Source organism: Hippopotamus amphibius, chromosome 9 (assembly GCF_030028045.1).
Source record: "Hippopotamus amphibius kiboko isolate mHipAmp2 chromosome 9, mHipAmp2.hap2, whole genome shotgun sequence".
NCBI classification, from domain to species: domain Eukaryota; kingdom Metazoa; phylum Chordata; class Mammalia; order Artiodactyla; family Hippopotamidae; genus Hippopotamus; species Hippopotamus amphibius.
This window is the reverse complement of record NC_080194.1, coordinates 103,130,202-103,200,986: the sequence shown is the minus strand read 5'-3', so window position 1 is coordinate 103,200,986 and position 70,785 is coordinate 103,130,202. Positions and strand designations below refer to the sequence as shown.

The 70,785-nt window shown below is 43.1% G+C and overlaps 1 protein-coding gene, 1 long non-coding RNA gene and 1 pseudogene across 7 annotated transcripts; all 3 read right to left on the bottom strand.

The window, feature by feature from the left end:
- Positions 1-9,379: 9,379 nt before the first annotated feature.
- On the bottom strand, positions 9,380-12,431 carry LOC130829444 (uncharacterized). The gene is made up of 3 exons (XR_009047520.1): positions 12,364-12,431; positions 10,069-10,142; positions 9,380-9,432 (listed from the first exon to the last, which is right to left on the bottom strand). It is a non-coding gene; the product is annotated as an uncharacterized LOC130829444 (long non-coding RNA).
- Positions 12,432-27,617: 15,186 nt separating this feature from the next.
- On the bottom strand, positions 27,618-35,705 carry LOC130829443 (cullin-4A-like; annotated as a pseudogene).
- Positions 35,706-36,395: 690 nt separating this feature from the next.
- On the bottom strand, positions 36,396-70,456 carry LOC130860452 (cytochrome P450 3A24-like). Of its 6 annotated transcripts, XM_057748698.1 has the most exons (11): positions 70,278-70,456; positions 65,606-65,698; positions 63,642-63,694; positions 61,171-61,271; positions 58,681-58,794; positions 58,390-58,425; positions 52,887-52,953; positions 43,997-44,157; positions 42,902-43,128; positions 40,877-40,978; positions 38,104-40,770 (listed from the first exon to the last, which is right to left on the bottom strand). In XM_057748698.1, the coding sequence occupies exons 5-10, from the start codon at positions 58,771-58,773 to the stop codon at positions 40,894-40,896; spliced, it is 669 nt and encodes a 222-aa protein (XP_057604681.1). In that variant the 5' UTR covers positions 58,774-58,794; positions 61,171-61,271; positions 63,642-63,694; positions 65,606-65,698; positions 70,278-70,456; the 3' UTR covers positions 38,104-40,770; positions 40,877-40,893. The 6 variants fall into 6 exon arrangements, with proteins under 6 accessions (XP_057604679.1, XP_057604681.1, XP_057604683.1 ...); XM_057748700.1 differs by lacking the exons at positions 58,390-58,425; positions 70,278-70,456 and having other exon boundaries at positions 65,606-68,258; XM_057748699.1 differs by lacking the exons at positions 63,642-63,694; positions 65,606-65,698; positions 70,278-70,456 and adding an exon at positions 61,914-62,178.
- Positions 70,457-70,785: the final 329 nt, after the last annotated feature.

Below are 70,785 nucleotides of genomic sequence, written 5' to 3'. Positions count from 1 at the left end.
GTTCCTAACCAACCTCCTTAAACAGGAACAACCACTTCCTCTTCTGCACAGCTTCTATCCCTTGCACACAGTTGTGTTATTATCCTTCTATCCTCCAGAACCACGGTTGGTGTCCACACCGATTTCCCTTAGCAAATTGAGAGTTTGGGCTGCAGTCTGAGTATTAGTCACCTTATTCCCTTGGTACCTAGCGGAGTGCTTTCTGCAGAGTGAGAATCAGAAAGGTGGGTGGACTTGAGTGGATAGTAGTGAGAACTCAGGGCCCCTGTGTGTCGGTTTCCTGTGGCTCTTTGGTGACCACACCATCTTCCTGGATTGTTAATACAACAAGAGGGCCTGGCTGGGCCTTGGCCACCACCCCTGCACATTCAGGATGACCCATTGGGGCTCCTGAAGGAGAGCCAGGGCATGGAGGGGATGGTGATGGCTGCACCAAGGGGTATCGATTCAGGCTGCTTCCTGTCCTGCCCTCAGAGGGTCCTGTGGGAGACAGCAGTTACACAGATTCTTAACCAAAGAATGACCCCCTCTCTCTGGAAAGGCCACAAGTCCAAGATCAATGAGTGTGAAGGGAGTGAAGAGGAGAAACCAGCCCAAGGACCAAGTGGACCCCCAACCACTCAGCCCCCAGTGATGTGGCACACACAGCACACAGGACTCCATACAGGTGACATGAGGTTTTTCTATTTGGATAACAGGGGTGGGGAGGTCAGAGCAGATGCTTCCCTATCACTGACAGGATGCAAAGATTTTAACGGGTAGTGAGGAATTAGTAAGGAGAGGTCTACAGTAGAAAGTAGTGGCATCTGTGAGCCTCGACCCACTCCTAATGTGAGAAATAGGACTGAGGGTCTGAAATCTACACTGGTTCATTGCCTTCACTCTGACCAAAATCCTGTATCTCCTTGGCCTGAGAAACTGTGGATTATATGAAAAGCAACACCTCAAAAGTTCTTAAAACTATAGAAACAGAGGATATTTAAGCTGTGTTTGTCCACTTCCTTCTTCCTTCATCCTTTCTCATTTTCAGTCCTTCTGGAGAAAGTGATACTCATCTCTCGACTACATTCCATCCCTCTGGCCTGGAAAGTCCCCAGGGCTGCCCAACATTGGCCTGAGTGCCTGGATGTCTCATTAGTAAATTGCAGTCAGTCCCAGCTATGTCACCTGCCCTTTTTTATTTCCTTGGGACCTTGTCATGCAGCATGAAATTTCTACCATGACAGCTTGTCAACTTTTGGTTCAGACTTTCTCCAGGAGGCACCTGTTAAAATGCACAGCTGCCGCTGGAAATACGCCGCCTGAATACATCTCTTCACACATGCATTGATTCCAGTGGGCGAACGTCAGGTGCAGGTAGTGTGCTGGGCTGGGGGCTGGAAGCCCAGACAGCCCCCTCCCTTGGGAGCAGCCTCCCAGAGGAGGGAGTGAGACACACCATCAGCCTCAGTATGGGGCACCTCTGGAAGCTCTGGGATAATGGAGCCCACAGAGAGGTAGCGAAGGAGAGAAGTGGATAGAAGTTTGAGTACCAAAAAAGGACAGACCTGGGAAGCTGGAAGATGATTCCTAGGAATAGTAGGATAGGAAGCCCCAGAAACTCTGATTTGAGCAACTTGGTTACAATTCTGCCTCCTGTCTCCACAGCTACCCCTGCCCAGGAGCTCCCCAAGGGGTCTTCAGAATCAAGGACTCCATCTCATCTCAGCAGGAACAAAGACGGGTGCAGGTCATGAGGACACTAAGGGTCTTTTGTGTAGGGGCCACCTCTCTATGATCCCTGATAGGAACACAAAATGCATCCCACATGGGATGACTGGGGTGTTGTCTGATAACTATTGACAACTTAATTGCCTCAGTGAAACTAATGGCCTTTCTTATCATGCTTGGAAACAAAACAACTGTGGAAATTATATGCCTTCATCTACCTTCAAAACACATACTAGGCTACAATGATTTTCCCACTAAGCCCAGTAGGACCATCACCTGCCCTATTCACCTCAGGGCCTGTCCAGCTGGTTGGAATCTACCGCATGGCAACAGGCTATTCATTTTCTGGGAATAAAATGTAGCCACTGCCATGTCCTAACTAATGCAAACGGCCTTGCTCTGCAAGAGGAAATAATAGAAGGAATGATCTTTGTGTCCCCTCACTCCACAGCCGCCAACACCCGGCGGGAAGAGACTCATGTACTCAGATTGTGAAGGGAGACGTGTGTGACTGAAGATCACCCCGCACCCCAGGTCTCTCATCTCCACTTTTGTGCACTTATGGGCTCGGCGTGTATTTTCAAAGCTCTGTTCCAAATGTTTAGGGTGCAGATATGACTAAGACCCAGACAACAATCAGGTTGAAGACAGAGACAGATAGATGATTATAGTCCAGTACAACCAAGGTAAAGTGATTGTATAGATACAAGCAACACACTGTCCGCATCAACTGTAAGTGGCTCATCTTCTTTCTCAGTCCTGAGTAATCAGTCACAGTTGAGCTAACAGTTTTCATTATAGTCTTGAAGGTTGCTAAGAGAGTAGGTCTTAAATGTCCTTACCACACACACAAAAAGTGTAATCATGCAAGGTGATGAATGTGTTAACTAACCTTATTGTGGTAATCATTTTGCAATATATACATGTATCAAATCAACGTATTGTACACCTTAAACTTACAAAGTATATGTGTCTATTTTACAAATAGCAAACTGGAGCACAGAAGGGTTAAGTGACCATCCAAGGATGCATAACTAACTACGAGCAGAGCTGGAATTCAAATCGAGATCTTCTAGTTTTATAACCCAAGGGCTTACTTTAACCAGGCCCATCCTTGCCCAAGAAGTAGTAGAAGGGCTGGGTCTGGAGCCCAGGTCCTCTGAGAGGGGAGTGACCCAGTGCCCGTCAGTGGGGGCTGGGCTGAGGTAGGGGGATGCTCTTTCTGACCCACACATACCCCACCATGCAGAAAGCCTCCCTGCACACCCCCACCCTTGTGGCCTGAAGCAGAAGCACTTCCACAGACTTTACAGCAAAGGGAAGAAGAGCAGGAAGACATCCTCATGGCTGCTCACACAATCCCAGAACTTTTATCTTTATAAACTAACCACTAACATCTCTACTGCCAAGCACAGTTTATAAAGTTCTTCATGTCTCTCTTAATTGATCCTCATGAAATCTCTGGGAGATAAGCAGTGCTGGGATTATTTAATTCCCACTTTACACATGTGGAAACAGAAGCTCAGAGTGTGGAAGATTCTTGCCCAAGCAATTAAACCATGAATCCAGGACATGGAGCCACAACTTGTGAGTCAAACTTGTGCCGGTGGCATACGTGTTTGGATGCCAAAGGGCTTCCTGAAATAACTCGGCAGCTTATAATTTATCACATGGGATAACCATTTTCTTCCACTCCTCCTATCATGCTTCCACTGTTGTGCAAACGCTACCGAGCTGATTTTGGCCGCAAAATCAACAGCGCATCCTTCTGCCAACTAAATTTTATGTACTCACTGAACTCATGGTATTAGCAGATCGAGGATGTTGCAAACATTTCTGACGTTTGGCATTCAGAATCATTTGGGTTTCCAAGAAGCAGGAAGTAAAAAAATGATGAAATCAATGAGTGAAAGAGGAATCACAGGACGGGAGGCAAATTTCAGAAGAGCAGCAGGAAGGGAATTCATGAAGCAGCAAGTGTCCGATGAAGGGAAAGATGAACATCACAGGTTATTTTGCAAAAGAGGGGGTGAAGCGCTGATGGTCTCTCCTAATTTTGGGGGTAACCACCTAATGAGTTTTGTTTGACCCTAGGCTGGCCTCAGCCTGAGAACCTGCTACTCCACCACCAGACAGAGCCTGTTAAAACTCGTTTAAATGTTACACTTGTGACATTATTCTGTTGCTCAAATCTCTCCAACCACTCCCATCATCCACAGGATGAAATCCAAATGCCTTGTGGTGGCAACTCAAGAACCCTGTTGGACACTTAGGTTGCTTCCATAGCTTGGCTATTGTAAATGGTGCTGCAATGTGCAGACTTGTTTTCATACTCTTGGGATAAATGTCCAGAAGTGGAATTGCTGGGTCATATGGTAGTGCTTCTGCTAGTTTTTTGAGGAACTAAAAATCCATCCTGATTTGCATAGTGGCTGCACCACTTTGTGTTCCCACTAACCCTGCAGGAAAGTCCCCTTTCCGCATTTCACTGCCAACACTTGTTTCTTGTGTTTTTGATGATAGCCATTCTGAGAGGTGTGAGGTGGTATCTCATTGTGGGTTTGATTTACATTTCCTGATGATTGAGCACCTTTTCATGTGCTATTGGCACCGGTATTTCTTGTTTGAAAAATAAAAATGTCTATATGGGTCTTCTGCTTATTTTTTAATCAGGTTTTTTTTGTGTGTGTGTGTGTCTGTGTGTGTGCATGCGCACGTGTATTGGGTTGGTGAAAAAATTCATTCAGGGTTTCCGTAAGAGGTTATAGAAAAACCACAGTGCACTTTTTTTGCCAATTAAATATATTGACCTCGAGGGTATCATGCTAAGTGTACTAAGTCAAAGAAAAACAAATATGATTTCACTTCTACACAGAATCTAAGAGACAAAACAAACAAAAAATCAACAAGGATAGAAACAGACTCATAGAGAACAAACTGGTGGTTGCCAAAGGGGAGGCAGATGGAGACCGACAAAACAGGCCAAGGGGATTAAGAGCTACAAACTTCCAAGTATATAATAAATTTGTCAGAGGGACACAATGTACTCATAAGGAATAAAGTCAATAATACTGTAACAACTTTGATGGCAGATGGTCTCTGGTACAGATGAGGTGATCAAATCATAATGTATTAAAATATGGAATCATGTTGTACACCTTAAACTATATATCACTGTGTGTTAAGTATAAGTCAGTTTTCAAAAATAATATTAAATAAAATACAGGGTGGAAAAAAAAAGGCCCACTTGCATCTGGGCTCAGCTGGCTTCTTCACTCATGTCTCAGTCCACTTTCGTGAGCACATGATGTTCTAAACAAGGTATGATCTGCCAGTCCCCAAGGCCCCCCAAATGAGACATAACTGTTTTTCCTAGTGGCCAAAAAAAAATTTCTTCCACCTGGAATGGGCCCAACTCATTTTCCATCTGGTGAATTGCTAGCCTTCCTTTGGGAGTCAGCCAGGGCCTCGTCTTCCCCAATGACACTTGCCCACTGCCTCAGCGTGTAGGTGGTGGGGAGGGTCCCACCACCCCTGCTTGATCACGGTTCTCTTGTAGAAATACATAATGCTGCTCAGACCGCGATGCTCACTGTAATCAATGTGCAGGAGGAGCTTTTAAGAACACACACGCCTGGGCGCACCTGAACATCTGAAATTTATGGGATGAAGTCAAACTCAAGAAAATCACACCTATTAATTTAATTGTTGCTAAGAATTGTGCAAAACATTAGCTGAAATATTAGAAACAATAGGCTAGTTCCTAGGAAAACAATTGACCAAAACAAACCCAAGAAGAATAGAAAGCTAAGTAGTCAAAAAAACAAGTTGTAAAACAAAATTAGGTGGAAGTTAAAAACTTCCCACAAGGAAAACATCACATGTAGAGAGTTTTATGGTAAGCTTCAAGGAGCACATATGACTTGTCTTGATTTCCCATGAAAGAAGAGCCTGAGATATTTTTGTGTTACTATCTTATGGGGAATTTTCACCCAGGGGAGCAAGGGTGAAGAATATAGGAACAAAACATGGAAGGAAAGTGAATCTAGACCAGGTTCCTTCACCCACATGGCCAACACTTAGTATCGAAAGCAACTAACTCTTTGATCAAGAGACCATCATCTCAGAGGCCATATGACCACTACATCCAGAACAGCCCATCCAAGGGAGGGAAGGGGGTATCCACTGATTTCCTTCTCCCTTGGGGAAAGTGTTCCTCTCATGGGGAAGTAATTCTCTAAAACTTCTGTATTACAGGTGATTTGCTAGATTAGGAGGCGTGGTCAGGCTTCACCTGCACAAACTAAGTAGGAATCCATGCAAAGATGGTCCCGGCAGGTGTGGCTGGAACACAGACCAGGACAGGTACACTAGTTCTCAATGCTGTCTAACAGATTATCCCCACATACAACTGCTTGAAACAACAACCATTTATTATGTCACAGTTCCTTGGCTTAGGAGTCCAGGTGTGGCTTAGCTGGGTACCTGTGGCTCAAGCTCTCTCATGAGGTTACCGTCCTGCTGTCAGGCTGGGCTGCATCCCATCCAAAGTCTCCACTAGGGGAGGACCCACCTGCGGGTCCTCTAGGTGCTTTGGCAGGATTCAGATCCTCACAAGCTCGTGGACTCAGTTCCTTGCGGCTGTGGCCCAGAAGGCCCCTCAGATCTTTGCCCCCTGGGTCTCCCCACAGGGCAGCTCACAACACGGCGGCCGCTTCCCTCAGAGTGAGGGGGTGGGAGACGGCACCCAAGGTGGAAGCCACAGTCTTTTTATAACCTAACCTCAGAAGTGGCATCCCATCTCTTTGGCTATATTCTGCTCCTTAGAAGCAAGTCACCTGTCACAGTGACACCCATGAGAGGGGGTTAAACAGGGCATAACCACCAGGAGGCAGCGCCATTGGTGCCACCGTAGAGGATGCACCCACAGGGGTGGAGCCAAGGGATTCTGAGTCGTCACATAAAACCAACCCAACCACGCCCAGCTCATCCTGGAGGACAGCATGAACTTGACCCGAAGCCGACAAAAGACGGGACAAGAAAGGAAAACTGCATGCCAGTCTCACTCATGGGCTTCAGTGAAAAACTCCTGAACAAAATAAAAGCAAGCCGAGTCCAGCAGTGGAGATACACCACGACCAAGTTGGATTTGACCCTGGAACTCAAAGGTAGTTAAATAGAGAATAAATATAAATATCAGTAACCGTGTGAACCGATTAGAACAGAAAAGCCATATTATCCAAATAGTTTCAGAAAAAGCATTTGATAATATTCAATTCCCATTTATAATACAAAAAATCTTAAACTACTAATAGTGAGAAATCTCCTTAATGTGATATGAGTATCTACTAAGAAAATCTAAGAAAACATCATTCTTCATAGTATAAAAGCACTGTCTGCTTTTACCATTTTAAAGTTTTACCATGTGCACATACCGCCTTTTCAAAATTGGTAACATTTTTTTTAAATAAAGAAAAATCCCACCAATGAACTTTTTGCTATAAATGGAAAGAACATTATTATTTGTTTTTGTCAGAAATCCTGCTTGTGGATTCCAGGGTGAACAATTCAAAAATCACTGAATAAGTTAAATATTTTTCGACCTTGTGAGGCTGTTTGAACTGACCAACAAGTGTTCATTCAGCAGAGATCTAGGTTCAAAAGCTGAGTTCTTCACCTTTAGTTAGAACATCGGCTCCTGTGATAATCACAGGGCAGTAATAAACCATGTTTCCAGAAAATAAACAAATATTCATCATTTGTGCATGCAGGTGCAATTAGTTCCCAAGGACACATGTCACCATAGTGCCTGCCAAGCCCAGTGACATTTGCCAAGGGCTCTGCCCAGCCAAGTTCAGCCCACTCCTGGACTCCAACACAAGATACCCTATTCCCATCAGTCACATAGTCATCCGCAAGGTCATAGGGCCTCTCTCTCAGTCTGAACTCGTCCTCGCTGTGCCTGGTGCTATGATGCACCGTGGGGACAATGTGTGAACAAGACTGTCACAAAGGGTGCGTACCTAGGTGGGGTGCTCCGTGCATGCAGACCCCTCCAGAGGCGGCAGAGGTTTGGGGAAAACAGAGATAAATGGGATGTGGAGCCACTGTGGGGATGGATGGGCTTCCCAGAGGAGGTGGCCCTGCCTGCACTACCAGGGACAGATCAGTGTTTGCCGGAAGGAGAGAGGGACACAGGGCACTGCGGGCTGTGAGAATAGTCATCTCACCATCCTTATCATTGCTGAGTACGTCTGTCATTTCTTGCTTGCAAAGCACAGTGTCTAAATCAAGCCAATTTTCATTACTGCTAATAAGGAAGTGATCAGATCACAGGCCAAGCTAGGGCTCCTGTAATTCTAGGACCAAAGTTCCACCCTGGACAGCTCAGCAGGCGGCTGAAGGTTGCAGTGCCTCTGGGAAAAGCCACTGGGCTTCACAGGCACCATAGTGACCTGTCTTGTGCTTGTTAGGGTACACTCATGGGATTTTAAGTTGACATCAATACGGCATAAAATTAACCATTTACTGTCATTTAGCACATTCACAAAGTTGTGCCACCACCTCCTCTATCTGGTTCCAAAACACTCCCAGTACACCAGAGTAAACGCCTGTGTCCAATAAGCAGTTTCCCCCCACGCACTCCTCTCCCCAACCCCTGGCAGCCACCAATCCACACTCTGTCTTCATGGATTTGCCCACTGTGGATGTTTCATATAAATGGAATCATCTAATGTGTGGCCTCGAGTCTGGATTCTTTCATTTACACGTTTTTGAGGTTCACCTCTCTTGCAACAGGTATCAGTACTTCACTCCTCTGACGGCCGAATAGTACGCGATTGCATGGCTACACCATGATGTGCTTAACCACTCATCCACTGGTTCGCCTTGTTTCTACCCTTTAGCTGTTGTCATTAGCGCTGCTGTGAACATGCAGGTGCACGTATTTGTTTGAGAAACTGTGTTCAGTTCGCTCAGGTGTTTCCCCAGGGGTGCAACTGCTGGGTCATGCGGTAGTTCCATGTTTAACGACCTGAGGAGTTGCCAAACTGTCCTCCACATTGGCTGCACCTTTACATCCCCACCAGCTACGGATGTGGGTCCTGATTTCTCTACATCCTCACCATCACTTGTTCTTTCCCCCTTTTTTTAAATAGACATTCTAGTTTCTGTGAAATAGTACAATTTCTGGGATTTTGACTTTGTGTAACCAATGTTAGTTAATAACCTGTGAGAATTTGCCTGAGGTAGAGGGGGACAAGCAAAGGGTGTGGTTGGGAACCTGCTTTCTATGGACCCTGGGACCCCTATGCTCCTGCTGGGTAGATAGCTGGCTGGTAGGGACCCACAGGCTGTGACTGATATGCAGCCCTGGTGAGTCATTAGACCCTCTCCGCCTCAGTGGCCTCATTTATAAAATAAGCACTAGTAGCTCTGTCTTTCCCTCCTAAAGGAGCACATGCCAGACCAGACCCTAGTCTGTGACCTGAGGGGTTTGGGGCCTGGATCTGCAAGTCGGCCTGCTGGTGGCTTTGAGTGAAGACAACATGTGACCTTGCCCATCAGATACCTGATCCTCAGCAGACCCTCTAGAACTGTTCATTCATGTGAGCTCATAAACTGTTCAACTAGTGGCCAAAAGGACAAGAATTATAGCGTAGCCACAACTTACGCAATGTAGTTTTTGTCAGCAAGAGGCGGAGACATGAGTTCAAGTTGTGGCTGAAAAATAATTAAAAGTTTGGGAGTTAGCTGACTCTGAGCTCTTTACCTTTTTCCTCCTTATTGATTGTGTTTAAATGGCTCTCCTTACCCCCTGCTGTGTGGGGAGCCACTGAGTCATAAATGTTCAGGACTCAGTTTCCTGGATTCTGATTGGGGCTGGGGGTGTCTCTCCAGCTGTGTGAGCTCAGGGCCCTGAGCTGGACCTCCAGCCCCACCTTCCCCACCCCTGCAGGATGTCAAACGTCCTGTGTTGAAAAGCCTCCCTCTCTCCTCCTCCTACCCTGGGGTAGAAATTTTTTCTATAAAGTTTCCACAGTGAGTGAACTGTCGGCAGAGAAAAGACAAATCCCAAAGGAACTAACAACAGCAATAAGCAGAGCTCATTCTTCCCTTACAGACATGGTGTGTTTAAAAAATTCAGCCAGGACTTTCAGGCAGGGCAGGGACCGGGCCAAGGAGGCTGAGGCATTCCACATGAATGCAAAACTGCCAAATTCTCAGTAATTAAGATAAATTTTACTCCAACATGACATTTTTTAAGATCAACGTTAAAGCAAAAAAAAAAAAAAAAAAAAAAAAAGATCTACAGCGAATGAAACACGAACAATTTTAAAGAAAGAGTTAATTACTTACATGCCGGAGTTCATCTAGTTAATGACATTCATGCTGTAGTATTCAGGGCGAAGTGTCCTCACCCAGCACGTACACTGAAACGAGTCACAAAATAAAGCAGATTGATGGATGGATAGAGGGGGATGGCAAGATGGGGGATGATGCAGATAAAGCCAGTCACTGACTATTCAAGCAAGAGGGTGGTACCTGGGTGTTTACAATTTTTTCCATCTTTCTGTTCAAATTTTCGGCATTTGAAATTCTTTGTTATAAGATTTTAGGAAGGAAAAACTAACAATATTTTTAAGAGTTTCAATATCTTTCAAAAAATTTCCTCTCTTCCCACTCCCTTCCCCCGTGCAGACCCTCACCACCTTGACCTAGACAATGACCACAGCCTCCTTTCTGATCACCTAACACAGGGCAACCTTTGCGCATCTAATCAGGGTGCCCCCGACTGACCCCTCCCACAGTCTCGCATGGCCTGTGCCTCATCCAGGTGACAAGTGACACCCCAGCTGTGTTCCCAACGCTCATGCTCAGACCTCACGCTGAGTCAGGCTGGAGTCTTTGCAGTTCCCTGCACAGCCCGTCTACCTCACACCTCCCACCTCTGCTCCGCCTGCTCGTTCCCTTCTGAATGCCTCTTCATCTGCAAGATTCCGCTCAGAAGCGTAAACACGGTGGGTTTCACACATGCATCTACGTCTGAAGCTGCCTGAAGCCCCCATAAAATGCACTAAAGAGCTTTTGTAAAAGGCATAAGGGACATAGGGACAGAGACAACCAGACAGGAGACCACAGCCACCAAATGGTTGAACCTACAATAGACGCAGCCAGGAGTCATCGAGAGCTCTTCATGCAAGACGCCTTCCTAAGTCCTCTCCTCAGTCCCCAGAATAACAGTCCATGGGATGTTCTCTCATTATCATCCGCTTTTACAGGCACAGAGGAGTTAGGTCACTTGGACAAGGTCACACAGCCACAGAGCCAAGATTTAACCCGGGTGGTCTGGCCCCAAAGTCTAAGCCCATGGCCACTGCATCTCTCCGCACCTCAGAGGTTCCTATAGTTGGAGGTAGGACTTTAAAGAGATGTTTAAGGTTAAATGAGGTCATATGACTGGGTCCTAATCCAATATGATTGGTGTCCTTATAAGAAGAGGAAATTAGGACACAGATCCTCAGAGAGGGAAGATCATATGAAGACCAGGAAGAAGACATGGATCTACTGGCCAAGAGCGAGGCCTTCGAAGAAACCAACGCTGCTGACACCTTGATCTTGGATTTCCAGCCTCTAGAGCTGTGGGAGGACCAGTTTCCGTTGTTGAAGCCCCCAGTCCATCCTGCTTTGCTCTGGCAGCCCTAACAAACTAATACAGACCCTGTCTCCTTCCCTCCTGGGCTGGAGCAGTGGCGCCTGTGGGTACCCTGATGGTACAGTGAGTCTCTCCAACTAAATTATGGGATCCTCCTGAGTAGGAACAACAGCATGTTCATTCTGTATTCCTGGGGCCTGAGGCTGCCCTCGTCGGCATGGTGATTTTGAATGAACACATGAAAGAAGGAACCATTTCTATTTTGCACAACCACCCTCAAATTTCAGCAAGATGGTGAGTTCAGAGGTCAAATCACTGTGTAAACAGATCAGTTAATTACTCATTAGTGCCAGTTCTTATCATGTAACATGAAAGGTCATGGGGCAGGATGATGTAATCCACTTACAAGTCAAGGGAATAACAAGGGTGAGGCTTTGGGCAAAGGTGGCCAAAGCCAGAATCACCGACACCTGGAATGGCTGGCTTTGAGCCCAGTGCCTGCTTCTGGCATTTCAGCTGAAGTCAATCCAAGATAAGTCACTTCATCAAAACCAAAAGACATGACTACCTATCACTGCCATTTCTCTGCCAGAGACAGAGACAAAAGTCCACGAAAAAGGAGAGAACTGTAAACTGGGTTTAGTAGAAAGCCCATCAATGCACCATGTGCCCAGACAACAGGGGCAGCAGGATGGGACCAAGATGGGCTAGATGTCAGGGCAGGACATAAGTCCAGAAATAGAGAAAATTCAGTGTACAGGAGCATCCCTTTCCTCATATCACGGTGCAGCATGAGAGAGGAGGAAATGGGAGAACTGAAGCCTCAGAAAGTATCCTTGGAACTCCAGTGCCAGAGCCATCCAGCAAATCGCTCTTCAGCAAATTGATCTGTGGCTAATTGAGGCGCGTCCATCACTTCCGCAGCTCAGAACCCTGATAACAATGCCCCGCACTGTGGGCGGGTCGCCAGGGGCTTAGAATCCTTGTCAGAGTCTCACCTGTGCTAGCTTCCCGAATCTTCTCAATGTGCCCACGAAATAGGTGCTCTTATCATCCCTGCTTCACAGATGAGGAAACTGAGGCTCACCGAGGTTAAGTAACTAGATCGCCCAACTTGTAAGTGGTAGAGCAGGTTAATGGATGCAGGCAGAGCCCACCCTCAACCACCACCCCCTCCTGGAGGCCCTAATCTTCACCCACCAATCAGGACCAATGCTGGGACCCTTGCCCTTCACATGTGTACATGCAACCCTGTACACGCAGTACACACACACACCCCACCACCACCATCACCACCACCACCACCACCTGGCTCCTCTGACTAGCAAGTCCAGCTGACAGTCATACCCCTGGACAGTCTTCAGAGTTCTTGGCTGAAGACATACAAGATGATATCTCAGCATCTCTGTCTCTGGAGGAGTTATCTATTCCTCTAACAAATTACCCTAAAAACATAGAACACAGTGGTTTAAAACAACACTTTTTAAAATCTCACACCTGTGGGTGAGGAATTCAACAATGACTTAGCTGAGTGGTTCTGATTCAGAGTCACTCATGAGGGTGCCGTGAAAATGTTGGCTGGGATTGCATCGTCTGAAGCTGGACTGGGCTGGGTAGTCCCCTCAGAGTCATGGCAAGTCAGGACTGACTGTGGCAGGAGGTCTCATGTGGCAAGTTGAGTGTCCTCACAGCATGGCCACAGGCTTTGCCCAGATGACTGACCTGAGAGAGAGGTCGGCAGAAGCATCGATGTCTCTGTCGACTCGGCTGTGGGAGTCACACACCATCATGTCCACAGTATCCTGGTGTCTTCACAGCACTGCCCTAACCATGTGGGGCAAAGGGGGGACCACACAGGGGTGTGAATGCCAGGAGGAGAGAATCACTGGGGTGCTCTTGAAAGCTGGCTGCCACTGCCTACAGCTTCGATGCTGCCCTAGTGAAAGGCATGCTGTGAGTACAAATTCTTGGTGTCAAGGACCCCAGCACATGATAGGTACTCAATAAAATCAATACCCCCTCTTTCCCTTTCATCTTGACCATGTGACTCCAAGGGTCCCTCCTGCTTAGACTTTGTCACTCCTTCCTCTGAGCCGACCCACTACCCCACTGCTGCCTCCAGTGATTCACGGTAACATGAAGGTTTATTGCTGCCTCCAAGTCCCTCAGTTCTCATTGCTTTTCTGGATCCTATACATCTTTACTCTACCTGAAATGAAGGAGGAGTCTTCCAATAATCTATTGGGGCCTCATAGACCAACTAAAACAATGATCTTTATTTTGCTCATAAATTGGGTGTTGGCAGGGCTCAGCTGGGAAACTCTTGCTTGGGGGTCTCTCACTTGATTGCAGAAGGTATGGAGCTGGGGTCATCCCAAAGGCTCTCTTCACATACGTGAGTTAGAAAGACTTAAACAAGTGGGGGCTGGAGTCAGACATTTCTAATTTTCTAGACAGATACACAGATGATGGAGGGACAGAAAGAAAGAGACAGAGAGAAGGGGAAAGAGATGCAGATAGACAATAGATAAATAGGTAGAGTGAAGATGGATGATAGGTAAATGATAGATATAGATAGATGACAGATAGACAGGTAGATATAGATAGATAATGGGGAAATAGACAGATGATAGATAGATAGATAGATAGATAGATAGATGATAGAACCATATACACATACATACTAACAATGCCACACTTTGATGGAGTTTTTGTATCTTGAAACAGACTCCATGGAGAGGACAATTGTTGGCATACAGAAGTGAATATGGAAGTCCAGACACTTTCATGTCTGAGGGCCTTCCTACCCCGTCGATAACCACCCACTCTGCAGAAGCTCTCAGCCAGCCTGTCACAGAAGAAGAAGTGGATCCCTGGACTAATACTGACTCAATATTTCCCTGGTCCTGCCTGTGTATCTTTGACCTGTGTAAAGATAAACCTGCTTCATCCTAGCTTTTCACTTACCCTGGACACTTCACAGTCTAGACCTGACCAGAGAAAGCTGTCAGAACTCTAGGACCAGAAAAGCAATTCAAAGGGAGGGCAGGAGAGACCCCACCTGGACACAGTGGCAACGTTTCCCCAGGGTCACTGCAGCACATCCTCCCTCCCCTCAAGGTTTCCACATGCAGTTGTGATGACAAAAAATCTCTTTGAATGGGGATGTTTATGTTGTTTTTATCAAATTGTTGAACAGCTGTGACATGGATGATTTCACAATGAAACCTCAGTGAAAGGTGTTCACAATTATTTTCTGAAACAGCACATGAAGCTGGGTTTGATAGTGCTGGAACCCAAATATCCAAAACAATACTGGCTTCCTGAGGACTGAGGATATGTCTATGGAAATAAGAGCTTACATTTCGTGTTAGCTGATGCACTGTGTGCTCAATAGTATGTGTCCTGAACACTTCATGCACACCCTGATTGCATCATCACTTAAGGGAGGTGCTGGCATTATCCCGTTTTGCAGATGGGGGCTCAGAGGCACTAATTACTAAGGTGCAAAAGTATTAAGTACTTCTGCAAGGTCGTAATCAAAAGTGTCTGAGGTGGAGGAAGTTACTAGATCCCTTGCCCTGGGCTGCACATTCATCCCGCAGTTACCGGGAGTATTGGCTGCTACTCATTAAAGGCTGCCCGTTCTCTGGAGAATCTCTCTTGGCCAAACTAAAGCCAGTTCACCTGGGAGTTTGTGCCACCTGGGGGATGGGAGGGCCAGTCTATGATGGGGTACAGAAGGCTGGGCCCTGCCTCCAGTTGGGATCCACTCTGGACGCCAGTTCTGTCTCAGGCTCCCTGTGGGATGAGATTCCACAGAGACCACATCTCCACTCAGCTTTTCCTGCGGCCCCATCCAGATCCCCTCACTCCCAGCCTGAGATCTCTTTCTCAGTAGACTATTTGTGCCAGGATCCCTGTCTTAGGTTCTGCTTTTATGGAACCAGACCTAAGACAGTGGCTGAGCTCAAGTTAAAGTGTGCACAGTGGCATTTAGCTGAGGGGCCCAGAGGTGCTGAAATTCAGCCCAAACTCTGTGGACCAAGGCATGCAAAAGGGGAGCTTGTCTTCATTTTCCCAAAGCCACTGATTAATCTAGACTCAACCCTGAATTGTGCTGGGATTTGAAACCCAGGAGCTCCAGCTTCAGATCCTCCATCTCTCAGTCACAGTGTGGTGCTGTCTCCTCATATTAGAATGGTACAAAGAAATCTAAGGTGAGAGAAGGGAGAGCTGTATATAGTACCCTTGTGACCACCACTCTCAACAAACAATCACAAACTCACTGAAGAGTCTGTTCAAAGAACTATTTTCCTGACCCGTCTCAGAGTAAGTTGTCAACCTGGTATTTCACGCCCCCTGAATCACCCACAGATGACATAGCCTACATGACCACACGACCTCCAGGTCCGGAAGTTGACGCTGACACATCCCTACTGTCTAACCTCAGAGCCCTCAGTTCCCCACCTCCCCCAACAATATTCTTGTAGCAGAAGGACCCAGCCCTCTATTTACCTTTAGGTGTCACCTCTCTGTAGTCTCCTTCGTCTGGAACTTCTTCAGCCCATCTTTGGTTTTCACACTTTGACTCTTTCAAAGATTCCAAACCAGTTACAGACCAGGAGGAGAACATTCCTCCGTTTGAGTTTGTCTGACTCTATTCGGGATTTCCTTCAGGTTTGCCTCCTTGGAGAATATCACACAGATGAGGTGAGTTCTTCTGAGTCCCAACAGGTGAAGTGCGATCAATTCATCCTGTTCCTGATGCTGCTCTCTGATGTCTTGATGACAGGGGCATCTGCCAGGTTTCTCCACTCTGACGCTACTGTTTCCTCTCTGTAGTGAATGGGCATTTGGAGCAGCAGTACTTTGAAGCTATTTAAGTTTCCTCATCAAATTGCAATTTATCCATTAATTTACTTATATATTTGTATATTTGTATGTATTCATGTTTTCCTGTTTTCTTGAATGGTTTGTAATCTCTTACTATCCTTATTTATTATAATGCTCAAATTGTCCCTGATTTGGTCAATGGAAGCCCCTCAGGCTGGTTTCTGTGTCCTTTTGTACTTCTCATGGTTTATATTCCCTTGTTTTCTAGCACAAAATGTTCCATTGTCATCACGTACTTTCTCAGCCCTGGAATCAACCATTTTTCTAAGGAGCTCTGGTTCCTTTAAGTGGAAAATATTTTTTACAAGCCAAGATCTGGGCACAAGGTGTTATTATTGTTATTAGGGTGTAATAATTTCTCAACCATATCGGGAGCAAAGTAGGAATATGTTTTCTTGTATCTACACACACACATACATCTATCATCTATTTATATCATCTAGCTAACTAGTTATCAATTTATACAGAAAAACATGGATTTACACTGATACATTTAGGTCTCTGATGATGGCGGCCAGTAAGAACAACATCACCAGTTTCCAGCAGAGGGGTCCTAGAGCCAACGACACTGACAATGGCTGCTCTCAACTGGTGTCCATCACAGGGACACAAACATGAGTGCAGAATGGACAGCTACAGGTATCAACCAGGACTCCAGCCCTGGGCCAGCTCCTAGGTGGAGGTTTGGCCATTGGTACAGTTCTTATAATTGTATTTTCTGGTAGAAAGAATTGTCAAGGGACATACTTTGTTGCTTGCATCTGCAAAGGAAGACCCTGCTGACATTTTTCAAACCAGAGGGCCAAGACCCAGCTCCACCCACCAGCGGGTAGGAACCAGGCCCTCCCCCCAGGAAGCCTGCACAAGCCTCTTAGATAGCCTCATCTACCAGAGGATAGACAGCAGAAGAAAGAAGAACTACAACCCTGCAGCCTGTGGAACAGAAACCACAATCACAGAAAGTTAGATAAGATGAGATGACAGAGGAATATATCCCAGATGAAGTAACAGGATAAAACCCCAGAAGAACAACTATGTGAAATGGAGATAGGCAATCTAGGAAAAAGAATTCAGAGTAATGATAGTGAAGATGATCTAGGATCTCTGAAAAATATTGGAGGCACAGATTGAGAAGATATAAGAAATGTTTAACAAAGACCTAGAAGAACTAAAGAACAAACAAACAGTGATGAACAATACAATAACTGAAATGAAAAATATGCTAGGAGGCATCAATAGCAGAATAACTGAGGCAGAAGAACAGAAAAGTGAGTTGGAAGACAGAATGGTGGAAATCACTGCCATGGAACAGAATAAAGAAAAAAGAAAGAAAAGCAATGAGGACAGTCTAAGAGACCTCTGGGACAACACTAAACGCACCAACATTCAAAATATAGGGGTCCCAGAAGAAGAAGAAAAAAGGAAAGGGCCTGAGAAAATATTTGAAGAGACAATAGATGAAAATTTCCTGAACATGGGAAAGGAAACAGTTACCCAAGCCCAGGAAGTGCAGAGAGTCCCAGGCAGAATAAACCAAGGAGAACATGCTGAGACACACAGTAATCAAACTGACAAAAATTAAAGACAATAAAAAAAAAAAAAAAAGGAAAAGCAACAAGGGGAAAGCAACAAATAACATACAAGAGAACTCTCATAAGGTTACCAGTTGTTTCTCAGCAGAAATTCTGCAGGCCAGAAGGGAGTTGCATGATATATTTAAAGTGATGAAAGGGAAGAACCTATAACCAAGAATATTCTACCCAGAAAGTCTCTCACTCAGATTTGACAGAGAAATCAAAAGCTTTCTGGAGACAAGCAAGAGCTAACAGAATCAGCACCACCAGATCAGCTTTGCAACAAATGCTAAAGGAACTTCTCTAAGCAAAAAAGAAAAGGCCACTACTAGAAACAAGAAAATTATGAATGGAAAAGCTCACCAATAAAGGCAAACAAAGTAAAGGCAGGAGATCATCCACACACAAATACGATATTAAACCCAGCAATTATAAGAAGAGGAGAGAAGAAATGCAGGATATTGGAAATACATTTGAAATTAAAACACCAGCAACTTAAAACAATCTTGTTTATACATAGACTGCTATATCAAGTTTTCATGGTAACCACAAACCAAAACTCTACAATAGATGCGCTGATACACTCAGTTCCCACCTCTGACTTCACAGAGTTTATTCCCCTTTCAGAACTAGTAATTCCCTTCTCCAACAGGGAGAATCCTGGCTTCCATCATCCTTAATATATTTATGTACTTATCAATCCCCCTTTATATAGCCAATCCCAGACCCATCCCTTTCTAGTTATAGATGCCTTCACCACACTACTTGGGCTCTCCACACCCTATTTAGGCTTTGGCTGCTGTGACAGGCCACCTCTATGAGTGGGTTTTTGGGGTTCCCACACCCATGCCAGGATGCTGTCTGTGTGGACACCCTTCCCTCTATATTCAGTCTCTGACTTGGAGCCACTGGGCCTCCCTCTCTGTTCCTGCCCTGCAGTGTGTGACTGCCCACCTCTGTGCCCCACCTACTGGCTTTAGGGATGTTTTATCCAGGAAGGAAAAGCAAGCCAAGGGAGGGAAAGGAGAGAATGGTGTAGAAAAGAGAAAGGGAGAGCCCTTTGCAGCTTCTGATACCAACTGAAACTGAACGTATTTGTAGCCTTTCTGCCAAATCAACTGACCAATCAACCATCTTTGAGTCCATATTCATTGTGTTAAGGCAGTTGGGAGTTGAGAATGGGATGCAAAGAGGTATGAAAAATATCTTTTGTGTCCTCCAGAAACATGAGGGGAGATGAGATGAAAACATTAAATCAAAAATAATAATATGGGAAGGGGAGAAAAGATGGCGGCGAAGTAGGGGGACGTGGAATGCACCCCTCTCCACAGATGCATTGGGAATGCACCAAAAGATGCAATAATTCCCACAGAGAACCAACTGAACACCAGCATATGACCTTGGACACCAGAAAGGACTGCAAGGATCCCGACATAACTGGTAGGGAGGCACCTACAATGGCTCAAAGAGGGTGAAGCGGCTGAGCTGTGGCAGATGGGAGGGAGTGAGAAACACATGGAGGGTCCACACCACAGCTCAATGTTCCCAGACTGAGATGTTGATTCACAGCTGAACAGAGGATCCAGGAGCAGGAGCATGGGAACCAGAGAACTGGTTCAGGGTGAGAAACATTGTAGTCAGTAAGGAGACAGACTGAGAGGACAGGAGGGAGGAGGCCTGCAGTGAGGAGTGCCTGCCCCTGAGAGCTGCCCAGCCATGATGGCAGCTAGATGCTCCTGGCTCATGGGCAGGAGGGAGGAGCCACGGACATAGCCTCTCTCTCTCTCTTTCAGCGCCTGCAACGGGCAGAGGAGGGACCCCTATAGGCCAAGCTAAGGCACTCTGGGATAACAAGGACCCTCAGGTCCTCGGGTGGGGCTAGCTTAAAGCCCCAGCAGGCAGCTGAGAACAGGCTTATAGCACTGGAAGCAGGGAGGCAGCTGAGAACAAAAAAACCTGGAGAGAGGCCCAGCTCTGAGACATTCTGTTTACACCTGAGCCACCAGTGTCCCTCTGCAACAGGCACCTCCAAGCCTGACTGAAATGACAGTGCACCACTGCTCACTCACTCCCAGAGGAAGGAGCCACTATTGTACCCTCTCCCTCCCCACACACCAACACTTACAGATGAACAATAAAGGAAGCTCTGCTGGTCACAGAATAATACAAAAAACCCAAGGTGAGTAGAAGGACACAGCTGAGACTCTAAGGAAACAGAAATATTAGTATCAATTCTATTGAATTGGTACATTCTGGGATCAGTTCTAGTTTTTTTTTTCTTTATTAATTACCATCTTAGTCCTAAGGGATCTACAAGTTTTATAACATATTTTTATTGTATTTTTTATTCTATTTTTATTTTTAGCCTTTTTATATACTTCTATTTCTAGCTAAGTTTTTTGTAGTATGGACTATATATCTCTCCTACCTTCTTTTCATCTCTATCTTTTATACATTTCTATTCCTTTCTTTTTATCTGCATATTTCCAGTCACACTACACTCTTCTGTTCCCCTGGCTTCCATCCTTTTTAAGTTTATTTTATCTTAACATACTTATAAGCAACACTATCGATCTGCTCAGACTCCTTGCTCTATTCTCCAGATGACACACTGCCTTGGTATTTAATATTAGGTTTTTGTCTTTATCTTAGTTCTTAGTACAATTGTCTAATTTCATTCTGAGAATCACCATTCTGTCTGGTGGTACTCTAGCTCCTTTTATATATTTGATCCTAGCTTTCAATATCTCCCTGGATTTGTGTTTGTATGTGTAAGGTGTTATTTGTTTGTTTGTTTGTTTTTGCTTTTGTTTCTGTTTTGTTCTGTTTTGGTTTTCAATTTCTGTTGGTTTTCTCTTTGAATATCTGATAGCATACTGGAGTTCTTCTGTCAGGTCTTTCTCATGCCTTATGTTCGATTGGATTCAGTAATTGTGGGTCTTATACATGTATGTGTTTCCTAGACTTAGTATTTGTTTGACCCAACACTCGGCCATTAGTCTGGGGCTTGGACAGTCTTCTTTAAAGCCCTCTATTGCCAGGACAAGCAACCCCTGAAGTTTGGACTACCATGAGGAAACAAAGAAACACCATGCAGGCAAAGGAGCAGGAAAAAAACCCACAAGACCAAATAAATGAAGAGGAAATAGGAAAAATGCTTGAAAAAGAATTCAGAGTAATGAGAGCAAAAATGATACAAAATCTCGATAACAAAATAGAGAAACTACAAGAAACACTTCATAAGAACTCAGAAGAACTACAGAGCAAACAAACAGCAATGGATAACAAAATAACTGAAATTAAAAATACTCTAGATGGAATAACCAGCAGAATAACTGAGGCAGAAGAACAAATAAGTGAGTTGGAAGATAGAATGGGGGAAATAAACGCCACAGAACAGGAAAAAGAAAAAAGAATAAAAAGAATAGAAGACAGTCTCAGAGACCTCAGTGATAACATTAAGCACACCAACATTCGAATCATAGGCATCCCAGAAGAAGAAGAAAAAAAGAAAGGGTCTGAGAAAATATTTGAAGAGGTTATAGTGGAAAGCTTCCCCAACATGGGAAAGGAAATAATTAACGAAGTTCAAGAAGCACAGAGAGTCCCATACAGAATAAACCCAAGGAGAAATACACCAAGGCACATATTAATCAAACAAACGACAATTAAACACAAAGAAAAAATATTAAAAGCAGCAAGAGAAAAGCAACAAATAACACATAAAGGAAAACCCATAAAGATAACAGCTGACCTTTCTGCAGAAACTCTGCAGGCTAGAATAGAGTGCCAGAATATACTGAAAGTCCTGAAAGAGAGAAACCTACAGCCAAGAATACTCTACCCAGCAAGAATCTCATTCAGATTTGAGGGAGAAATCAAAAGCTTTCCAGACAAGCAAAAGTTAAGAGAATTCAGCACCACCAAACCAGCCTTACAAGAAGTGCTAAAGGAACTTCTCTAAGTAGGAAACACAAGAAAAGGAAAACACCTACAAATACAAACCCAAAACAATTCAGAAAACGGTAATAGGAACACACATGTCAATAATCACCTTAAATGTAAATAGATTAAATGCTCCAACCAAAAGACACAGACTGGCTGAATGGATACAAAAACAAGACCCTTCTATATGCTGCCTACAAGAAACCCACTGCAGACCAAGGGATACATATAGACTGAAAGTAAAGGGATGGAAAAAGATATTCCATGCAAATGGAAGTCAAAAGAAAGCTGGAGTAGCAATACTCATATCACACACATTAGACTTTAAAGTAAAGAATATTACAAGACACAAGGAAGGACACTACATAACGATCAAGGGATCCATTCAAGAAGAACATATCACAATGGTAAATATCTATGCCCCCAACATAGGAGCACCTCAATACACAAGGCAAATGCTAACAGCCATAAAAGGGGACATTGACAGAAACACAATAATAGTGGGAGACTTGAACACCCCACTTACATCAACGGACAGATCATCCAAACAGAAAATAAAGACACACAAGCTTTAAATGACACATTAGACCATCTCGACTTAATTGATATTTATAGGACATTCCATCCAAAAATGACAGAATACACTTTCTTCTCAAGTGCACATGGAACATTTTCCAGGATAGATCACATCTTGGGTCACAAATAAAACCTTGGTAAATTCAAGAAAATTGAAATCATATCAAGCATCTTCTCAGACCACAATGCCCCCCCCCCCCCCCCCCCCCCCCCCCCCCCCCCCCCCCCCCCTGAGACTAGATATCAATTACAGGAAAAAAACTGCACAAAATACAAACACATGGAGGCTAAACAATTCACTCTTAAACAACCAAGAAATCACTAAAGAAATCAAAGAGGAAATCAAAAACTATCTAGAAACAAATGACAATGAAAACACAACAACCCAAAACCTGTGGGACGCAGCAAAAGCAGTTCTAAGAGGGAAGTTTATAGCAATACAGTCCTACCTTAAGAAACAAGAAAAATATCGAATAAACAACCTAACCTCACACCTAAAACAACTAGAGAAAGAAGAACAAAGAAACCCCAAAGTGAGCAGAAGGAAAGAAATCATAAAGATCAGAGCAGAAATAAATGAAAAAGAAAGGAAGGAAGCAATAGCAAAAATTAATAAAACTAAAAGCTGGTTCTTTGAGAAGATAAACAAAATTGATAAACCCTTAGCCAGACTCACCAAGACAAAAAGGGTGAAGATGCAAATCAACAGAATTAGAAGTGAAAAAGAAGAAGTAACAACGGACACCTCAGAAATACAAAACATCATGAGAGACTACTACAAGCAACTATATGCCAATCAATTGGATAACCTGGAAGAAATGGATACATTCTTAGAAAAATACAATCTTCCAAGACTAAACCAGGAAGAAATAGAAACTATGAACAGACCAATCACAAGTATGGAAATTGAGTCAGTGATTAAAAATCTCCCAACAAACAAAAGCCGAGGGTCAGATGGATTCACAGGGGAATTCTATGAAACATTTTGAGAAGAGCTAACACCTATCCTTCTCAAACTCTTCCAAAATATAGCAGAAGGAGGAACACTCCCAAACTCATTCTATGAGGCCACCATCACCCTGATACCAAAGCCAGGCAAAGATGTCAGAAAAAAAGAAAATTACAGACCAATATCACTGATGAATATAGATGCAAAAATCCTCAACAAAATACTAGCCAACAGAATCCAGCAGCATATTAAAACAATCATTCACCATGATCAAGTGGGGTTTATCCCTGGGATGCAAGGATTCTTCAATATATGCAAATCAATCAATGTGATACATCATATCAACAAATTGAAGGATAAAAACCATATGATAATCTCAATAGCTGCAGAAAAAGCTTTTGACAAAATTCAACATCCACTTATGATAACAGTCTCCAGAAAATGGGCATAGAAGGAAATTACCTCAACATAATAAAAGCCACATATGAGAAAGCAAAAGCCAACATCGTTCTAAATGGTGAAAAACTGAAAGAATTCCCTCTTAGAACAGGAACAAGACAAGGGTGTCCACTCTCACCATTATTAATCAACATAGTTTTGGAAGTTTTAGCCACAGCAATCAGAGAAGAAAAAGAAATAAAAGGAATCCAAATTGGAAAAGAAGAAGTAAAATTGTCACCCTTTGCAGATGACATGATATTATACATAGAAAACCCTAAAGACTCTACCAGAAAACTGCTAGCACTCATTGATGAATTTAGTAAAGTAGCAGGATACAAAATTAATGCACAGAAATCTCTTGCATTCCTATACACTAACAACGGAAGAGCAGAAAGAGAAATTAAGGAAACTCCCCCATTTACCATTGCAACAAAACGAATAAAATATCTAGGAATACACCTGCCTAAGGGGGCAAAATATCTGTATGCAGAAAACTTTAAGACACTGATGAAAGAAATCAAAGACAACACAAACAGATGGAGGGACATACCATGTTCTTGGATTGGAAGAATCAACATAGTGAAAGTGACTGTACTAGCCAAAGCAATTTACAGATTCAATGCAATCCTGATCAAATTACCAATGGCATTTTTCACAGAACTAGAGCAAGAAATTTTATGATTTGTATGGAATGCAAAAGGCCCCAAATAGCCAAAGCAATCTCGAGAAGGAAAAATGGAGTTGGTGGAATCAGACTTCCTGACTTCAAACTATACTACAAGGCCATAGTGATCAAGACAGTATGGTACTGGCACAAAAATAGAAACATAGATCAATGGAACAGAATAGCGAGCCCAGAGGTAAGCACAAGCACATATGGGCACCTTATGTTTGACAAAGGAGGCAAGAATATACAATGGAAAAAAGACAGCATCTTCAATAGTGGTGCTGCCAAAATTGGACAGCTACATGTAAAAGAATGAAATTAGAACACTTCCTAACACCATACACAAAAATAAACTCCAAATGGATTAAAGACCTACATGTAAGGCCAGACACTATAAAACTCCTAGAGGAAAACATAGGCAGAACACTCTATAACATACATCAAAGCAACATCCTTTTGGACCCACCTCCTAGAATCATGGACATAAAATCAAGAATAAACAAATGGGACCTCATGAAACTTAAAAGTTTTTGCACAGCGAAGGAAACCATAAACAAGACAAGAAGGCAACCCTGAGAGTGGGAAAAAATAGTTACCAACGAAGCAACAGACAAAGGATTAACCTCCAAATGTATAAGCAGCTCATGCATCTTAATACCAAAAATCCAAATAACCCAATCCACAAATGAGTGGAAGACTTAAATAGACATTTCTTCAAAGAAGACATACAGATGCGCAACAAACACATGAAAAGATGGTCAACATCACTAATCATCAGAGAAATGCAAGTCAAAACTACAAGGAGGTATCACCTCACACCAGTCAGAATGGCCATCATCACAAAATCTAGAAACAACAAATGTTGGAGAGGGTGTGGAGAAAAGGGAACTCTCCTGCACTGTTGGTGGGAATGTAAGTTGGTATAGCCACTATGGAAAACAATTTGGAGGTTCCTTAAAAAACTACAAATAGAACTACCATATGATCCAGTAATCCCACTACTGGCATATGCCCAGAGAAAACCATAATCCCAAAAGTAACATGTACCATACTGTTTATTGCAGCACTATTTACAATAGCCAGGACATGGAAGCAACCTAAATGCCCATCAACAAATGAATGGATAAAGAAGATGTGGCATATATATAGAATGGAATATTACTCAGCTATAAAAAGGAATGAGATGGAGCTATATGTCATGAGGTGGATAGACCTAGAGTCTGTCATACAGAGTGAAGTCAGTCAGAAAGAGAAAGACAAATATTGTGTGCTAACTCATATATATGGAATCTAAAAATGGTACTGTTGAACACAGTGACAAGACAAGAACAAGGATGCAGATGCAGAGAATGGATTGGAGAACTCGAGGCTGGTGGGGGTGGGGGGTGAAGGAGAAGCTGAGATGAAGTGAGATAGTAGCATAGACATATATATACTACCAACTGTAAAATAGCCAGTGGGAGGTTGCTGTATAACAAAGGGAGATCAACTCGAGGATGGATGATGCCTTAGAGGACTGGGACGAGGAGGGTGGGGGGAATTGAGGTAGGGAGGGAATACGGGGATATGTGTATAAATACAGATGATTGACCTTGGTGTACCTCAAAAACTGTACAAGAGTGTAAAGCAATTATATTCCAATTAAAAAAAAAACAACTAATAATATGGGACTTCCCTGGTGGTGCAGTGGTTTAGAATCTGCCCGCCAATGCAGGGGACATGGGTTCAATCCCTGGTCCCAGAAGATTTCACATGCCACAGAGCAACTAAGCCCATGTGCCACAACTACCAAAGCCTGCACACCTAGAGCCCGTGCTCTGCAGCAAGAGAAGCCACCACAATGAGAAACCCGCACACCACAATGAAGTAGCCCCCGCTTGCTGCAACTAGGAAAGCCTGTAGGCAGCAACGAACACCCAATACAGCCAATAAATTAATTAATTTTTAAGGCCAATTAAACTAATTTTATTCAGAGTAAGTCTACATTAAATTACAATATCAACAATCGAGAGACAATCAAAGTCTAAGAAAGAGAATCTGTGTGGTCTCTTACTGACCACGTGTTAGTGAACTCACAAATGAAAACTTACCAATATAGAAATAATGATGATACTTAAAGAGTGAGGATGTTCCTATGGAAACCCATAAGATGTCATATTTTAAACACGCATGTTTCAAAAAGGGAGAATCTTTTAATAATTTAGCACAAAAATCAAATTATATAAACTTGGTATATTCCAGAAAATATTGCTTTCAACACGTACACCACGATCAAAATTCCTTTGGTAGCTTTTAATCAAAATGAAACATGCTATTATGTAAAATATAAAGTAATTTTAAATGTTCTCACAAAAGCATCTTTGCTGCAGTTACCATACGCACATCACCGACCACTGCCCTGGCCACGAGCGGGCAGTTTGAAAGCAGCCGCTGCCAAGGCCGCCTCTGCTCACAGCGGCTCATCTCCCGCGAACCGTCTGCAGTGGTTATGGCAGAGCATGGCCACCCTGCCCAGGGCCTTGAAAACAAAACCAAACTTTATTGTTGCAATCAGACAAACACTGCAATTAGAAACAAATCAAACAGCAGTTACCCCGATGCAGGGAACAGGGGCCGCTAGACTCACTCTGAGAACAGCACACACACACACACACACACACACACACACACACACACACACACACACACACACACACACACACACACGCCACCCAAACCCTCACACAGAAAACCCACAAGTGATGCAACGGAAGGGAGAGGACGGCGCTGCTGGGCCCGCAGCACCGGAGGCACAGCGCACGGCCGCCTCGGGCGGCAGAGGTCTCCCCGAGGAGCCCCGTCCGGAGAGCCAGTCCTCAGAGGGCAAGCCTGCGACGGGGAGCGGCCCTGGTGCCACTGCCCAGCCAGGCTGCGGATGGGCCGGCCAGCTTTCACACTGTGTCCCTCACACAGGGCTCTTGTTCCCGGTCTAAGAGCTTGTGCCAGGAACACCGAGCAAGGGGCCCCCGCAGCTACAGGAGGCAGCACGGAGGGCCTCGCGCGCGCACGCGCGCACGCGGAACACCAGCTTCTGCCACAAAAACGCTGCTTACAAAGGAGCCTCTTTGAACAAACCAGTCTCTGCTTGTCCACCCTCAGAATCTCCCAGCAGAGCCAAGGAACCACTAAATGCCTAAAAGAACAGGAGGAAGGCTGGAGGGGAGGTGCACATGCCACTTGCAAATCCTTGAGCCTGTGAAGGGGGATCCAAGGACCCCCCATTTCCTTCTAGTCCCAAAGCAGCCATGCTGTTCACTCCCAGAAAGTCCTGGAAACAGCACAGAAGTGTTTCTGCCCTGAAGGTACATTCTAGCGTCTGGCAGGAGGCGGGGCCATGAGCCTCAGGCCACGTAGTGGTACTGGTTTGGGTTCTCTTTGTCTCTCTCCATGTAGTCTCTGTCTATGAGGGACTCAATTCTCTTTTTCAAATCTCCAGGCTTGACGGGAAACTTGAGCTGATTGTACAGCTTGGACATGAGCAGGTTGTGTCCTAGTGTCTTCCGCAACTTCATCGTCCGCATGATGGCGGCGTCGACCTGGTACTGGCGGTCCTGGAACACGCGCTCCGTGGTGCTCACCTGCTCTTCCACGGTCTCCTTCATCTGGATCTGGTTGATCTTGATCTGGAAGAGCTTGTGCTTGAAGTCACCGTTGAAGAAGAACTTGTCTCCATCTTCGACCTCCTTCCCTCTGGGGCTTTTGAGCAGGACATGCGCTTTCCTGCAGGCCAGGGACTGCAGCGTCCTCTGCAGCTTGCTGTCTTCTATGCCGGTGGCCACCCGGACGTCCTCCAGGATGAAGCCGTTGCCTTCGTTGAACATGAGCAGCACGAGCATCTGCAGCAGCGACACCTGGAACTCCTTCTTCCCCTCCTTAAACTCTGCCTTCAACACCGCGTGCCCCAGCGTAGTTTGCCACTGAAGCTTTCGACCACTGTGCTTTCCAAGATAAAATGTCTTAAATACTTCTTGAAGTTTAATCATCTCTGGGGTCAGGTGCACGTCCATGGGCGTGTAGGTGGGCCAGTACCCCATGGTGAGGATGTTCACCGTCAGGTCTATAGAGCCCGGGTCACTCTGGTTCTGCATGTACTGCTTGAACTGAACCATGATGTCCTTGGAGAGCTCCACGTCATTTAACATGCCTTCCAGCTTGCTGGGGAATGTGGCCCCACACTTGTGCTTCAGCTTCGACAGCATTGACTTCTCAGCATCCATGGAGGCACTTTTCCCAACAAGCAGTCTTTTTACCAAATCTTTCTTATAGAATGCTTCAAAGACATCTTTACCATGAATGAACTGGAAGATGATCATGATCTTGTCCAGGATCCTCTCCAGCTCCTCGTCCGTTGCTTCCTTGTTACCTGCTCTCAGTTTTGAATCCACATGCTTTGCGATCAGCTCCACGGGCTTGTTTGGCCTCTTGTTGATGAACGTTTTGAAGGACTCCTTCATGAGCTGGATAAACTTCTCGTTCCGCTGGAAGCACACTTCTATCATGTGGTCCACTTGGTCCTTCAGGTCCAGCAGGTCCTGCACCATGTCTTTATCTTTCTCAGGGTTGTCCCAAAAGTCTTGATGTACTCACTCCAGTGCTGCAGCAGCACCTGCTGGCTGCCCCGCACATGGCTGAACAGCTGGTACATCTGAGTGAGGTCAGGCACTCTGTTCTCATCCAGCAGGTGGTCCAGCCCTTTCTGCAGAATCGCAGTTAAGTGTTCTCCCAGCAGCTGTTTCTCCACACAGGCAATCAGGGCTTCTGTGTGCTGTGGTCTAGGTACGTGATCACACGGTCACCCTCCTCCTCCAGGCGTTTACTCACATGGTTCAGATATTCCGGAACCTCTCTTTCTTACATTAACCGCTGGCCTTCTGCAGCATATAAACAATTAGTTTCTTCCAAAAATTTCAGTTCAAATGAATCTTTATACACCTGCAGGTCAGACAGCATGCCCAGCAGGCTGCACAAGCAGGCTCCGGTCCACGGCCTTCCCGCCCCGCTCCCGCTCCATCAGCAGCAGGATGCCATCGATGGTTTTCATCTGGACCATTTTATCACTGATAATGTGGTTTCTGAATAGCTCTAGTCCCATATCCCAGATGGAGGGAAGCATGGAGTTCTGAAGCACGTACGTGCGGTCCAGAAACAGGAAGATGCTTCGGACCATGATCATTTGTCTGCAATGATCCTGCCAGCACGTGTTAATCTTCTTCAAAAATAAAACACTATCTAGTGAGTCTTCTCTAAACTGAAGGATTTGTTCTTGGATGTGGCCTTCACAGACCTGGCGCAGCTGCTAGTAGAGCACTGGGGAAACTTTGTGAGAACAAAGATTTTCAACAGCCTGGTAGAGCTCTTCCAGGTTGTATTGTTGGGGGAAAACCGGTTCCGCGAGAAACCAAGCAGAGCACTCAGAGAGTTGGAGAAGAACTCAGGTTTATTTACGTCGACGGACCCAGACGAGCTAACGCTCCGAAATTCTGGGCCCCGTTACAAACTTGATTTTCCTTTTTATAGATCATACTAGGCTATACAGTTGGCATCTATTGATTGGACTATACAATTCCCATACTCTTCAGATTGGCTACAGTGGCTACAGATTGTGGCAAGTTAATTACAACGAGTAATAGTTTCTTTCAATCAAAGCAAACTGGGTACAAAACATTTAAGCAGAACAAGCACACAAAAAAATCATCAGACTATTTTGATCATTTTCCCAGTATTCAACCGATTACAATTCACTCTGTGAGAATCATTCCTACACACTCTATACATTCACTAATGATTAACTAACCCTGCTCAGCAAGCTTTAGGCTACAGATTTCAAAATGTCCCTCTTACATCATTTCCCCTCTTGACGCCTTTTAATATTCATATGGCGTCAACTTCTTCCCCCATTGGGTGATATCCCCTTAAAACAAGTATACTGATCATCTTGTTGGCAGACAGAATAGGTGGTTTTGTTATGCTCATAAGTTCCCTGAATTTCCCCTTGACAGGAGAAATGGGTCTGATCAAGTAGTGTCCAAGTAATTCCTTGCCCTGTCCTAGTTATGTGAAGGCAAGGGGCACATGTGGGATCCATCTGGGTCTCTGTATCTGTTGGAATGTGAGTTATTAACATCATTACACATAACAGAATTTTTATACAACCCAAGTGGAGTGCCATCATCCCGGTTGAATTCCTCAAGTTTCTGCCGTGCGTAGACCAGTCAGCTCTGGAGTGACTGGAGCAAGGCTGGAGTTCTTGCAGTGAAGGAGACCTGAAATTTATAGTCCGAACCCGCTATGTGAACCCTGCTCATTTATTGTTTAGGATTGATAGATTCCTTGCATCTACTATCTCACAGTTATATTTTATTTCTTCTTCTCACTTGCTAGTGAAGGAAAGAGAGCAGGAAAAAACAGAAAAAGACTACAGACATTAGGGTCCCCAGCACCATGAACATAACCCTTCTGCCTTAGCTTATAGCCTATAAAGTTTGCCACTAGAGCCCGTGTGTCTGGGGCTAAGGCTGAGTTTGCCATCCGAGTAGCTAGCTTGGACGGCTGCCTCTAGGACCCAGCGTTGGTGCAGCCGGCTGCTTCTGCAGCAGGATCCGGAGTGGCTGGTCCTGACGGCCTCCTCAGTCCAGGCTTCTTGTTTCTCCGGGGAGGCTGCTCTTTTCACTCAGGCATGATGGACCCACGGGATCATTTCTGTAACTTTAACAGCAGTGGGAGTCGCCAAGACAACAGTATGAGGGCCTGTCCAAACTGGTTGAAGGGGCTCTTTTTTTTTTCCAATCTTTTACCCAAACCTCATCCCCTGGTTGATAAGGATGCATCCAGTTGCCTAAGGAGATGAGTCCTCTCCAAAACCTCATGATTAATACGGTTAAAGACTTTTCCCAAGGCTTGGAGATGTCGAGACATCTCCAAGTCAGCCAGCTGTTGGGAGCTCTCCCTAAGCCTCCCTATTATAGGGGGGTTTCTTCCATATAAAATTTCAAAGGGTGAATAACTAGAAGATCGCGGGATGCATTGAGCCCACAATAAAACTAAAGGCAGCATATTAATCCAAGGCAGGTGGGTTTCCTGGCAAAGTTTAGCTAGCATGGTCTTAAGGGTTCGATTCATACGTTCTACTTTCCCTGAACTTTGTGGCCTGTATGCAGCATGGAGCTTCCATTTGATTCCCAGTATTTTGGATATTGTTTGAACAGTTTCTGAGACAAAGGCTGGTCCATTATCAGATCCTATGGAAAGGGGCAATCCATATCTAGGGATTATGTCTCTTAATAGTGCTTTGGTGACTTCTCGTGCCTGCTCAGTGCAGGTGGGATAGGCTTCAACCCACCCCTGAGTAGGTGCAGACTATCACAAGTAGACATCTACAACCCTGGCAAGGTTTGACTTCAGTGAAGTCCACTTCCAAATCTTCAAAGGGCAATGTCCCGACTGTCTGAACCCACGGGCTGGGCCTCGGCCCTTGGTTGGCATTGTTTTGTGCACAAGTCACACATCTAGCACTGATCTGGGCCCACAGGGTCGGGAGCTTAGGAATGAAATAATACCGGCCCAGCAGTCTCTCTAGTGCAGTCTTTTCCAAGTGAGTTGTCTCGTGATGTTTTACCAGTTGGATCGCTATAGCACTAGGAACAAAGAGTCTTTTGTCTGGAAGCTCCCACCAGCCCTCCTTTTCTTTAATTCCTCCTTCACTTAAAGCCCACTGATCTTCTTCCTTAGTATACCTCAGGAACAGGGGCAATTCTGGTGCTAAGAGAACCTTAGAGATTGACTCAGAGTCCAATACTGGACTTAGTTGGAGCGCTGCTTCTTTGGCTGCTTGGTCAGCCAAGTGGTTTCCTTTGCTAACTGGATCAGTCCCCTTCTGGTGGCCTTTACAATGGATGACTGCCACCTGGGAGGGTTTCCAAATTACCTCTAGCAGCTGAAGAATTTCTTCTCTGTTATTTTTTGATCTCTTTTCCCCCTGCAGTTCATAGTCCCCTTTCCTTATAAATAGCTCCATGAACATGCAGAGTAGCAAAGGCATACCTTGAGTCTGTGTAGATGTTGGCTCGCTTCCCTTCGGCGTGCCTCAGAGCCTGGATGAGTGGCCACAGTTCAGCCCGTTGTGCTGACCACCCTTGTGGTAAGGCCTCAGCTCTTATTATTTTATCTGTTGTGGTTACTGCATAGCCTGCTTTGCGTTGTCCTTCCTGGAAAAAACTGCTCCCATCAGTGAACAGTTCCAGTTCTGGGTTCTGGAGGGAGGTGTCCGTCAGGTCTGGCCTGCTCAAGTAGATTTCATCTAGGACTTCCTCGCAGTCGTGGTCGGGGATTACCGCCTCCATAGGTAGAAAGGTGGCAGGATTTAGTGTCCGCACAGTCTCAAGGTGAACCCGTGGGTTTTCACAGAGCAGTCCTTGATAGTGAGTCATCCTGGCATTGGTCAGCCATTTATGTCCATGGCTGTTCATCAGTGTGGTAACAGCATGGTAATAGCATGGGGAACTTTTACATTCACATTCTGACCCAGTGTAAGCTTATCTGCTTCTCTAACCAGGACTACTGTAGCGGCTAATGCCCAGAGACATGGTGGCCATCCCGCAGCTACAGGATCTAGTCGTTTAGACAGATATGTGACGGGGTACTGCCATGGCCCAACTGTCTGTGTGAGGACCCCCAGTGCAGTATGGTTTTTCTCATGCACAAAGAGGTTAAAGTCCCGTGTCACATCTGGCAGCCCTAATGCTGGAGCACTGGTTACGAGTCTTTTTATTTCCTTAAAGGCTTCTTCTTGTTTAGGCCCCCATTCCAGGGGGTCTTTACCAGACTCTGCCATGGCCTCGTACAGTGGCCTTGCAGTCTCAGAGAAACCTGGTATCCAGATCCGGCAGAAGCCGGCAGCCCCAAGAAACTCACGGACTTCCTTCTTGGTACTCAGCCGAGGTCTGGCCGAGTGAAGCTGCCGTGGGCTTGGAGGGGGCTCTGGATTTGGAGGCAGTGGAGACACAGAGGGCAGAGGGCTGTATGGAAACTGGTGAGGGGGCTGAATGGGAGCCAGTGGAGCCGTTGGTATGTAAGGTGGAGGTATGAGGGGCTCTTCCTCAGGATCCCCTTGGTAAATAACTTTGGCTGGCTTTTCTTCACCTTTCTTTGGAGTAGTCTGGGCCACCAGAACCCTGCACTGTCCCTGCCTATTCGCGCAGAATCGAACCCAAGGGGGCAACTGAATAGCAATCTGCAACCAGGAATCTATATATGGAAACTGATCTGGATGCCCAGGAATTCCTGTTATCAGCCGGTATACTGCCCTTACTACTGGGAGGTCTAAAGCACCCTGTGCAGGCCAACCTTCTCCAAAGGCAGGCCATTCTATCTCACACAGCGTGTGAAGATTTCCTGTGCTCATCTTAATTCCATAGTCTCCTGAAAAGCCCTTTTTGAAATTCTTTGTCATGCAGTCCAAAACAGTTGGTTTTGAGGGATTTCCTCCCATCTTACTAAGTGCAACTAAATTCTTTGAACAGGAGGGAGTAAGGGAAACAATATCCTGGCTCAAAGGCAAACTGAGGTAGGTATGGCAAGCTGAGGTAGGGATCCTAGCTCAGAGAGCAATCTGAGGTAGATATGGTTCCCTCCCTGTGTATCCCGCCCTGTGTCGGTGGCGCAGAGACAAACAAGGATGGGTACCCCCTCCGAAGAGGAGGTCACTCAGATGCCCACCTGGCCGTGTCCCTGAGGGGAACTTCGGTGCCTCTTAGCTTTGGCGGGTGGTATAGAGCCCCACTTGAAATTGCCTCCCTGAGGCAAGTACCGCCCTGAGCCATATGAGGTCACTACAGAACCGCAGGTTAGGGCCCACTCGGACTCCGTAGCCACGAAGGCCATGGAGCCACACAATCGCCTTAGACCGAGGATGAACCAGGGCGCTCATTCACACACACATTCACACCAGAGTTTATCACAGTGCCTCCCACACCAGAGTTTATCACAGTGCCTCCCCCTCTGGGAAGGCCCCTGCCTGATGGGCATTTCCCCCACTCTGGGAAGGCCCTTGCCAGATGGGCACCTTCCATCACTGGGAAGGCCTCTGCCAGATGGGTACCTTCCCCCACTGGGAAAGCCTCTGCCAGATGGTCTTGTTACTGAAGACCGTAGGAAGTGATCAAACTCCTCTTTCGTCCAAAGATGGGTCCTGACTCAGCGCCCCTGGGCCTTACCTGATCCTGTGGCCAATCCCGGTTGAGTTGGTCCGCCTCTCTAATGAGTCCGGTTGGTGGCTCGGCCGTCCAGAAAGCAGGAGCTCTGGTTCGACAGATACCCGGAATATCCAGGTGGCGCGCCTTCTCGTTCGCCTCGGAGCTCCCCCTGATCCGGCTCGGCCGGGCCACCGGAGCGGCGGCTCAAGGGGCCGGCGTGGTTGGAATCTCGCTGGGGCCGCCAAGAAATGTTGAGGGAAAACCGGTTCCACGAGAAACCAAGCAGAGCACTCAGAGAGTTGCAGAACTCAGGTTTTTTTACGTCGAGGGACCCAGATGAGCTAACGCTCCAAAATTCTGGGCCCGTTACGAATTTGATTTTCCTTTTTATAGATCATACTAGGCATCTATTGATTGGACTGCACAATTCCCATACTCTTCAGATTGGCTACAGTGGGTACAGATTGTGGCAAGTTAATTACGAGTAATAGTTTCTTTCAATCAAAGCAAACTGGGTACAAAACATTTAAGCAGAACAAGCACACAAAAAAATCATCAGACTATTTTGATCATTTTCCCAGTATTCAACCGATTACAATTCACTCTGTGAGAATCACTCCTACACACTCCATACATTCATTAATGATTAACTAACCCTGCTCAGCAAGCTTTAGGCTACAGATTTTAAAATGTCCCTCTTACAGATTTCAAAATGTCCCTCATCAGTATGGGATGGAGGTACTGCTCTGTATGGCTTTCACCGCTTTGCGGAGCTTCTGCCAGGTGACCTGAGTGTAGTTGTCAGGCAACTTAAGTCTGTCTCGGAAATTCTTAATCACCAGCTTCCTGGAGCCGCCGCCGCCGCCGCCGCCGGGCTTGGAGGAGACAGCGGCCGCGGCGGCGGACGCGGGCTTGTTGAGGCCGTTGGTGTGTCGCACGAGCGCCGAGAAGCGGCCCTTCCGGGGGGTCTCGTCGGCCATGGCCGCGCCCCGCCCGCCTCCGCCTTGGCCTCCGCGCCAGCCTCGCCCGCCCTCAGCGGCGCCCGCTCGGCCCGGCCCGGCCCCGACCCCGCGCCTCAGGCCTCGAAAGCGCGCCGGACCCCGAGGCGACCCGACCCGGCCCCGAGCTCGCGGGCGCCGCAGTCCGCGTCCGCCGCGGGCCGTGTGGAACCCGCCGCAGCCGAGGGCCCCGCGGGCCCGAACACCCGCGACGCGGACGAGGCGGCCTCGTGAGGGGGACGGGGAGTCGCAGCGCAACCCCCGGCCTGCCTCAGCCCAACCCCCGGCCTGCCTCAGCCCGGGCGCGCCGCCATGCCGGCCCGGGGCTCGCGCTCCCGCGCACACGCCGCCCCCGGAACCAACGTGCCCAATTAATTATTTTTTAAAAAAACTAATAAGTGTCTCAGTTGATTGTTACAAAATATATGTGCTCAAAAAAAGCACATATAAACTATGAATATACTTTCTAAGCAATAGGCAGTCCCAGCGGGTTAACTCTTACCGATTTAATATGTCAAATAGCAGTTTTGAAAAAGGCCCCATCCACCAGGGATTGTGGTGGTCAAAAGCAATTAGTCACTGAATCTTCCTGATTCAGTTGTACACATTTCCCCCTAACGTGCAGGATGGTATCAGATAATACTTTCGTAAAGAGATGTTTACTGACTAGTTCAATTTAATATTTAATTCAGATTAATCAAAATAAAATCTATGATATAAATGTCAACTTCAGTCACCATAATAATTCTTGTTTTTATTAAAGTTGCTGAGAAATTTTGATTCATGGTCAGTGCTCTGGAGGAGTAGATGGTACTAACTGGGGGTGGATGGAGATGGTCCTATGAGAACCAACTAAGCTGAGTCTACACATCTGGCAATTATCAGTCACCTGCGGTGTATGACACAGCATATAACAATCCACGTATTCACTGAGAAGCTAAATGAATGTGAAGAATCTCCAGTCTATCCATCCAGTGCAGTAGGTGAAGCCCATCTTCATTTCTGGGTTTTATCACAAAGTAAATCAAGATGTCTGGTGTTCTGTGACACAGCTCCTTGAAGAAAAAAGCACAAGTCCTTATGGAAAGTCAGGTTCCAGTTAAGGTCCCATCTCTGAGCACAACCCGTAGAACAACAGGTTTTTCTGGTTGTGTAAGTCCTTGAGTGAGTAATTTCAGGGGGATCTGCAGTTAAACAAGCATAACAGAACCAATGAATGAAGCACCACCAACAAGAGGAGTAAAGTAGATAAGATACATTATGGACAGTAATGCTTTACAACCATATAAAAGCTACTTTTAGCACATGTATCTTTGATTTTTTTAACTACCAATTCATTGTGTTTAATTAGGGACAGTCAGGCTGTCTATATATCCTTGATTGAATTTTAATAGTTTGTGACTTTCAGAGAATTTCTCTACTTATGTTATAAAATACACAGGCATTTGGCTTCCCTGGTGGCTCAGTGGTTAAGAATTCTGGCAATGCAGGGAACACAGTTTCAAGCCCTGGATGGGGAAGATCCCACATGCCACGGAGCAACTAAGCCCGTGCACCACAACTACCAAGCTGCCGAAGTCCAGCTCCGGCGGGTCCAGGAGTACCCAAGGGATGAGTGGTGTCGGCGCAAGGAAGAGACAGGGAGGCCTGTGTCAGCTATGCAGGATCTCTCCATTTATTGTCAGAGCTTTGTGTGTTTATATAGTGAACATATCTCAGAAAAAATCTTTTATGGCAGAGCATATTGTCCCTCAGCATCTACCAGTTTCTTTCTTTCGTCAGGTTTGGCTTGCAAACCCTGTAACTCTGAGATAAGCATATGTAAATAACTTCTTAATCTTATATCTAAGCAAACTATAGCCCTTAGTACCCATAGGAAACCTTGTGACTCTGAGGTACACATATGTAAATTACTTCTTATATCTAAGCAAACTATAGCCCTTAGCACCCATACCTATGCCTAATGTCTACGTCTATACTTATGCCTGCAGCAATCATAAGCATTACAAAAAGAGCCACCCCTCCCTTTTCTCCAGCATTTAGTAGCCTGAGGTGCGCGCCATCTCCAGGAAGGGGTGGTGGGAGGGGACTTGGTGGGGCAGACACGGAGAAAGAATGTGTCAAACCCTGGTTCTTTCCTGGGGACACAGAAACAGGGAGGGGAAGTGGGTGGTAAGCACAGTATCACAAAGAAACAAAGAGCAGAATGTACAATGGGTGGAGATGGTCTGGGGCCTGTCCTTGCGGAGCGGTCGCCTTGCGATCCTCCTGCTCCGAAATGCCCTTCCAAGGAGTTCTCGCCTTGCAGTCCTCCTTGGAGCCTGGTGACCTTGTCACAGCATTGGCTTGTCCAGACGGCTCCCGACACCAAGCCTGTGCTCTAGAGCCAAGAGCCACAACTACTGAAGCCCACGCACCTAGAGCCCGAGCTCCACAACAGCCACTGCAATGACAAGCCCGCACACCGCAACAAAGAGTAGCCCCCACTAGCCACAATTAAAGCCTGTGCACAGCAACGAAGACCCAACACAGCCCAAAATAAATAAATAAATAAATAAATAAATAAATAAATAAATAAATTTATAAAAAAATAAAATAAAATACATAGGCATAGTCATTCACAGTATCTCCTTACTATTCACTTTTAAAATTAAGGATTACAGCATAAACATCTGACTTACATATATCATGAAATTATTACCACAATAAATTTAGTTAACATCCATCATCTCATAGAGATAGAAAAGAAAAAGAAAAAATACTGCTTTCCTCGCATGAGAACTCTTAGGATCTACTCTCTGGTACTACATAGAAATGTCAATATAATCATCCTGTTTTACATTATATCCCTAGTACTTATTTATCTATAACTGGAAGTTTGTGTCTTTTGATCACTTTCATCCAATTTCCCCTCCTGATCTTTGATTCTTTACACTTATTCTATACGCTTTGTCAAGCCGGGATAGTGAAAGCCTTCAACCATCATTCATTCCACAAAATATCAATTGGACACCTATTCTGTACCAGGCTTGATACAAAATCATGCAGCCCTGTGTTCTTTATGGATTTAAACTTTAAGTAAAAATGTGGAGTTTTTTAAAGTCACCAGATTCTTAGACACTATGGCAAACTATCTTGAAAAAAGATTGTAGAGGTAATTTTGTGTATGCTAAAATTTGGAAGGTAATCTTGAGTAGGTATCACACATTGTAATTTTATGGGCTTTCCTCAACTTCTAAAGGGTTCAGTCACCTCTCCCAGTAGAATCCATCCAGTTTCATGAAGGGAAGAGGTCTTTGTGAGGCGTTATGCCTGTTTTTTAACATCCCTTGGCTCCCAATTGTGAACAAATGGTGTTCACAGTGTGACCTACAGTGTTTTGTCTGAGACTTTTAGCCCCTTTCTCACCCAGTCACACCTTCAGCGTTGGGGGAGCCAACAGAGTGACCTTCTAACCTCAACTGACTGAAGGGCAAGCAAACTGTTGTGGAGGGAGAAGCCCCAGCCTGTGGGTGACTGGGTGGAGCATGCAGGGAGCATCTCCCTTCCCAGGTGTGCCAGAGGCCCCTTTCTCCCAGGGATGAGTCCCCTGTCTGTACACACTTACAGGACGGCCACGCAGATGCCCACAAGTAAAATGGAAACTGTCTCTATCCTCCTGTTTCCTGAGAAAGCCTCCTCAAGGGGAGCAGCTGCTTATTCAATGTGTGACTCCTAGAAATAAGCCTTATTATAGGGCCGTGCTTGAGATGAAAAAATGGTAATTGTTCTTTGTACTCTTCAGAAGAGAGATTCCAGATTTTTCTCTAAATGTAAAAAATTATTTAAAAATTTTAAATGGCATGTTTATATTTCCCCAGCAGACGGATACACACACACACACACACACACACACACACACACACACACACACACCCCAAGTACATACACCAGTGACATCTGTTAAATTTTTAAAGTTCAAACTGTTCAAAATTTGTGTCCCCGAGCTCTAAATCAACTAGAAGTCACTCCTTAAGCATTTGCCCAATGATGTCAAGGTACCATTGGGAGTTTATTAAAGGAATAAAATGAGGGAATAGAGTTAAAAACATTCTTAGGTACAAAGAAACATAGAAAACCAAACTTGATGGTTCCATGACAAAGTGCTAAGTTAGGTGGTGGGACCCATGATGCCAGCCTGCGGTAACTGATAACAGAGCAGAGGCGAGAGTGGGCTCTGGACTGGGTGGGGAAGCCTCCAGGGAGGGGCTTGGGATTGAACTAGAACTTGAAGGGGAGAACAGAATGCAGGGTGTGCAGGAAGAGCACACGTGGTTATTATTGGAATGTAAAGGGAGCCCAGCTTGATGCAGCAGGACCCCTGGAAGGTGAGGGGGCTGTGGGAGTCCTTCACATCTGGCAGAAATGCTTCAATCAGGGTTCTCATCGTGGCTGCACAGGAGAATCAACTGGAGTGCTTTGAATGCCACACTCTGGGTGAAATGTTTTAGAATAAATGAGATGACCCAGGCATCAGGATTGTTTTAAACTGCCCTGTATTATACAAAGAGTGCCTGAGAACCTCTGTCATGAGAGCTTCTATAAGTTCTGGTAAAGAAGTACGTTACTGAAAAGTCGTGACATGGTAATCACTGGACTCACAACTTTGCACACCACTTCCCTTCCTTCCACTGGACTTGAAACAAAACTTAAAATGTTGTTCAAGTTCACTGGACTGTGTATAATCATGTCACGCTAACTGCATTGACTCTAGATGACCTTTATAGTTGGGTCTTTATAAAACCACAGATTAAGCCCTCCAGAGCTGCAGGACAAGGAAAGGTCACAAATGGCTCCAAATAGATTCTTGACTAATAGAACAAATTATTCTTTGAGTAGATCACATTCTTATACATAGAGAGAGTTACCCCTCAGTTTAAAAAAAACTCCCAGTAAAACATTATTAATGCACATAGGTAACTGTCTGACGTGTATTTCTTTGCAAGGTTTGAAGGGGAAGGTCTGCAGGACTCTGACAACAGCAAGTGTCATGTTCATGATGGCAAACCTCATGCCAATGCAGTTGCGGGGTCCAGTTCCAAAAGGCAGGTATGTGTAAGGATTATGCTGTCCTTGTTGTTCTTACTGAACCTGGTTCCACAATAGCAGAAGAAACAAATTAATGAAACAGAAAAGGCACAAGAGCTCCTAGTTTGAGGTTTTAACTTAACTCCTGGACCAGTATCATAAGACATACCTGTGTGGGCTAGTCTTTCATCCTGCTGTGGTGATTTTGCTGTGAGAAAGGTAAGCTCCAGATCCTTCCCATTCCCCGACCCTATAGGAGCTCTCAGCCTCACTGAAATGAGATGGGATGAGTGCTGTTTAAAAGAAAATTTATCTTTAAACACTACATTTACATTCAGGGGGTGAGATGTTCAAGCTCTGAAAGGCAGTTAGGAAATGAGACCAATTGAAGGAAACATGGGTTCCCGTTTCCACGCACCCGCATATGTTGGTCACGTGCTCATGGGGGAAGGGAGCAGGAGAAATGCTCCCATTATCAAATGGTTATCTCACCCGAGTCTTCCCCCCCCCCCCCCCCCAATCTCTCTCTGTGTATCTCTCCCACACACAGAGGATTCTTAGGTCAGAAGACTTACATGGGCATATGATTCTGTGCTACTCTAGTATAATCACCGACTTCCTTTTCTATCGGTTCCACTAGACTGTACGTCCCTTGACGGTTAGACCTCTGTTTTATTCAAATATGACTCCTCAATATTTGAATACATTAAGGAAAAAAACGTGGATATTGGGAAAGTGATAATGGCATTGTGGTTTTGTATAAAGAGTGCCTATTTTGGAGAACATTCTGGAACATTTACAATGTGATTTCAAATACCTGGGGAATTAGTGGAAGGGTAGCACGTGAGTGGTGCAGACATGGGCTGATGCTTGTTGGGCAGGGAACAGACACATACAGATACACTAACCATGGTTCACAGACTTGTACCTATAGAACATGTTGTGTATTATGTCAAAAACTCTCCATAATGAGCTTGTTTTCACATTTGGATTTCTCACTGCCTGTTCCCGTCCCTGACACACAGGTAAGCACTTACTCTCTGCTTGAAGACTGAATGAATCAAAGGGAAGTACATGGAGTGGGCTCTGGTTTTAGGTTCCTGAAGCTGCAGGAGGAGTTGCTGCTGAGCTTGGAGGAAACACAGAGGTTCCCTGGCCCAGAAAACAGAGGACTTGGTCCCCACTGACTGTTCTATCAATAATGCTGTGTGTAGAGGTTATGCGAGCACTCGGGACACCATGGCAAACAAGACAAAGTCCCTGCCATCACAGAGCTGACAGTCAGGGTGTAATAAAAGCCCAGGTCCCAGCTAGTGCCCTAAAAAGTTCCATCCAAATTTCGCTCACCATACAATAAATGGGAGAGCAGCAACTCTTTCCAGAGTCCAGTCTGCACCCAAACCAGACCCTGACTCTGAACTCCCAGAAGAAGATGCTCAAGACCCCTCCAAGGAGGAAGTCTCAGATGTCTAGAGAGCAGAGGACTTCTCTTTGGAAGGTCACCAAACACTGAGGTAGAAGTGAGCTGGCCCAGTTCTGCAGCCACAGACAGAACCAGGGCACCCGTGTGCACCTCCCTTCTCAGGGAGGCTTCCTGGACCACCCGGAGGAGACCTCTAAGTGCCCCACCTGCACTCTAACAATAACGCTAAAGGAAATCGAAGCCAAGGGTTAAAGAAATGGAAATGTGGGAACGTTAGTGATGAATTCAAAGAGCAAAGGTGAACAGACAGAAAAAGTTAAAGGAAACAAAAAGCCTATACACCTAAAATAAGATAGTTAAGTAAATTATTGCATATGCAACAATCATAGATATATATATATTTTAAAACAGAATGTGGTTTATATTTACTGTTAAAGCACTTCTAAAGCAAGTTATATATAATGCCATTCTAAGTTTTAAAACTCTATATATGCATAGAAAAATGTCCATAAGAACTTACATCGCATTACTGATGAGACCTATCTTAAGGTATTGGGAATGTAACACGGGTAAAATTTTCTTTAGTCTACAGTTGGTATAATTTTGAATCAAACAATGATCATTCTCAGCATAAGAAAAGACTTCTAACAATAAAAAGATGTAAAATAAATGACTGTACATTCACACATTTGTCACCCATAATAAGAGTCATCAGAATATGCTCTAAACAACCTGGATCAGAGAGGGTTCCCTTCCCCTGAGGTTTTGTACCTTTCAGGATGGAACTCCTCAGGCTCTGGCCAGAGCTCTGGGTCTTTGTGAAGAACAAAGATTGGCACTGTCACTGCTGTTCCTTTGGGAATGAACACCCCGTGGATTTCCATGTCTTTCTTACAGACCCTGTCAAGTCTAACAGCAATCGGGTATAATCTGAGAGCTTCATTCAGCACCATGTCAAGGTACACCATCTGTGCCAGGGCATCGTAGGTGGGAGGTGCCTGGAAGAAAGAAACGGATTCTGATAAATTGAGATTGGGGATCAACCTTCAACGCCTTCTACACAGTCCTACTGAAATGGTAGGAGCTCCAGAGAATAATGTAAATCGGTAAAGGACCTCAGCATTTATAGACGTTTTAATACCTACCATGTGCTTTGACCTGCTCAGTGGCCTGTTGAGATGTGTGGAGTGGTGGTGACTACACGAGAACATGGGGACCCTCCCCTACACAGGGCCTGAAGTCCCATCCATTATCATGCAGTGATATTTCTTTCTCATGAGAACAAACGTGACAGACTATGACTCTTACTCTGAAGTGAAATAGGCTGAAGTCACTGTTTCCTTCTGAAAGTGGGGCAGAGTTCTCAATGCACCCACATGCCTGGGCCTGCTTCTCTTGCCATCTACCTCTGCCCTGAGCAGCAGCCGTGTGGGGGTGAGACATGTGTGAAAACAGGTTTGGGGTTGAGTCAGTGCAGCCGCTTAGCCAAGGTCACCCTGGGTCACCCAACAGCCAGACCCAAGCAAGGGCAGCCACATTGACAGATAACTGTGCAGACACCGGAGCAATAAAGGCTCACTGTTAGATGCCACTGAGCTGTTGTGACTTTTACTTGGCATTGTCCTGATAACTGATACAGGACCAGTGCTGGCAGGACCAGCACTTTTCCACAATACTTATATTGCTGTGAGTAGCAGGAAGTACCTATGTTTTTCCCTTTGTTTTGTACATTTTAGATCCCTCCTAAATGGCAGAGGTAAATGATTTGATGCTTATGCTTCTTGCAAAAATCTCCTAAGAAGTGGTGAGGAGACATCTGTGCTAAGGCTTCACCTTTCCCCTCCCTCTCCAGGTATCATCACTAACCTTATTGGGGAAAGTGGCATCAATCTCCTCCTGCAGCTTCTGCTGGACATCAGGGTAAGTGGCCAAAATATATCTGAGGAGGGTAAGAGCATAGCTAGTAGTCTCATAGCCAGGAAAAACAAAGACAATACATTGGGCCACGAGTTCTTGGTCAGAGAGAGCTAAAAAGAATATAAAAACATTTTAGGTAAAGCATGTCAATGCAAAGATCACAGTTTAGAATGATGAGACATTCACATGAAACTCCCAAATCCCTACAAGATATCATGTAAAAGTAATTCAGACTCAAACTGAGAGGGGTTTTCCCTCTTACATCTGCTTCACAAAGTCAGAAAAAAAGGAAGAATTGTCTTAATCCAGTTTTTCCCAGGTCTATTCCATTCTTGGCCCTCTGTTCCTGGCTATGCCACCTCCCCACCAACACAGCTGGGTAATTTCAAGAGACAGCATTCCTGTCTAACCTACACAGTGTTATCAGTATGTCTCTTGGAGAATCCTAAAAGCACTTTAGCTCTAAGTAAAGTGGAGTAGCATTCCCTTCCAGAATAATTTAAATTGTTCTAGTTAAGGTACAGCTTGATATTTTGGAGAGATTTATAATACTAAAGCTATACTGTGGGGAAAATTAAATATATTTTATCAAAACTTGTTTGCAGGAACATAAAAGTACAATATTGAGCTATAGATAAACTCTTGTTACTCAAAGTGTGGTCCATGGACCAGTTCATGAGCAGGATCTGGGAGCCTATCACAACTGTGGAAACAAAAGCTGAACTTCCCTGAGATGTGGAGATTTGTGTACACAATGTAGCCTGAGAAGTATGGATTATACCTTTGAGAGGAATCAGGGAATAGAAGACCTCGGGCACAAGCTGTCATTGGGGGATCTCAGATATGTACAGAAGCCACAGAAATCAACAGAAAGCTGGAAGAGTTGTGACTGAGCCTAGTCTAATCAATGGCATTAAAATAGCAGAAGAAAGAATGTGTCCATAGAAGGACATGGGCCAGCGTGAAATACAGAAAAAATAGGGTCCAGGGTGTCAAATTAGCGATGCTGATTCAATCATGGCCTGAATGTCATCTTCTCAATACACACCCCCTCTCTTTGTCTCCTTTAAGCTCAGCAAACAGCCCTGTGATTACAAATTGGTCTCCATTTTTGTTTTCTCCTGAGAGACCAAGCATGGTCAGGCTCTAAGCTAATATGTTGACTGAATTAACACCTTTAGATACATTGAAATCAATGTAATACAGACCCCCAACCAAGTGATTTGCAACAAAAACAATATAAAATGAGTGTAAGAAAGATCTACCAGAGTTCTGATTTCTGTGATTCTATTGTGAGTGAATTTGACTATGAAATTCTTTCCCCCAGTTAGCATAAACCCCATGATACTCAAAGTTTAGAGTTGTGCTAATATGTGGCTATTTAAATTTTGAATGATTATAATTCAATACAATTCAGCATTCAGGTTCCAGTGGCACTAGCCACACGCCAAGTGCTCAGTAGACACTTATGTCTAGTGGTTACTGTATTGAACAGAGCAGATATAGAATATTTCCTTCACCACAGAAAGTTTCATTGGATCATGTTCTTAGAAAAATGACATGATGGATGGATGGATGGATGGATGGATAGATAGATAAGCAAAGAAATCCTAGTAGCAATGAGCATTCCTAGAACCCTGATTTTGGTTTCCAAACACCATTTCTCACTAAAGGGAACCAGAACTCCTTGGAGAAATGGCTGATTCCAGGGGAACTAGAAGAGAAACCTGGAATTCCTGCATCAGGAAGTGAGGAAGTTCTCAGAAAATGATAGATGAAAAGGATACAGGATACTCTGTATACTACACTGGTGGACACACATCATTACACACTTTTCAAAACCCATAGACAATACTACACCAAGAATGAACCCAGGTGTCGGGGATGGCAATTAAGATGGCAGAGTAGGAGGACGTGCGTTCACTCCCTCTTGCAAGAGCACCAGAATTACAACTAACTGCTGAACAACCATGACAGGAAGACACTGGAACTCACCAAAAAAACCCACCCCACATCCAGAGACAAAGGAGAAGCCACAATGAGACGGTAGGAGGGGCACAATCCTGTTAAAATCAAATCCCATAAATGCTGGGTGGGTGACTCACAAGCTGGAGAACAGTTATACTGCAGAAGTCCTGAGGGTTCTGAGCCCCATGTCAGGCTTCCTAACCTGGGGGTCCAGCAATGGGAGGAGGAATCCCCAGAGAATCAGACTTTGAAAGCCAGCGGGATTTGATTGCAGGACCTCCACAGGACTGCGGGAAATGGAGACTCCACTCTTGGAGGGCACACAAAAAAGTGTGCTCACCAGGACCCAGGGGGAAGGAGCAGTGACTCCATAGGAGACTGAACCAGACCTACCTGCTGGTTTTGGAGGGTTGCCTGCAGAGGTGGGGGGCAGCTGTGGCTCACTGAGGAGACAGGGGCACTGGCAGCAGAGGTTCTGAGAAGTGCTCATTGGCGTGAACCCTTCCAGAGTCCACCATTAGCTCCACCAAAGAGCCTGTAAGCTCCAATGCTGGGTCGCCTCAGGCCAAATGACCACCAGGGTGGGAACACAGCCCCACCCATTGGCAGACAAGCAGATTAAAGTTTTATTGAGCTCCACCCACCAAATTATATTAAAGTTTTACTGAGCTCCACCCACCCAGCCCAACCCACCATCAGTCCCTCCCATCAGGAAGCACCCAGGAGCCTCCTAAACAGCTTCCTCCACAAGACGGCAGACAGCAGAATCAAGGAGTATCAGCAGTATTTCATCTTGTGGAACTAAAAATCACAGCCACAGAAAGACACAGAAAATGAAAAGGCAAAAGACTTTGTACCAGATGAAGGGACAAGATAAAACACCAGAAAAACAACTAAATGAAGAGGAGATAGGCACTCTTCCGGAAAAAGAATTCAGAATAATGATGGTGAAGATGATCCAGAATTTTGAAAAAAGATTGGATGCAAAGATCAAAAAGTTGCAAGAAAAGTTTACCAAAGACCTAGAAGAATTAAAGAACAAACAAACAGAGATATGCAACACAATAACTGAAATGAAAAATACACTAGAAGGAACGAATAGCAGATTAACGGAGGCAGAAGGACGAATAAGTGACCTGTAAGACAGAATGGTGATAATAACTGATGCAGAAAAGAATAAAGAAAAAAGAATGAAAAGAACTGAAGACAGCCTAAGAGACCTCTGGGACGTTAAACACACCAACATTCACATTATAGGGGTCCCAGAAGGAGAAGAGAGAGAGAAAGGGCCTGAGAAAATACTGGAAGAGACAATAGCTGAAAACTTCCCTAACATGGGAAAGGAAATAGCTACCCAAGTGCAGGAAGCACAGAGAGTCCCAGGCAGGATAAACCCAAGGAGAAACACGCCAAGACATATAGTAGTCAAACTGACAAAAATTAAAGACAGAGAAAAGTTATTAAAAGCAACAGGGGAAAAATGACAAATAACATACAAGGGAACCCCCATCAGGTTAATAGCTGATTTCTCAGCAGAAACTCTGCAAGCCAGAAGGGAGTGGCATGATATATTTCAAGTGATGAAAGGGAAGAACCTACAGCCAAGAATACTCTACCCAGCAAGGATCTCATTCAGATTCGATGGAGAAATCAAAAGCTTTACAGACAAGCAACAGCTAAGAGAATTCAGCACCACCAAACCAGCCCCACAACAAGTGCTAAAGGAACTTCTCTAAGCGGGAAACATAACAGAAGAAGAGGACCTACAAAAACAAAAACAAAACAATTAAGAAAATGGTAATAGGAACATACATATTGATAATTACCTTGAATGTAAATGGACTAAATGCTCCAACCAAAAGACACAGACTGGCTGAATGGATACAAAAACAAGACCCATATATATGCTGTCTACAAGAGACCCACTTCAGACCTAGGGACACATACAGACAGAAAGTGAGGGGATGGAAAAAGATATTCCATGCAAATGGAAATCAAAAGAAAGCTGGGGTAGTGATACTCATATCAGATAAAATAGACTTTAAAATAAAAAATGTTACAAGAGACAAGAAAGGACACTACATAAAGATCGAGGGATCAATACAAGAAGAAGAGATAATAATTATAAATATATATGCACCCAGTACAGGAGCACCTCAATACATAAGGCAAATGCTAACAACTATGAAAGAGGAAATTGACAGTAACACAATCATAGTGGGGGACTTTAACACCCCACTGACACCAATGGACAGATAATCCAGACAGAAAATTAATAAGGAAACACAAGCTTTAAATGACACAAAAAAGCAGCTGGATTTAATAGATATCTAAAGGACATTACATCCAAAAACAGCAGATTACACATTCTTCTCAAGTGCACATGGGACATTCTCCAGGATAGATCACATTTTGGGTCATAAATCAAGCCTTGGTAAATTCAAGAAAATTGAAATCATATCAAGCATCTTTTCTGACCACAATGCTATGAGATTAGAAATCAATTACAGGAAAAAAACAGTAAAAAACACAAACACATGGAGGCTAAACAATATGCTACTAAATAACCAACAGGTCACTGAAGAAATCAAAGAGGAAATCAAAAAATACCTAGAGACAAATGACAATGAAAACACAACGATCCAAACCCATGGGATGCAGCAAAGGCAGTTCTAAGAGGGAAGTTTATAGCAATACAATCCTACCTCAAGAAACAAGAAAAATCCCAAATAAACAATCTAACCTTACACCTAAAGAAACTAGAGAAAGAAGAGCAAACAAAATCCAAAGTTAGTAGACGGAGAGAAATCATAAAGATCAGAGCAGAAATAAATGAAATAGAGACAAAGAAAACAATAGCAAAAATCAATAAAACTAAAAGCTGGTTCTTTGAGAAGATAAATAAAATTGATAAACCTCTAGCAAGACTCATCAAGAAAAAGAGGGAGAGGACTCAAATCAATAAAAGTAGGAATGAAACAGGAGAAGTTACAACAGACACCACAGAAATAAAAAGCACCATAAGAGACTACTACAAGCAACTATATGCCAATAAAATGGACAACCTGGATGAAAAGGACAGATTCTTAGAAAAGTATAACCTTCCAAGACTGAATCAGGAAGACATAGAAAATATGAACAGACAAATCACAAGTAATGAAATTGAAACTGTGATTAAAAATCTCCCAACACACAAAAGCCCAGGACCAGATGGATTCACAGGTGAATTTTATCAAACATTTAGAGAAGAGCTAACACCCATCCATCTCAAACTCTTCCAAAAAATTGCAGAGGAAGGAACACTCCCAAACTCATTTTATGAAGCCACCATCACCCTGTTACCAAAACCAGAGAAAGATACTACAAAAAAGAAAACTACAGACCAATATCACTGATGAATTTAGATGCAAAAATCCTCAACAAAATACTAGCCAACAGAATCCAACAACACATGAAAGGATCATACACCATGATCAAGTGGGGTTTATCCCTGGAATGCAAGGATTCTTCAATATATGCAAGCCCATCAATGTGATACACCATATTAAAAAACTGAAGGATAAAAACCACATGATCATCTCAATAGATACAGAAAAAGCTTTTGACAAAATTCAACACCCATTTATGATAAAAACTCTCCAGAAAGTGGGCATAGAGGGAACCTACCTCAATATAATAAAGGCCATATATGACAAACCCACAGCAAACATCATTCTCAATGGTGAAAAACTGGAAGCATTCCCTCTAAGATCAGGAACAAGACAAGAATATCCACTTTCACCACTACTATTCAACATAGTTTTGGAAGTCCTTGCCACAGCAATCAGAGAAGAAAGAGGAATAAAAGGAATCCAAGTTAGAAAAGAAGAAGTAAAACTGTCACTGTTTGCAGATGACATGATACTATACATAGAAAATCCTAAAGATGCCACCAGAAAACTACTCGAGCTAATCAATGAATTTGGTAAAGTTGCAGGATACAAAATTAACACACAGAAATCTCTTGCATTTCTATACACCAACAATGAAAGATCAGAAAGAGAAATTAAGGAAACAATCCCATTCACCATTGCAACACAAATAATAAAATACCCAGGAATAAACCTAACCAAGGAGGTAAAAGACATGTACTCAGAAAACTATAAGACACTAATGAAAGAAATCAAAGAAGACACAAACAGATGGAGGGACATACCATGTTCTTGGATTGGAAGAATCAACATTGTGAAAATGACTATATTACCAAAAGCAATTTACAGATTCAATGCAATCCCGATCAAATTACCAATGGCATTTTTCACAGAACTAGAACAAGAAATTTTACGATTTGTATGGAAATGCAAAAGACCCTGAATAGCCAAAGCAATCTTGAGAAGGAAAGACAGAGTTGGTGGAATCAGGCTTCCTGACTTCAGGCTATACTACAAGTCTACAGTGATCAAGACAGTGTGGTACTGGCACAAAAACAGAAATATAGATCAATGGAACAGGATAGAAAGCCCAGAGATAAGCTACGGTCAACTAATCTGTGACAAAGGAGGCAAGGATATACAATGGAGAAAAGGCAGCCTCTTCAATAAGTGGTGCTGGGAAAACTGGACAGCTACATGTAAAAGAATGAAATTAGAACATTTCCTAACACCATACACAAAAATAAACTCAAAATGGATAAAAGACCTAAATGTAAGGCCGGACCCTATAAAACTCCTAGAGGAAAATATAGGAAGAACACTCTTCGACGTAAATAACAGCAAGATCTTTTTTGATCCACCCCCTAGAATAATGGAAATAAAAACAAAAATAAATAAGTGGGACCTAATGAAACTTCAAAGCTTGTGCACAGCAAAGGAAACTATAAGCAAGACGAAAAAACCCTCAGAATGGGAGAGTATATTTTCAAACGAATCAACAGACAAAGGATTAATCTCCAAAATATATAAACAGTGTATCCAGCTCAATATGAAAAAAACAAAGAACCCAATCAAAAAATGGGCAGAAGACCTAAATAGGCATTTCTCCAAAGCTGACATACGGATGGCCAAGAGGCACATGAAAAGCTGCTCAACATCACTAATTATTAGAGAAATGCAAATCAAAACTACAATGAGGTATCACCTCACACCAGTGAGAATGGGCTTTATCAGAAAATCTACAAACAGTAAATGCTGGAGAGGGTGTGGAGAAAAAGGAACACTCTTGCATTGCTTTTGGGAATGTAAATTGATACAGCCACTATGCAAAAAACAGTATGGGGGTTCCTTGCAAAACTAAAAATAGAACTACCATATGACCCAGCAATCCCACTCCTGGGCATATACCCAGAGAACACCATCATTCAAAAAGACACATGCACTCCAATGTTCATTGCAGCACTATTTACAATAGCCAGGACATGGAAGCAACCTAAATGTCCATCAACAGATGAATGGATAAAGAAGATGTGGTACATACATACAATGGAATATTACTCAGCTGTAGAAAGCAATGAAACTGGCACATTTTTAGAGACATGGATGGACCTAGAGACTGTCATACAGAGTGAAGTGAGTCAGAAAGAGAAAAACAAATACTGTATATTAACACATATATGTGAACTATTGAAAAATGGTACAAATCAACTGCTTTGCAAGGCAGAAATAGAGACACAGATGAAGAGAACAAACATATGGACACCAAGTGGGGAAAGTGGGGAGGGTTGGCGGGGGAATGAATTGGGAGATTGGGATACCAAATTGTACACTCTAAATATATGCAGTTTATTGTAAAAAATAAAAAAAAAAGTTAAAAAAAAATAAAGATATCAAAAGAAAAAAAAAGAATGAACCCAGGTGTAAACTGTAGATCTGTGGTGATAATAATGTATTAGTGTAGGTTCATTAACTGTAACAAGTGTACCACTCCCATGTGGTCTTTTGATATTGGGAGAGGCCCTGAGTAGGGGGAGCAGAATGAATACTGGAAAACTCTGTACTTTTTAATGAGTTTTGCTTTTTTAATTTTTGCTAAAATAAAATAGCCTGGTGAAAAAAAATTTAAGAAGAAAAAAGTAAAATACATATCAGAGCACAGTTGAAAGGGCTCCAGGTGGACAAACCTGAGAGAATCTGAGAATCAAAATGAAGACTGATGTAAGAGAGTAAATTAGTTATACATGAGATCATACTACATAAATAAATGAACAAATAAATGAAGGAAGGAGAATTGAGAGCCCTCGCTACCAAAGAAAATCAACTTATAAATACAGAAGAATGATGGAATTATTGTAGAAAGTCATCATGTTGCAACCATCATAGTAACAATGGTTTCAGTGAAAAACCATCCATGCATAATAAAACTGTCCATAGGAGGTGACAATTTGAAGAGGAAGAGAATATCTACAGCCTCAAAGGCTTCTCCCACAAGTTACTCATTAATGACAAAGGGAAAAATTAAACTTTGCAGTAGAGTAAGCTAGTGAATACAACCTTAACCACATGTTCCAAGTTAAGGTCACCAGCACTGGGGCCGTGTGCCTCCTGATGGGATGCAGCCTTGATGCAAATTCCCAGGCAGAGGTTCTGACTCAGTGGGTCTGGAGGAGCCTGAGAACTGACATTGGAAACAAGCTCCCTGGAGGTTCAGCAGCAAGTGATTCACAGACCATGGCTGACTTCTGGGCATGACAGCCTTGTTACACGTGCCCTTCCAGCTCTGAGCAAAGTTGTGCCTGCACACTTCTAGGAAGTACCTCTGTCTACTCTTTCTTTCTGAACATGTGTTTCTTCAATTTGGCAGAAATTCTCATCTGCCTGGGAAACTTCCTGCATGTTTTCAGAACCACCCCCTCCCTCTGCGCCTCCCCACAGAGGCCCCTTTGAACCTCCTTGGTTACCTTTATGAGTGTCAGTTTCTTTGGCATTCTGGGAGTTAATCATCAGCTGAAGTAAATCCACTCGATGCTGGAAACAGAAAGAGAAATCTCAATGACAGAAATTACTTGTGAAGTCAGAAAGAAATCAGCAGTGCAGTAATTGACCTCTTTCCTGAGAAGATGGCCCCTTAAAGAGTGGAAGCCTGACTAGTACTGCCTGGGGCCTCCGTGAACATTGACACCCGCCTATAGCTCTCGGGCAGCGTGATGTCCCCTGAGAGAAACCCAGCCATCACCTCCAACTGCTTTTGGGTCCTCATGCTCTCTGATCTTTGGTTTCTCTGGCTTCTGAAACAGCCTCTTTGCCAAAGAATTACCTGCTTTCTCTCCTGTCATACCTGTTTGCTCAGGAGAAAGTCCATGACGTCCGTCCTTTTTTCTCCCTCCAACTTTAATTCTTAACAAATGGCCACACAAATTAATCCCCTCACGTTTGCAGAGTTCATGGGCAGCTTTTGTAGAAGCATCTCCAAGCCCTTGAGCCTTCCAGAACTCTATACAATCTTTAGTGACATCCTAGGGTATAGAGCCCTGTGCCCCTGACCCTCAGACACCCTTATGCTGGCCTCCAGGCCTCATGAAGGCAAAGCTGGGTTAACCAACTTGCAGCCCATTGCCAGGGAAGACTGTTGCCCCCTCCAGACTATGAGAGGGTTCAAATTTAACACAGAATACACTCCACCTGGTGGAGTGCCTGGTGGGGCTTTCTGCTGAACAATCTGTAAAATAAGAGTCTTGGAACTGAAGTGATTATTTGCCAGTGTAATATGTGGGGAAATTATAGTACCAGTAAAATCATTTTTAAACAGTAATTTTTATCCTTTGACAGTTTATTGAAGGGAAGTGATAAAGTTTTTATCTCAACAATATTTATGCAATGACGTACCATTGGGCATGCCTACTATTAAATTTAAACATTGCTCTCTGACTTATTTTCTTATTTCTTCCCTAACCTCCACCTTCCTCATCCCTTCAAAATGTTATAACTCCCCTGTTCTAAAACCTATAGTTCTCTACCTACCTTAAAAAATGCAGAGAAGTGCACAAATTATATGTGTACAAGTCAGGAAATTTTGAAAAAGTGAACACCCTCATATAACCACCACCAGATTTTCCTGTTTGTTTATCTTTGAGGTGACTTTCTTTTATCCTCTTTATAGAGTTTGTGAAAAAATTCACAGAACTTTTCGGGAACATGGAGGTATTTAATAGTTCAAAGACTGGAGTAAGGAATGGAAAGAGTACTGTAGGGAAAAGATAAAAGCATAGTGAAAATCCAAATTTTACCCAGAGCAAGTATAATTTGCTCTATCAATCAGAGAGTAAAAGACACCAGGGTTCTCAAGCAGGATCATTCCCTCTACAACCTTGGCTCAGACTATCAAGCCAATGACTAAGCAAGGCCAAGTCCATGTACAGGGGCCATCATTATGGTAGTGAGATCACTGGCTCCCTCTACCTTTTGGAATGATCAAAGAAACAGGATTATACTCCTGGACCTCCTAGTCTTATCTACTGGATTAGAATGTCTTTGGATAAACCACACTATAGTCTGCTACTCTAATTAATTATTCTGTTCAAAAAACAATCATCAGGAAGAAATAATACAGTGAATGTCTTTCAACCACAATGGAATTAAATAAAAATCAGTAACAAAAAAGTGGGAAACTCACAAAGATGTAGAAATTAATGAACACAATGATAAATAACCAGCTGTGTAATATACCAAAAATACAATTGGAATTACTTTGAGATAAATAGAAATAAGACATGACTTACCAAAACGAATGGGATGTAGCAAGAGCAGTGCTCATGGAGAAATTTAAGGCTGCAAATGTCTACTTTTAAAAAGAACAAAGATCTCAAATCTTGAACCTAACTTTCCACCCTAACTCACTGAAAAAAGAAGAGCAAACTAAACCTAAAGCTAGAAGAAGGAAGAAAGTAATAAAGAGTAGAAACTAATGAAATACAGAATAAAAACAATAGAGAAAAATCAACGAAATCAAAAGCTGATTCTTTGAAAAAAATTTTTAGCTAGATTGACCAAGAAAAAAACCCTCAAATATCGAGCATCAGAAATGAAAGAAGGGAGGGAGATTACTACTGACATTAAAAGTGAGAAGGACCATAAAGGGATATCATGAACACTGTACACCAATAAATTAGATAACTTAGAGGAAGTGGACAAATTCCTAGAAAGGCACAAAGTACAGAAACTTATGCAAAAAGAAACAAAAACTCTGAATAGACCTATAAGAAGTACAAATTTTGATTGGGTAATCAAGAAGCTACCCACAATTTGACAAAAACAAACAAACCAACAACAACAAAAAAAACACCTCAGGTCCAGATGGTTTCAGTGGTGAATACTACCAAATATAGAAGAAGTAATGCCAATTTTTCCCAAACTCATCCAAAAAATAGAAGATGACAAAACACTTTGAAAGTCATTCTGCGGGGCCAGTAGTAACCTGATAACCAGACTAAGATAGTACAGGAAAAGAAAACCACACACCGATGTGTCTCATGACCATGGGTGCACAAATCCTCAACAAAACACTAGCAAACTGAATCCACTAGCATATAAAAGATGTTGACTTTATATCTAAGTGGAGTTTATCCCAGAAATGCAAGGTTGTATAATACACCATTTCAACAGAATAAAAAACAAAATCCACATGGTCATATAAATAGATGCATAAAAAGCATGTGACAAAATCCAACACCCTCTTGTGATAAAAACTCTCAACAAACTGGAACAGAAGGAAATTTCATCAACCTGATAAAGGAAATCTATGAAAAACCCATCATTAACAACATACTTAATATTGAAAGACTGGATGCTTTTCTCTAAGATTAAGAACAAGACAAGGAAGCCTTTTTCACCACTTCTACTTAGAACTGTACTAGACATTCTAACCAGAAGAATTAGGCAAGAAAATGAAATTAAATGTGTCCACATAGGACATGAAGACTGAAACTATCTCTATCATCAGATAACATGATCTTGTGTATAGGGAATCCCAAGGAATCCACTAAAAACCTATTAGAACTGGGCTTCCTAGGTGCGTAGTGGTTGAGAATCCGCCTGCCAATACAGGGGACGTGGGTTCGATCCCTGCTCCAGGAAGATCCCACATGCTGCAGAGCAACTAAGCCCGTGTGCCACAACTACTGAGCCTGTGCTTTAGAGCCCATGAGCCACAACTACTGAGCCCATGTGCTGCAACTACTGAAGCACACGCGCCTAGAGCCCGTGCTCTGCAACAAGAGAAGCCACAGCAATGAGGAGCCCATGCACCACAACAAAAGAGTAGCCCCTGCTCACCGCAACTAAAAGAAAAAAAGAAAGCCCATGCACAGCAAAAAAGACCCAACACAGCCAATAAAATAAATAAATAAATTAATTAAAAAAAAACCTATTAGAACTAATAAGCAAGTTCAGCAGGGTTTCAGGATACAAGATCAAAATACAAAATCAACTGTATTTCTACACATTGCAATAAATAATCTGAAAGTGAAATTAAGAAAATCCATTTACAATAACATCAAAAAGAATAGAATACTTAGGAATAAATTTAACAGAAGACATGCAAAACTTATACTCTGAAAACTACAAAACATTGTTGAACTAAATTAAAGGAGATCTAAGTAAATGAAACACACATACACACACACACACACACACACACACACACACACACACACACACACACACACACACACACACACACCACAATGGAATACTATTCAGCCATGAAAAGGAAGGAAATCCTGCCATTTGCAACAATGTAGCTGGATCTCAATTGAGGGTATTATGCTAAGGGAAATAAGTCAGACAGAGAAAGGCAAATACTTATATGTTGAATCAAAGAAAAAATCCAAACTCATAGAAAAACAAGATCAGATTTTTGGTTACCAGAGGCAAGGCTTGGGAGGTAGGAGAATTCGATGACAGTGGTCAAAAGGTACAAATTTCAGTTATTACATAAATTAGTACTCACGGCATAATGTACAATGTGACTATAATTAACACTGTTGTATGATATAGTTGGATTCCTTTGCTGTGCAAAAGTCTTTAAAGTTTAATTAGGTCCCATTTTTTAAATTGTTGCTCTTGTTTCCTTTGTCTTAAGGGTCAAATCCAAAAACATATTGCTATGATTTATGTCAAAGAGCATTCTGCCTACTGTTTATTCTAAGTTTTTATGGTTTCCAGTCTTATGTTTAGGTCTTTAATCCACTTTGAGTTTGGTTTTGTGCGTGGTGTGAGAAAATGTTCTAATTTCTTTCTTTTACAAGTAGTTGTCCAGTTTTCCCAGCACACTTATTAAAGAGGCTTTCTGATCTCCAGTTTATATTCTTGCCTTCGTTGTCACGGATTAACTGACTATAAGTGCATGGGTTTCTTTTGGGGCTCTTTATTTTACTCCATTGATCTACATGTCTGTTTTCATGCCAGTACTCTCTAAAATCAGGAACAAAACAAGTATGCCCACTCTCTCTGCTTCTATTCAACATAGTGTTGGAAGTTCTAACCACAGGAATCAGACAAGTAAAAGAAATAAAAGGCATCCAAATTGGAAGGGAACATGTAAAACCATCACTATTTGCAGATAACATGATACTTTATATAGGAAACCCTGACGCCTCCACCAGAAAAAACAGGAACTAACAAATGAATTCAGTAAAGTGGCAGGAACATGATTAATATACAGTAATCTGTTGCTTTTCTATACAATAATAAAGAACTATCAGAAAGAGAAAAGAAGAAAACAATCCTGTTTAAAAATCACATCAAAAAATAAAATAAAATACCTAGGAATAGACTTAACCAAGGAGGTGAAAGATCTATACTATGAAAACTATAAAACATTGATGAAGGACATTAAGGATGACACAAAGAAATGGGAAGATGGCTCATGTTCATGGATTGGAAGAATTAATATTGTTAAAATGTCCATACTACCCAAATCAATCTATAGATTAAGTGCAATCCCTATCTAAATACCTATGACATTATTCATAGAACTAGCACAAGTAATCCTTAAATTTATATGCAGCCATAAAAGACCATAAATAGCCAAAGCAATCTTGAGAAAAAAGAACAGAGATGGAGGTATCATGCTCCCTGACTTCAGACTAAACTATGTATTTTTGTCTTCCATAATATCCAAGGTGACAATTAAGCAGATAAGTAATCCTGGCTCATGTACACAGGAGAAGACACTTTCTTATTTTCTGTCACAAGCCACCACTCATTCTTGGGTAGCCAATTGGAGTTCTAACACCATACACCTACTTCTGTTCACTCAATAGAGTAACTCAGCAGAGGGAATTTTGACTCCCTGGCAGGCAACTGGAAGGTCTCAACAGAGCTCAGGTAACAGCAGCTTCACCCCTATTTACTCTTTCATGGTGACGGGCTTGTCTTTTCTGCCTCCTTCCTTAGGTTGCTCACCAACATATCTCCATACTGCCCAATGAGAGGGAACATCTAGAACAAAAAAAACATCATCTGAAGTTAAATGCAGAGACTCAAGTCCTAGAAGGATTTGACTTTCCCAAGCACGGAGCAGTACGTGACATTTTATGAAGAATCTTAAAATGTCTCTTCTACAATGTAAAGATAAAAGAACATTTTAAGGAAATTCAGCAGACTCTTCCTTGGAAAGGCACTATAATCTTATATACCACCTGTCCCTAAAGTCATTACATAAATTTCTAGTTGAAAGCCCTCTTCTTTTCTTACCTCCTTGAGCTTTCCACTGGTGAGGGTTGGAGACAGCAATGTACATAATCTCTTCCACTGTTCATCCTCAGCCAGTGTAATGCCATTTTTCATAACTCCCACTGGACCAAAAAACTAGAGTCAAAAGCAAAACACATTTTACCCTACCTAAGTTTTGGAGGTCCCAACAATTGTAAAATTTAAGTGGGAACAAATTATTCAACAAATATGTACTTATACCGGACCCTATGCTATATGCCCAATAAATATTTATCCCAAATGCCAAGTTTCCTGTGAGGGTAGAAGAGCCATCCAGCCACTTGATGTAGTTTCTTACCTTCATATTCCAATCTCTTTTTAAATGTAAATGACCCATGTAGTAAGGAAATGGTTCTTCCAGGAGAATAGAAAGGAATAAGACCTAATTCGCCCTCCTGGGCTGTGCAGAGAAGAAAGTGATTGGTGACAGATAGCCTGATAGCCTTGGCAAGCTGTATTTTGCCTCAGACCAGTACAGTCTTTACATATATTTACAGCCTGAGCAACTGGTAAAAGGGATGTGCTGATATGGTGTGTTATTTTTTAAAGTAGTAGTTAATGTGCAAAAGATTAGGAATTATTTGCTATTCTAAAAAAAATATGCAATGACATGGAAAATACTTTCTCCTACAATTTGCCCCCCAGGAATAGAAAGGAAAAAAAAACCATAATTCTATTTCTCAGCTTGTTACAGGCTTATCAAGCCAACTTGTTTGAAAATTTCCTCAATCTTTCAAAATTATATTTTGCTTTAAAATGGATATCTCCAACACCCATTCATGATAAAACTCACAAACTAGGAAGACAATAAAGTCTCCTCAACTTGATAAAGAGCACACACACACACAATGGAATATTATTGAAACTTAAAAAAGAAGAAAATTTTGCCATTTGTGGCAACATGGATAAAACTTGAGGACAACACACCAAGTGAATTAAGTCAGAAACAGAAGGATAAATATCACTTGATCCTGCTTATATGTGAAACCTAAAAAAAAAAAAAAGAATCAAATTGTTAGTAACAGAGGGCAGAGTGGTGGCTATCAGAGGCTACTGCAGAGCATGGGGGCAGAATATGGGAGGCGTGGGGGGAAAATATTGATCAAAGCATACAAATTTTTAGTTAAAAGGTGAAAATAAACACTTTAATGGTGAAAGACTGAATCCACCCCCTAAGATCAGGAACAAGGCACAGATGTGCACTCTCACATTCTTATTCAACATCATAAGTCCTCCCTAGTGCAGGAAGTCCTAGCTGGTACAGTAAGACAAGAAGAAAAGATCAAAGAGATTAGAAAAGAAAAAATAGAAGTGTTTCTATTTTCGGTTGACATAATTGTCAACATAGAAAATATCAAGGGATATAAAAAGAAAAATTCTAGAACTAATAAATGATCTCAGCAGGGTTGTAGAATATGAGATCAACACAAAAAATCAACCACATTTCTACATAGTAACAAGAATATGTGACAATACATTAATACATTAAAATACAATATCATTTACAATCACTCCAAAGAAAATGAAATCATTTAGGAGTAAATGTAACAAAAGATGTACAGAATCTCTGCTGAAAATTACAAATGTTGTGAAAGGAATCAAAGAAAACCTAAATAAACAGACATTCTGTGTTCACGGATTGAAAGATTTGATCTAGTAAAAATGTAGATTTTTCCCCAAATTGATCTATAGGTTTAATTCAATTCTTATAGAAATCTCAGCAATTTTTTGTAAACATACATAATCTTATTCAAACTTTGTATGGAAAGGTAAAGGACCCAGAATACCTAAAACAATTCTGAAAAAAATAAAGTAGGAGGAATCATTCTACATGCTAAGACATAGCATACAGCTACACTAATCAAGATCATGTGGTTCTGGTGGAAGAATAGATACACAGATCAATAAACAGAATAGAGGGTGAGAAATAAACCCACATAGACAGGGCCAACCAATTTTTGACAATGGTGCAAAAGCTGTTCAAGGAAAGAAGGACTGTCTTTCCAAAAATGGTGCTGGAGCAATTTAGACACTCAGAAGCAAAAAAAAAAAAAAAAAAAAAAAAAAGACGTAAAATTCACACATTCTGTGGATCTGTATATATTTCAAAATGGATATTTAATAAAAAAATAAATTTTAAATTTAAATTATACAAATATTAACACAAAAATGGATCTTGGATTTAAATGTACAACATAACATGATTTAATGTTTAGGAAAAATAGGAGAAAATCTTCAGGACCTAGGGCTAACTGAAGAGTTTTCAAACTTGACAACAAAAGCAAAATCCATAAAAGGAAAAATTGATAAGTTGGTTCATCAAAATTTTAAAAACAATGTTTGCTCTGCTAAAGACTCTGATAAGAGGAAAAAACAAACTACATGCCGTGCCTATGAAACATGCCTACATTTCAAAATGCATACTTAATAAACAAACAAATAAATTTTAAATTAAAAAAAATGGATGCCTACCTTGCTGGTTTGTGAAGACAGAATAACATTCTTTCACTAGCACTATTTTGATCATGTCTGGATCTGTGACAGCCAACGCATGCTGTTGACCTTCATAAATCCTGTTGGGGGAAAACAGAGCTGATTAAACTTAATGAGCCATTTCCTGCAGCTGGAGCCACACCTGGACGTCCAGACATTCATCCTAGCATTACACAATCCATCCTTCTAAGGTCATGGTTAAAAATTCCATTAAAACATTGTTAAGGCTAGGTGTTGTATACATGGGTATTTCCCATTCCATTCTCCATAATTTTTATAGGTTTAATATATTTCATTATCAAAAAGGAAGTTAAGTTAGTAAATAACTGAAGGGAGTAAATTATCTGAAAATTTAAAAATAATTAAGGAGAGTCCATTTACTCAGTCATTTGAAGATATATCAAAAGCATGAAAAATTCACATGATATAATATTAGATGAAAATTGTAGACACACTGATCATAAAAATGTAACAATGTACCTACAAATAGAAGAAGATTTGAGATGCTCCACAAATGAGAGTGGGATTACTAAAGACTTTTTTTTGTTTTATTTTCTAAAATTTGCTTACTAGTTTATAATTTTTAAAGGAAATATTTTAAATAACGAGATATCCTTGATAGCATCAAGTTTAGAATAATTTGAAAAAAGGACAAAGAGAATAAAGACATTCAGAGGAACATGTATAATTCATTTTAAAAATATTTTATTTTCACCACTTACATTTATTCTTCTACATGAGTCCCAAGTGGGCCTCGGGCTGCATGTAGGTGACATCCCTTAGCAGCAGGGCAGGCCCACCTTTGAGCCACCTACCACACAAAGCTGACTCCTCAGATGTGACACATCCCAGTTTGGGCTGCTGTCAGGATGCCCATTCATGGGAATAGACCACTGGCATGAGGTTTACTCTGAGCTAATCACACTGTCTTCCAGCATTTCCTCTATCAGTCATTTGTATTTGCTATAACACACTGGAAGCTTTTCTACAAATCATCTTTTTTTTTTTTTTTTTTTGACTTCATAGAGGAATTTCAAGTAGTTCTGTGATCACACATAAAAATTGCTGAGAATCATTGCACTTATTGCTGCCACTTACTAAAACTATTCTAAAACTCAGAGTATTTGAGTGTCAAGTGCATTTAGTGTTGAAGCAGGGACAGCAGTGATTGAGGAGGCACTTAATCTGCTCTTCCATCTGATTGACCATATTTCTTGGACGATTCCCTTCTTCCCATCATGTTTTTTCAAAAACATCTGGATAGAGAAGGGATTGTGGTTTGGGTGACCCTTTATATTCATGATGTCACTCCAGCCTTAGTATTTCTTACTCTACCAGCTAAACTTCAGATTTTGGCCCCACCCCAGATCATATTGATGCAGTGTGCTGATGGGTGGGGTCAAAGTCTGTATTTATAACAAGCTCTCCCAGGTCATTCTTATTTACACTCAAGCATGAGAACCATTTTCTAAAGAGAGAACTGAGATCCACCATGAGAAAGTGACTTCATTCAGAGCTCGCAAGTACTAACTGTTGGAGGGGCAGCTGGAGCTGGTCCAGTAGTGATGCAGGGCTATGTGTTCTTTGCACTCAGTCACGTTGCCTTTTGGGGCCATGGAGACTCAGCAGGGCCCTATGGTTTCTGAGGCCCTGATCAGAGAACATGAAGACGGACAGAGAGGTAGAGCCTTTTCCCACCTGCTTTTAGCAAACAAGCACCACATGACACCTCTCCTGCTGCTCTCACCAAACCTCCAACAGCTCTGAAAGGGAACTCCTGTTGCAATCAGTCCTGGCCACTCTACAAGATCACCAAGTCCATCAGCCCACCAGGAAACACTCTGAGTTAGAAATATCCCGTATCCCTTCAAAGTCATAGGAATAGAGTAGATAAAGCAATAAGCATATGTGCTGCTATTGAGAAATCTAGGCTTAAAATGTAAAATAAACCAAACTCCATATTTGTGGAGAAAATTTTTTTTAAAAGCTAAGTGGTTTCTCATTTGGTTTACCTATACCCCTCAGACCTTTTCCAAGAGGACATAATAAACCCAAAATTTAAATAAAGGTTTTTTAGTTTTAATTAAACGTGAGTCTTATGGGAAAGGGCCAATGATATGCATTTATAAGCACATATTTGAAGGATCCAGAATTATGCATTTTATGCAATTAAAGGCAACCTAACGGATAAAAGACACTGGACAGAAAGTGATGCTAGGAGTCCCTGGGCCTCAAGAGTCTGGAGAAAAGTGATGACCTGCGACTCTCCAGGCCTGGTTCAGACTGTGGACCTGGATACCTGGTGACATCTGGGATCCCTGGTAGAACAAGCCTCCAAAGCATTACCATAGATGGTTTCATCCGAAGCACTGGACTGAGATTGTTCTCTACACCACGAGGGGCACCAAATCATAACAAGTCGTTTCAGTGGAAGGTTCCAGAATACTCACCCCTTCATTTTTCCATACTTTTTAAAACATTCATTGTAAAACTGCCAAACACCCTGCAAGGAGAAACAAAATTAGATTATTAATATAATATATTGAACCTTACCTCTAATTCACAAAACAGTGAATACTACTTTTCACTGGCAATTGGAAGGAAGCTCTTACTCATAACTGCTTTAAGGGAAAGGAGAGAAAATAGAGGAGATATCTGAAACTGATAATTTTAAATCACTCTTGAATTTTCTTTGAGTATTGTAGATACTAAACACTTACCCTTGTCAATGAATACTAATTACTCCTTGTCTTTCTGAAGTGTTTTTGCTTGAGTGTGTTTTGTCTCTAAAATCTCCTAACCCTCTAATCCTCCATGGACATGTGAGCAAACTGAAGCTGAGAGAAGGAGTTTTCTGCACACACTTTCATCTCCTAGTTTAGCAGCCTTTTCATTTATCTCATGAGCCCTTTCTAGAATTCTAGCAGAATGAGGAAGTTAAAGCATCAGTGACCTCTTTTAATCTGGTGGATTTCAATAAGTCTAAGGGGTGTGTGTTGAATGAGAAAGTGAGTGAGTGAATGACAGAGTGGACTCATCTTCTGGTTTTCCAGCTCAACTTGGAAAAGATGGAGAGATGCCACAACTACACAAAAGACAATGTGGATTTAAACACTTGCCTTGAATCTTCCCTTCTGTAACTTAAAATTTTAAATGCCTGTCACTAAGTTTCTACTGTAATATATGATAGTTTAACTAGCAAAAGAAGGTCTCAGAAATGTGGTTTTTGGGGTGCATCTACTAAGGAGTTCATCCGGGAAAAGTGGAGAGGAAATTATTGCTTCTTCAGAGGGAAAAAAGTTCAGGAAGTTTGTAGGCAATAATGAGACAATTGAAGACCTCAGTTTGGGAGAAACAGGATCTGAGAAACAAGCCTCATGTCTGCAGAAAGGAAATCTGAGCCAGAGAGCAGCCTGCACACAAGATCTGCTCCTTGGTCATCTGAACGCAGCTCATGACCTTCAGTTCAGGAGCCAGGCCCTGGGTGAGGGATCAGAGCTGAATTAATATCAAGGCTCGGTCAGAATCCACAGTTCACGTGTTCGTTTGGGTTTTTCCATAAGAACATATGGGAAAACAAATGCACTTTTTGGCCAATCCAATACATTCTGTTCCATTATATTCAGCTAAATTTTTAATAATTTTGTTAAATCATCTCCTTTCTAGTGACTTTGTGTAAGTGATTCTGCCTTGTTTGAAAAAAAAAAACCCCACAACTCATTTAGTGATTAAATATCTGAAGTAAATAAACAACCACCATCTTGTCTCAGTTACACTCACTCCTGCTCATATTCACCCATAAGGTGCCTGCTTTGAAGGCAGAGAAGTCAAGCAGAAAGCTCTAGTTCCACCTCTCAAATCCCAAAAGATGTCATGTGAGGCCAGAGGTGGAGTAGAACATGGAAAAAACTGCAGGTGTTAGCAGTTCTTGAGAAAATCCAACTATGTGCAAATTACCTGATGCACTAGAAACTGAACTGTCCAAGCAATTCAGGAGGAAGGAACAAAAGGGTACCTAGAGCTTATGCTACCAACAGGAAAGTCTGACTCTAGTGTACGCAGCTGAATAAGCCATCACAGGGACCTCCTTTGTGCTTTTCTCCTAATAATTAGCAGGATTGTGCCTTCCTGGGAATCTGCACCTGGCAGAAAGAAGATCCTCTTCACAGTGCCTACAAGTTGGAACTTCAAGTCCTGTGCTGGGCTGTCTAACTGAGGCAAAACCTGAGGCTCCTAACTGCTGGCAATAGAGGCCTGCGGTAAAGAGGGCCGTGTGCTGGATGGGGCCTATGATGCCATTTCTGGAAAGTATGGAAACTGAGAACTTCCTCCTGAGGAGGAGAAGTTTTATTATGGAGCTCAGCTGGGATTTGCAACTAGAAGAAGCAAAAGAGACAGCTCAAACAACACGTACCTTTCGGTAGGACAGAACACTTCCAAAATAAGCAGAGGTCTCAGCCCAGGAATCCCCAACTTCTTAAAAAGTCCATGTGAGTGAGTCCCATATCTATAAAGTGAAATAGAAAACCAGGTCACGGGAATTGTATACGTAGTGCTGGAACTGGCCAGTCACTGACTCAGAACTGGAACAGTCAACCCAGGGAGGTAACATGTAGGCGATAAATAATATCAGCAACTCCAAAAGCAATAACTACTTTCACTCATCGTCTCCTTTCCTGCCCCTATAGTGAGACCCACAAAAGATAATAAGGATTAGCTAATAGCACCTGAAGTGTTCACGGTTGCAATCCTAGAGTGAATACTTAATAGATGTTAACAATTTGAGAGCTCCTTAGAGGGTATAATTTCTCCATGACCTGACCCCATTTTAGGATCTGATTCTTCTTAACTCTATCTTCACAAACAGGCTTTAGAGCAAGCAGTGTTCTTATCTGTAGAATGAAAACTCTGTTCAAGGCTTCCATTGGCTTGTAGAAATCGAGCACTTTTCAGCTACACCCAAGTCTCTGTTGTCAGGCAATCTGGTTGACTTGAGCTACAGGGAAGAGTGACTGACCCCTATGTTCCCTGAGTGAAACTGCATAAATCAACTATGACTAAAGGATCCATTTCCAGACCATTCCACCCCTCATGGCATCTGGTCCTCCAACCAGTGATACTCACCTGCTAAGCACAGTGCCGCAGCTACACTCATTTTCCTGAAGATGCTCAATCACAAAGCAGTTAGATTACTGCCTCTGTGCTTCCACTACCTCAAAAGATAATTAAGGCTGGTGCTCCCTATGGCAGGCCTGCCTGCAGGATATCTTTCATGTATTATGTGTGCAACCCCACAGCTCGAGGCTCTGGATCTTTGCAAGCCTGCTTTCTCTGGTGTTACTGAGAGATGACATTGAGCCTCCAAAGCTCTAGGTATCTTTCTGTGGGTAGCAAAAGATGCTTTGTGTGACCAAAAATGAGTAAGCATAAGATGTTCCAGATTGGTGGATTAAGACTTTGTCTCTCCTTCTTTGGAGGTTAACCTTTAAGGTAGTACAGGTTCAAATTTTCTGTACAAATCCAGCAATCTTACAATATGTGATAAAAGAAACCCCCAAAATTGCATGGAAGGACCTATGTTGGAAGGGCCCACAGAGGCACCTCGGCCAAGCCCAGCTGGGTATTTCTGTCTTTCCTCCAGAAAAGTTGGTGGAGGTGTGGGCACCAACTGCCAAAAAGGGGGTGACCTGGGCCATTCCCAACCCAGGTCCTTCCTTTGCCTTCACAATGAGGGCAAATCAATTTCTGCTTCTGAACTTTCAATGTGTTACATGAACTCAAAAGTATTGTCTAGCAACTGAGTGACTGTGTCAGCAACACTGGTCCCACAGAAAGACCTGGTCTAGTGTCTAAACTCATATGGTTCCATCGCAAGGCAGAGGGTGGGCTGAGTGAATTCCTTGTTTTTTTTCCAGCTCCCCACTTTTTGGTAGAGTAACGCTGCTTTAGGTTAAAAGGAAAGGGCTAACAATAAAGCCAACAATTTCCAATGTGTTTACATTGTGTTGGCATAAGGAGAGCTTTGCCTGCAGCTACTGACTCTTGGCTGCACCAGTATCTTCTAAGGCTACAGGGATGTTTGTCTCATGGTGATACTGTCTAGTGCTAGACCCACTCCAGATGGACCACACGCAGTATGACTCAGACGGTGTAACTGTCCCCAGATTTCAAGCAGATGAGATGCCAAACCTGTTGCCCTTCTGTGGGACCAGGTCTCTGGAGTATCTCTGGGAGGTCTGCTCTAAGGAATGAGGAATTTCTACCCTCTCCATCCTGATTCCTGCCTGGCTGCCTCTCACATCATCACTGGCTCCCTGGCTCACTTACTCACCTGCACTGAAGATTAAAATAACCTGCTAGGTATGTACATTTAAAGAGATACATTGTAGAAATATATTTGTACACTAGATGCATATTCCAGACATTATTCTAAAGGTTGAATTTATTTACATACCTTTGTAAGTACTGAACAACAGCCCTTTTTCATCCTTCAGAAAAAAAACATGCTGGAAATACTCTTACATCAATTTTTTAAAATCTGGTACTACATACGAGGGTTAGGGTGAGTCAAAACTTATCCACGCTGTGGCTGTATGATTTATAGAAGTTTTAATACAACCAGAGTGTGGATAATTTTTTACTCACCCTCGTAGAATGAAATTAAACCATATCAATTAATTTTACAATGTAATCAGACAGAAAATACGTCGCTGCAAATGCCTTGAATTCCTAATATTTCTTTCAAAGAATTAAAATGACTCATATTACCTATATGCATGTCATGATGATTTCCTACACTTAACGAAAGTGAACTTGAGATAGGGGTCACATGTGATCTGGAGGGCGTATCTCTACCCACTCGTTGAAAATAACTCCTCTCCCAGCCTATTCCATGATACCAGGAATCCCGCCACTGGAAGGAGTCCTTCTGCTGGATGGTTTTGATTCATCCCCCTGTGCCATTCTTTTTTGTTTGTTTTGTTTTGTTTTTATTATTAATTTTATTTATTTATTATTTTTGGGGGGTACACCAAGTTCAATCATCTGTTTTTATACACATATCCCCATATTCCTTCCCTCCCTCGACTCCCCCCCCACCCTCCCTCGAGTCCCCCCCACCCTCCCCTTCCCAGTCCTCTAAAGCATCTTCCATCCTCAAGTTGAACTCCCTTTGTTATACAACAACTTGGTTTTGATTCATCCCCCTGTGCCATTCTTTTTTTTTTTTTTTAGATTTTATTTATTTATTTATTATTTTTTGGGGGTATACCAAGTTCAATCATCTGTTTTTATACACATATCCCACTATTCTCTCCCTTCCTTGACTCCCCCCCACCTCGAGTCCCCCCCACCCTCCCCGCCCCAGTCCTCTAAGGCATCTTCCATCCTCGAGTTGGACTCCCTTTGTTATACAACAACTTGGTTTTGATTCATCCCCCTGTGCCATTCTTAAAGAGAAAACCACTTAAAATCCAAATTGGATTTGGGGGCTTGTGACTTTCTACAGTTTAACAGATTTCAAATCACAGGGAAAATAAATTTGTACACTGATGCTAACCCTTCCAGAGACTGAAGGAAAAGGTGAAAGAAGTGAATATAATTTCAAGATTTCTGCCAAGTCTCCCCAGATCTACAGATTTCTCATTTGGGGCTAAATAGTTCTGCATACTACAGGGTGGGGGAAAGAAGTCTCAGGATGGGAGTGCCAGGGTGAGGGGTACAGAAAGGGGGGAAGCTGAGTGTGAAGAGAAGGGTGATCAGTCTCCAGCCCCACCCCCAACAGAGTCTGAGTGCCCCAGGTGCCTTGAGTAAATGATACCTGGGATGGGAGGGAAGGGAGCAGGAAGCCCTGGTGACAAAGGGGCCAATCCTTCTGCACGTCCCTTGCAGCAGATACAGAAGCCAGGAGTTGAAGATAACGAAACAAAAACCCAAGTTTCTTCTTCCTGCCTCCAGGATGCCCAGGGGTGGGAAGGAGTGAGGACTCCACTGCACATGGACCAGCTGTTTTCAGTCTGCCTTTGCTGGATTCTGGTTGACTAGTCTAGGTCCATGTAGTCATCAGAAGGTCATCCACAGAAGCAAATAATGTCACTTAACCCTCCTAACTATGCTAATAGGAACTTGGGAGTGGAGTTAACTCCTTCAACACATCTGGGTAAGATCAATAATAACCCCTTTGGTGTTTGTAGCACCCAATGCTTAAGCAACTTCCCCTCCATTTACTTTGAACTTCAAACAGCTAAGGGAAAGGGGACCTGATTAGTACCCCAAGACCCAGGTTACAGAGGAGACAAGCTGGATGGTTACTCACAGATAGAGCAGCACCAGGCTGGTTGCCAGGAGAACCCAGGTTTCCACGGAAAAACTGGGGATCAAGTCCATGGCCCCTTTCTCCGGTGATTCCCTCCTCTGAGTAGCTGTGTGTGCTACTGTCTGCCTGACTCTGAGTGTGGAGCTTCCGTCCACATCAGGTGGAGATTCAGTGAGGCTGCAAGGTTTATGTGCTGGAAAAGGAGTTGGGGCTGGAGCTGCAGCCAATAGAAGGGCCACCTGTGCTCCACCTGCAGGAGCCCCCTCTGCTTTGACAGTTGGCAAAGCATCATGGACAATACAGCTTGACCTCCCTGGACTTTATGTTCTGTAGGAAATCAATAAACAACTCACTCAGTGTTATCAGTAAGCCCAAAGGTTACAGAAACTCATATAAAGCCACAGGCTTTACACCTCCTCTAAACTGCCCTGTCTCCACGGCTGCCTACAGTCCAAAATACATGAAATCCTTCAACATACAGCTGTGCTGATCATTACTCATACAATTTTTTCTGCCTAGAAATGCACCTGTGTCCCTTGTAGGCTGCTAATTATCCTCCAAAACGAAGCTCAGACAGAACACCTGCTACGAGGCTTTCCTAACCAAACTCCTTGAGCAGATGTAACCATTTCCTCCTCTGGGGACTCCTGCACCCTGCACACAATTGTAATATCCCCAGCACCATTGCTGGTCTCCACACCAAGTTCCCTCATCAGATTGAGAGCTTGGCCACAGCCTGGGTATTAGTCACTATTATGTTCCTGGTACCTACCAGAGTGCTTTCTGCAGAGCAGGCATCCAGAAAAGTTGGTGGACTCGAGTTCGTGGAAGTAAGACCTCGGGGCCCCCATGGGTCCTTTCCCTGTGGCTCTTTGGTGATCAAACCATCTTTCTGGATTGTTAATACAACAAGAGGGCCTGGCTGGGCCTTGGTCATCATCACTGCACATTCAGGATGATCCATCAGGGTTCTGCTGACAAGAGGGCTGCTGAAGGAGGGGCAGGACATGGAGGGGATGGTGATGGCTGCCCCAAGGAATCAGGCTGATTCCTGTGCTGCCCTCAGAGGGTCTGAAGTAGAAAGTAAGTTAGATTCTAGACCAAAGAATGGTCCCCTCTCTCTGGAAAGGCTGCAAGTCCAAGATCAATGGCTATAAAGAGAGTTAAGAGGAAAAATCAGCCCAATCACCAAGAGGACCCCAACCTCCTTAGCCACCAGTGATGCGGCACATACAGCACACAGGACCCCAAAAAGATCACATGAGGGCACGTTATCTCTG

Coding starts and splice junctions, on each gene's coding strand:
- LOC130860452 (XM_057748696.1), bottom strand. CDS start 59,035: ATGGGTCATTTACATTTAAAAAGAGATTGGAATATGAAG. Junction 52,954..58,389: donor GGCAGTATGGAGATATGTTG/GTGAGCAACCTA, acceptor TTCTGTTTCCAG/CATCGAGTGGATTTACTTCA. Junction 40,979..42,901: donor GAGGAGTTCCATCCTGAAAG/GTACAAAACCTC, acceptor ATCTCATTTCAG/TGAGGCTGAGAGCTCCTATA.